The following is a 71,309-nucleotide window of genomic DNA, read 5'->3' as shown; positions in this document are numbered from 1 at the left end:
GTCCTTTCATCTTTCTCCTCACCACAAAACACGATTCAAAACACATTTTCTTTATTGCTCACAATCCTTTCGGTGCAGCCAAAACGGTCTAAAAGAAATATGGATCCAGCTCGAAGCGGTATCTATTAAAAACCACAGATATTTGACCAAATTGTTAAGTTCTCAGCGAGGACCTCTAGCAAGAAGTATATGGACTTTCCCCTCAAAGAGTGTCCCTCACACTGCAGGGATGGATTTACATTAGCCATCGCCGGTGTCTGGATGTTTAAAGCTTGCTAGTTGGCCGTATCTTCATGGTGGTGGCGTTCAGGCAGTATTTTTCTCTCCAGTCTCGCCACATCATGTCAGTGTAGTCTGTATCCCCGGGGTGGTAACGCCCGTTGAGGTTCGAAGCGTAGCAACAGGTATACCACCAGGTCGACTCGCGAGACTCTGCACAGTTAATCGAGCAGGTGTCATGGTCTCTGTCAAATGTGGAGAATTTCATTCCATTGTGGACGGCAAGACTGTCTCCGGCGTTCCCGGCGTACGAGGAATTTACAAAGTCCAGTCGGTAGCCGTCGGCCTCGGACGCGATGGTGAACTTCTGGTAGGTGGCGTAACGTGTTTGCTCCTCCCAATCCCAGAGGTCGACCCTTAACTCGTAAATGCGGTCCAGTTGGGAGGTCAGCTGCCAGAGGTGATGAAGTCCCCACCAGAACTCTCCTGCTAAACTTCCCAAACCCCACTTGTAGGCCTCCCAGTCCAGAAAGAAGTCTTGTCTGGGAAGGATGTCGGCTCTTTTTTGGAAGACGGTCCATCCCTCGCCATCGTCCATGTCACAGTAGACCGAGGTCGGAGTGAGACGATCAGGGTGGATTGTATACACTCCGCTGGGGGAACCGAAGGGCAGATCACTGCAGTCGCGTGCAAATGAAGCTTGGTGTGACGTACCGTTGGTTTCAGAGGTCAGCCCAGCGGCAGACCCAGAGCTGCACATTACCAGCCAGAGAACACAGACCGCTACTGGGGGACGCGCCGCCATATCCATGGTGCTGCAGGAGGGCGTCCTGTGCTGTCCTTAGAGTATCAGTCGTCTCCACTGAAGGTGTGGTCCGTCCGTCCGTTTTATACCACCTCACAGGTGGCTGGCTCACATCCACTACCGTCATACCGTGTACGACAGCAACTGTTGCAGCATTATCTGTCGACAATGAAGTGCGCAAAAGAGCAGAACTGGGAAGCGGAACCCATGTGAAGCTCTGCCAGTGCCGATAAACCCAAAATTCTTGGAAGAAAGGCGCTGATTGTCTTGTTACAGCGGGAGTGGCTTGAGAAGTTGGCATCTGCTTTGTCTCAAACATTGATGCCGTTTTTATTCGTAGTTTATTAATTCATCCACCAAGCCAAAAAGTACCCGCTTAAGCGAGGGTTCCTTCTCTTTTCGGGTTTTGGAAGTCAAAATTTGTTTATGATGAATTGAGTCAAATTTTGTTTATGATGATATTAATTCTATTGTTTCTATTAAACTATTGATGAAGTCGCTAGTTGATGTTGTTTCTGAGCAGAAGGGACGACAGCTGGTAAAGCTGGTGGCACTGGACAGAGGACATATGGCGTCAAAAAGTACCTACCTTTCCGTTGCTTCAAAGCAAGCTGGCAGGGACATGTCATCATTAACTTAGTATCGTTGTACCCAAACATAACAGTGTGGCGCAGTTTAGCGAAGTTAAGCTGTATGCTAGTAACATACCTGTGTCCATAACATATCTCGCAGAGATGTTATTCTGTTTTCAAAACCGTAAGATCGGGTAGCCGGTGTGTCCGTTTTTACTTAACCCGCGCCCCGCTGGGGGGGGGGGGGTCGATGCGACCCCCCCCCCCCCCCCGAGGTTTTTCGAAGATAGCGTAAAAACGGCGGCGCTAAATTTGGCACAGCCTATGGGGCAACCTTTTTACATACGACCTGAAAATTTCAGGTCCGGGTGACCTTGGGTCAGGTCACCAGGTCAGAAAAACCGTTACAAGGTCATGGTCAAATTTCAATTTTCTTTATGCACCTGTCCAACTCACAGTTTTGGACTTATTTCCTTCAAACTTTCAGGATGGGCTAAGTTCACCGAGTTGTATAACATATAGTTCGGTTTTTTCGATGTCACTGACCTCTAGGTCAGTTGTAGGTCATTACGTCGTAATGTTAACCCGCGCCGGCCGAGGGGGGGGGCGGGTGCCCCCCCTCCATAGGGTTTTTCGCGATAGCTCCGAACACGCTGGCGATAGAGAGCTGAAACTTGGCATACCTGACCTTTGATTCAAGCCGGATCTTTTGACACCAACCGCATTTTTGGGTCAGGTCAGGTCACTGACCTATGACGTCATAAGTGAACCTCTGTACGGTCTTCAGATGTCGCAACTTCGCAACGCCCTCACTGCCAGAGGAGATGTCACAGGGAAATGAAACTTGCAGGATCTAGTATCCATTATGAGTCTCACAACTTGTATATCTCGGATTTTTCCTAAAGGTCATATGAGGTCAGGTCATTTTCGTGACCTCACCATTATAAGTCAATGGGGAAAAATGAAAACTGCTATTCTGGCGCCGGGAACGATCTCCAACTATCTCAAGCACACAGAATCGTGATTTGATGCACTCCTTGCAAGGTTAGATGCGTCACATTTGCAACGTTGACCTTGCGTGACGTCATTTATGACGTCATCAAGGTCATATTAGTTTTTCGTCAATAACTCTTGATCAAATTGAGCCAGCGAGTCGGGAAAGCCACCAATGGACTCAGGAAGACCTGCCGAATCGAATGATATGCGACATGACCTCTTTCGACCAACTTTGTGACCTGGGGGTGCTGACCTGACCTTGACCTGAGGTCAACACCCCAATTTGACCTGACCCGGACAAAAGGTATATCATTCGACGCGCCTGAGCGAGGCGAACACGATGCTGCCAAAATCGTGGCTCTGCGACCGTTTTTTGCGAAGTTATTCACCAAAAACTGAACCGTACCCTGGGGCACTTGACCTGACCTCAGAGGTCACCGGTTGACCTAGGACCTTAAAATCGGGTACCAATCTCTGCGTCTCGTAACGGCGCACACGCTCGTTTTTTCCGCGACGCGCTAGCTCCACCAGGGGCGAAACGGCGAGGGGGGTCGTACCCCCCCCCCCCCTCGGCCGGCGCGTATGTAGAAAACCAATAGGTCCGGCGAGGGTTAACACGCGCAGTGGAAGGGTTGCGAGTACTACGCCCAGTGGAAGGGAAGGGGGGGGGGCGGATGTCGCCCCCCCCCTAAGATCTCAGCTCCCACTGGAGCTAGAAAGACGAAATTTGGAGGGTAGGTGGGGGCCATGGGAAACTCTGTTGTGTGTGAATTTCATGACCCTAGGTCAATATCTTCAAGGTCAAATGAGGTCAAATGTGGTCAAATCTGCCATATGAGCGACTTTTTTGCGTTTACACGCCGATAACTCAAAAAGTTACCGGTCGATTTTCTTTTTTCTTTCACTATACGAAAGAACAAACATTTGTGAGTATGTATGGTGAATTTCTAGATGATCCAACAATAAATATGGCAGTTAGAAGCCTGCTAAGGGTAAGATGTCGCCGCCTGAAGCGGGATCGGCCGACGCGGGAAACGCGGCAATCACAATTTTGTGTTTACACACTCATAACTCAAGTTGATACCGGCCGATTTTCGAAATTCTTGGACCATATGATTGCCTGTACATTTCTCAGTCTTCTCACCGAATTTGACGCGAATCTAATATAATCAGCGGTAAGGAGCTCGATGTAAAGACGGAACCGTCCCGCCCCGGCACAGTCTACAATTCAGGCGGCGCGTAACGGCTAGCGCCGGCCGCCGCGCCGCCCGCGCCGCCGCGGCGGCAGGATGTTTGACTTTACACCGCTATTACTAGAAAAGTTGCCAACCGATTTTCTTATTTCTTGCACGAGAAGATCCGCAATTCAATTTTGGACAGGTAGCCGAAATTTCACATTAATATTATGTTTGCGGCGCGAGTTATTGGCGAAAAACAGGAGGGGTGGGCGAAATCCGCCCCCCCCCCCCCTTCCACTGCGCGTGTTAAGCCTATGGGAAAATATTCAATTCGGAAAATACTGGAGATATCCGCTTCGTTCTATCACTTTGGTGCTTTGAAACCTCAGTTCATAACATTATGTCACTTGGTGCTTCTTTGTTTGGTGTACTTATCCATGGTTCAGGTCAAATGAGGTCAACTGAGGTCAAATGACGTTTGTGCCAATAACTTGTCACGTAATAAAGATACAGCTTTCAAAATGGTGTCATTCTGTTCCTCTTGAAAAGCCGAGTCGAATGATATGCAACATTAAGCATTTCGACCCTTCTTAAGACTTAAGTTGTACTTAAGATATGCTTAGCATTTTAAGTACACTTAAGCAACCCAAAAAGTATATCATTCGATGCGCCTTGACGTGCTGAGTTCACTGGTGCTTTTCATTTTGCTCTATATTTAATTAATTAGATCAAAAGTTATAAGCAAAAAAACTTTTGACCTGTTTTTAGCGAAATTTTTACATTTATACCCCCCAAAACCAGGGATGCGGAGCCGGAGCCGGAGTCGGAGCCGGAGCCGCCGGAGCCGGCATATTTTGCCCGGAGCCGGAGCCGGAGCCGGAGCCGTGAACCAATATAGCCCGGAGCCGGAGCCGGAGCCGGAGCCGCCAAAAAAGGAGGCGACTCCGGCTCCTTTTTATTTTTTGAAGAGGAAAAAATAATTGACCTAGTTCGGTTTGACAGTACAAGGCAGTAAAACATATGGTACTGTCATGGGCCATCAAGTGAATGAAAAAAGCCGAATATCCCCAGTATCCCACAGTACGCAATCAACTTCCTGTCTGCTCCTCCCCCCCCCCCCCCCACGTCTACTGCATCCCCAGAACATGAGGACCGGTCATCAGGTGACGGCCATTGTTTTGAAGTCAGTACAGTGGACTGCGACGCCCAGCACCGTCTCTTCCCACCCCACCTCACCCCCTCCCCCCCCCCCCCACCCCTCAATGCAGCCGAGACGGGTGTCAGCTTACGATGCAGGTTCAGTGAACTCCGATTCGCGGCGACTGCGTTTCCAATGCCATCGCTTCCTAGTCCTTTGTTCTGCCAGTTCTCTCCGAGGTGCGTTTGCGAGGGGACGCGGTGAGCCGGTCATTAGAGTTGCAAAGTTTTCCCAATGGGCTGCTACCGGCACCGCCCCGCCCACAAAAATTTTCTGGGATACCGGCATGCTACCACGCCCCAAGCAAAAACACCGCCAAATTACCGGCATACTAAAAACCTGCATTATTGATTCTGGCTTACCCCTACATGAGATGCCACATTTTGGCAATTTCAGTAACCGCCCCACCCAGCAGCCACCCATTGTCCAACCAAAACTCCAGCAGCCTGATTTTGGCTGAGTTGGCCCCACAAATACCACAATTTTGAAACTCAATTCCAGTTTACAGCTGTTAAAATATCACCTGTAATCAAAGAGGTATTGTCTACAAAAAGCATTAACACATTCATCAAAAAAGCAAGGTCAAAAAGAACTTGAATTACTGAAATGTGTTTCTGAAGACTGCACAGTGAGCAGCAATCACATTTACCACAAGCGTTCTTACTTTCCACATTACCCTAAAATGAACTATAGCTAGTCAAAAATCACAATATTAAAAAAACTACAGATTTGGCCATGTTCCTAACTGAGGAAGCCAGATCAACATCTGCTTTTTCCTATCCGCCATGGCTTGTTGGCTCGTGAGTAAGATACGAATCATGTAAAAATATGTGTTAATAATTCACTTGTCCTGAGAAGTCACCAAATAATATGTATAAAAACGATATAATATCCTCTCCTATCTCAAACGCGGGAACGAACACAAGGTTATAAAGGATTTCGAAACAGATGCGCCATAACACAGTTTTTAACCAGCTGATTAAAACACTGCAAAAAAAGTCTTAGGACTGCAAACTACTGCCTCGTGAATGATTTTATTGATAAAAATCATCCAACACGATATTAAATTCCAATAAATTCAACACTGAGTGTTATTCACTACAAGAAAATCCACTTCTCTTGAGTAATTCAACCAAAAGGGCATATGAATAAATATTACGTCATCAGCTTACGTCCTTCTTTTAGGGGACAGAGGATCTTAAAAGTCAATCCTTAGTTGCTTGATCAGCTGATCATATTGCGCCACTTTCTATTCATTTCGTCTGCATGTTTTTTTTTTCGTCTGCTGTGACTTTTAACCAGTTATGACCATTCTAAACTTGCTGTTTTTCATCCGCTCGTACCCGATCGGAGCTGGATGCGAGGGGTCACGCTGCCTGAATCCCCGCTCTACCGGTTTTCGAAGAGGTATGGCGCTGCAGCCGACCAACCAGCGCCGCGGACTACGCTCCACCGGATTCTACCGGATCTGCTCTCGGGTCAGGACGAGGTACCGCTGCAGCTGCGACCGGCCTGGGTCGGCGGCGCGGGGCTCCGGCCGTGGGGGGATGGGGCGGCCGGCCCGAGAGCCGGCCCGGCCCGGCCCTGTCGGGATCGGCGGACCACGCGGCGCGGCGCTCGGGCGGGATGGCGGGTGCAGCGACGGAGAGACCCCGGTGAAGGGATGTCGCATCACAGCGCTGTCCGCTCCGCGCCCCGTGGCCTGGTCACACCTCCGCGCCTGACTGAGCGGCAGACGGCACGCTGGTCGCTGGATCAGCCAGCGGCACCAGCGGCGTCGCAGCGGCTGAGGATCGGCCATGTCAACGTGCGGCACTTGGCGCCGGCGCACAAGATAGACGAGATCCGCCTAATGCTCAACAGCCACAATCTCGACATCCTGTGTCTGACGGAGACATTCTTGTCGTCGGACATCAGCGACGGCCTCCTACTGTTCCCGGGGTACCGTGTGTACCGACGCGACCGTGCCGTGCCGCGACGGGGCCGCACACAGGTGCGAGGCGGCGGCATTGTCGTGCTGGTGAGAAGCGACATCGGCGCGTGCGAGCTGGACGTATCGCCGCCCGGTGACAGCCGAGTCGAGTTCCTCTGGCTGGGTGTGGCGTCGCGGGGTCGGTCGGCGTCGGTCGGGACCGTATATCGGCCGCCGGACGGCGCGGTGTCCAGTGACGTTGATGAAATCAGAAGGCAGCTCGAACTAATGATGGTGAGAAAGGGACCATTATTCTTACTCGGAGATGTGAACTTTGATGTTTGCTGCAGCAGCAAGCCTGGTGTAGTAAGCTACTTGCGTATGCTCAGTGACCTGAATCTTCATCAACTCATCGACAAGCCAACTCGCCCGGGAGCGTCCGGCCCCGGAACCGCCATCGACCACATCATCACAGACACTGCCGGCCTCCAGCGGTGCGCGTCGGTGATACCGACGCACGTCAGCGACCACGACCTGGTGATGCTGGACGCGTCTCTACCGCGAGCTCGGCGACCACCGCGCACGGCCACCGTCAGGTCGCTCCGTAACGTGGACTATGACGGGTTGCGATTGGACCTTCTAATGGCGAACTGGGAGCCGGTGTACCGAGCGACATGTGCTGATACCAAATACGACGCTTTCCTGACTGTGTGGAATGCGTACATTGACCAGCACTGTCCGCTCAAGACCGTGCGATTCCGCCACCAAGGCTGCCCATGGCTGACCTCTAACGACAGTTTGCTGGAACTACAGGCACAGAGGGACGCCGCCAGGCGTCAGCGTGACCGGCATCACGACGAAGACTCCGAGCGGGAATACAAGCGCCTGCATGCTGAGTTCAAGCATCAGCTGGCCCTGGCTCGTCGAGACTTTTTCACGATGCCATCTCGATCCGGCAACCCTAAGGAGACGTGGAACAACTTGCGAAAGTTCGCACTCAGCGCGGGAGCTACCGATGATCAGGCAGCCAACGAGATTCGCCCAGACGACTTCAACACGTTCTTCGCTCGTGTCGGTTCCCGCGTGGCTGAGGAACTAAGAGCGACTGGAGTTGAGCCAGTGCGTCCACGGCCACCGATTGTGTGTAGCTCAGCTTTCCGTGTGCACGTCGTGACACTGCCGGAGTTGAGCTCTGCCTTGCAGCGACTGAGTAGCAGTAGAGCGGCCGGAAGCGACGGTGTAACTGTGCAGCTTTTACGCGAGTGTTTCGAAGTAGTGGGTCCTATTGTGCTACATGTCATTAACCACTCGCTTTCAACCGGTGTCGTGCCCTCTCTATGGAAACATGCCACGGTGGTTCCGATCTATAAGTCAGGAGACAAAACTTTGCCAGCCAACTTTCGGCCAGTCAGTGTTCTAAATGTAATCTCAAAACTAGCCGAGAAGATTGTAAATTTGCAAATTTTGAGCTATCTAAATAGTAACAACATTCTGACTCCTACCCAGTTCGCCTATCGCCCTGCCCACTCGACGGAGGATGCTGCGCTCTGTCTAGCCAGCCGTATAGCTCACAACACCGATCGTGGCATGGTCACATCGGTGACGTCACTGGACCTCAGTAAGGCGTTTGATTGTGTCCAGCGTGGTGCACTGATGTCCAAGCTAGGATGGTATGGGATATCGACCCATTGGCTGGGGAGCTATTTCGCGAATCGGACCCAGACCGTGAAGGGGGGAACCAGCATCGAGGAGGTGCCGTTTGGTGTGGTCCAAGGCGGAACTTTGGGTCCCACCATGTTCAACCTGTTCATGAATGACCTTGTGGGCCATATTCAGTTCGGCTGGCTATCTAGTTATGCGGACGACAGCCAGCTAGTGCATTGTGCTGGACCTGATAATGTGACGCAGCTCAAACGTCACATAGAGTCCGACTTAGTTCAAATGTCTCGGTGGTTTCGCTGTAACGGGCTCAAAGTAAACCCCACCAAGACCGAGTTCCTGCTGGCTGGAACCCCAGCAAACACCGCAAGCGTATCAGATTTAGTTGTGAACTTTGATGGTGTGTCACTTCAGCACTCAGAAAGCATCAAGATCTTAGGTGTCCATTTCGACTGTCACTTAAACTGGGAAAAACAGGTTAGCTCAGTGGCACAGAAGTGTAGTGGTGCTATTGTTTCTATTCGGAAATTGAATTTACCTCGGGAGACAACCAAAATGTTGATTCAGGCGCTGGTGTTCCCCACACTCATGTACTGTCTTCCTGTTTGGGCCCCCAAATCAAAGACTCTCAGGAAACGGATCGAGAAGGTGTTAAATTTCGCAGTCAGAACTGTCACAGGGCTCCGTAAATTTGACCGCGTCACGGAAGCCCGATTGGAGCTAGGCTGGCCTACGTTCGACGCGATGATCGATCTGCGCGATGTGCAGCGAATCTATCATGTAATGCGGCAGAGGGACGCATCTCGGCAGCTGAGGGCACTCGTTGAGACTCGGTCACAGGTATCGCTGAGACCGACGCGCTCCACCGCTGATGATACTATGCTACAAATCCCTAGGTGTCGTCTGCAGTGCACAAAAATGTCGTTCCCTCACCGAGCCATTGCGACTTGGAACCGCCTGCCACCGGATGTGAGGCAGTCGAGGGCGGCCAAGTTCAGGCGAAGCATACGCAGTTGTTTGGCGTCCAAATGATCCCGATAGGTATGTCAGTGTGGCTGTGTGACCTCTTATCAATGATCTGCTCGCTTCATATTTTAACTTACTTTGATTGTGCTTGACGCTGGAGTGTAAGTGCCTGTGTGGTTTCTCCAAAGATAAGCAATACATACATACATACATACATACATGTTGTGTTTTCTGGTAAAGATAAGACAAAATGCCAGTTTAATTCATTTTCATTTCATTTTGGGACCAAAGTTAGGCTCAGGGCTACCTAACACCTGCCTTTTCAGCTGGATTTTCAGTTACCGGGGTTACATGAGCAAGTAAATGCGTATCAGGAACGGATTTTCCTATTCGCTCACCATTGTAGTCCGTTTGTAATGCGTATTAACTCTGCTCATGTAACCCCGAGCAGTGTCAAATTCTTTGTAGAGTATCTCAGACCACATCTCAGGACTCAAGGCCAGTTTCCAAGCAATGTGTTTTGTGTTGTTTTGATTCTGCCTTTTGCCTAGGGAATGTTACCATTAACATTAATTTATTTTATTGTATTATACCTATTACCTACCATTAGACTTACTAATTGGTTGTGCTTTTGCAACATGAATGAGTATTCTTCCTTTGATAGACCACAGTAGATTCTTGACAATTCTTATTAGAGCCAAACCTGTGAAATGCTGATGTTCATGTGTACAATTACCCTTAGCAATGGAACTTCTACCACAAAATGTATTTTGCAGTGGCTAAGATTGCTGTTATTACAATTCAGTAGCTTCTTGGTGTCCAAAGTTTGAATGATTTGCTGATTTTTTTTTTTTTTTTGGTGCAAAATAAAAAATGCCGGCATGCTACCGACAGGACATGCCAAATACCACGAAAAAACCTGCGGTAGTGAAAAATTACCGGCATGCCGGTAGTGCGGTAGGGAAATTTTGCAACTCTACCGGTCATGGCCAAGAGTAACGCGTATAACCAATCCAATTTTTCTTCCACCCGTATTTAATTGATTGCATAGGGGATGTACTGAGTCGGAGCCGGAGACGCCGGAGCCGGACCATTTTACTCTGAGCCGGAGCCGGAGCCGGAGCCGCCATAACATTTCACCCGGAGCCGGAGCCGGAGCCGGAGCCGATTTTTTTTTCTCCGGAGCCGGAGCCGGAGCCGTCTGAAATATCCACGGCTCCGCATCCCTGCCCAAAACCCAGCTAGATATTGACCTAGAGCAACCAAGTTTGCACAGGGGCGAGAACTCCAGGGGGCCCACCTACCTACCAAATTTGGTGTTTCTAGGTGCCATAGGAGCCAATCGCGAGGGGGTTCGCATCGACCCCCACCCCCTGCCAGGCCGTGTTATGAAAAATGCCCTGCCAGGGCGAGGGTTAATTAGATCAGAAGTTATAAGCGAAAATTTTTTGACCTGTTTTTAGCGAAATTTTTACATTGATACCCCCCAAAAACCCCCTAAATATTGACCTAGAGCAACCAAGTTTGCACAGGGGCGAGAACTCCAGGGGGCCCACCTACCTACCAAATTTGGTGTTTCTAGGTGCCATAGGAGCCAATCGCGAGGGGGGTCGCATCGACCCCCCCCCCCTGCCAGGCCGTGTTATGAAAAATGCCCTGCCAGGGCGAGGGTTAATTAGATCAGAAGTTATAAGCAAAAATTTTTTGACCTGTTTTTAGCGAAATTTTTACATTGATACCCCCCAAAAACCCCCTAAATATTGACCTAGAGCAACCAAGTTTGCACAGGGGCGAGAACTCCAGGGGGCCCACCTACCTACCAAATTTGGTGTTTCTAGGTGCCATAGGAGCCAATCGCGAGGGGGGTCGCATCGACCCCCCCCCCTGCCAGGCCGTGTTATGAAAAATGCCCTGCCAGGGCGAGGGTTAATTAGATCAGAAGTTATAAGCGAAAATTTTTTGACCTGTTTTTAGCGAAATTTTTACATTGATACCCCCCAAAAACCCCCTAAATATTGACCTAGAGCAACCAAGTTTGCACAGGGGCGAGAACTCCAGGGGGCCCACCTACCTACCAAATTTGGTGTTTCTAGGTGCCATAGGAGCCAATCGCGAGGGGGGTCGCATCGACCCCCCCCCCCCCCCCTGCCAGGCCGTGTTATGAAAAATGCCCTGCCAGGGCGAGGGTTAATTAGATCAGAAGTTATAAGCGAAAATTTTTTGACCTGTTTTTAGCGAAATTTTTACATTGATACCCCCCAAAAACCCCCTAAATATTGACCTAGAGCAACCAAATTTGCACAGGGGCGAGAACTCCAGGGGGCCCACCTACCTACCAAATTTGGTGTTTCTAGGTGCCATAGGAGCCAATCGCGAGGGGGGTCGCATCGACCCCCCCCCTGCCAGGCCGTGTTATGAAAAATGCCCCGCCAGGGCGAGGGTTAAGTCGTCACACATATACTATGCGGGCCAGAGAACTGCTCGGCCTCACTCCTTTACAGTTAACACCCCTATGGTGTTTCATGTGAATGATAGGCCGATGCGTCTTGACCGCTCGGAGTCGGCTGGACGAGTAAATCGTTTGCGATTCTGCTCGGTTTGAGGACCTGCACTTACTTGGTCACGGGCTTTGACGTTCGAGTGGAGGAAATGTCGAGAGCTGAATGAAAGCAATATGGCCTGTGGCGGCAGCGGTTGTGTCCTGACCCCTACAAAAATATCATTCTTTTTCAGACCTTGTGTATGTCCGCGGTGTTGCTGTGCGCCTCTCTTTCTCTTTCTCTTTCTCTCTCTCTCTTTTTCTGTCTCTATCTCCCTCTTTCTTTTTCTTTCTTTCTTTCTTTCTTTCTTTCTTTCTTTCTTTCTTTCTTTCTTTCTTTCTTTCTTTCTTTCTTTCTTTCTTTCTTTCTTTCTTTCTTTCTTTCTTTCTTTCTTTCTTTCTCTCTTTCTCTCTCACTCACTCACTCACTCACTCACTCACTCACTCACTCACTCACTCACTCACTCACTCACTCACTCACTCTCTCCACCTCCCCTCCCCATTTCTACCTTCTCTATCGATCATGCAAAAACAAAACACGCTCGCATATAGGTAAGGTATATTGTGTTTTGCATAAATTCCTATTCGGTGCAGTAAGGGCTATTACAATTCCTTATACAATGCGGGACAGTTTAAAGCAACTTTCCTAATATTATTTTTTATTATATTATCATTTATTTTTTTATTTCTTAGTGTTATTTCTATTGCAGAAAAACGATAAATTTTCAGCGATTTCGGGCGCAACGCGGGGCTTTCCCCCCAAATGCCCCCTTGTATCTGGCTGGCAGCAGACTTGTAAACGACTCAAATTTTTTTTGAGTCGATTCTTTGTTTGAGTCTGGAAATTTGAATCGATTCATCAAACGACTCATGATGTTAAATTTAATTGATTCGAATCAACTCATGACTCATCAAGTTCCTCGATAAAATGATTCGAATCAACTCATGACTCGAGCAACTAGCCAACGGAATGATTCGAATCAACTCATGACTCACACATTTTGATGAATCGATTCAAATCAACTCATGACTCACACGACATTTTTATTGAACTTATTTCATTCAACCCATGACTCACTATAGGCATTTGTTGATTATTTGACTCAAAGCTATGATAAAATGAATATGCCGCATACCACAATTGTATTAAGCAGCATAGTAGCCTTGACCAAAGATTCAAGCAGCTACCTAGTAGGACTAGGTACATATAGGTACCTACTTTGGCAAACATGGTTGATGCAGTTTCCAGTTCCTAAGTCCCAATTCCACTTTTGAATTCTAATATTCCTGCAGATTGGGCTACCTATTCTGTAGCATACTGGTCACTCGTCAGTCTTGCTTCAATTTCTTATCTTGTCACCTACAACAAAGCAAACAAGCTAACTGCAAGCAGTCCAGAAAATACTTCAAATGTTTGTACACACTACACATCACTTCCATTCAGTTTGCTGTACACACCCAACAATATTTTGGGCCGTAGAAATCAAATACCAATAACATATGAGGTAAGTATGACTGAAATCCATTTATAATGGACACAAATCCAATTGAAGCAAGGCTGACCAGTTGCAAATCTTACCTGCCTTTTCAAAGACATTGACATACTAATTACCAAAGTCACTGTGCCCACCGGAAATCGCAGTTCATGTCTGATACCCATGGCCTTGGTTTGATATTTAAATGCATTTCATAACTCAATCAGGTTTGAAATTATTTCTATCTGTATGAAATGAATCTAAGGCATTCTCCAGAAGCCGTGATATTGAACAGATTTTTAGCCAACTCTGGCGCCGCATGGTGGCGCTAGCAGAGCGTATAACACTAGCGCTCTACTAGCGCCATCAAACGGCAACAGCTGGCAAATAACTGAGTCAATACCAATGCCATTCTCCAAGGCCAATGATTCCGTGTTGATATGAAAACGGCGCATTTGAGCGTCATATAAGCTAAGCCTTACGCACGCTAATCTACTGCATAAAGGTAACAATTTTGGAACACGATCGGGAAGAGGACAAAGTCTCCACTCTAGCACATACTAAACGCCTAATGACATTGATACAAAGACCCCGAATGCATTGACGAGTAAATGTGCATCAGGAACGGATTTTCCTACTTGTTCATCATAGTGATACGTTTGAAATACGCAATTACTCTGCTCATGGATCCCAGCTCAAAGACGCTAAGATCAAAATCAGGTCAGTCCCAGAAACTTTGGTTTTTATTCTATATCTAAGTAGTAGACGGGTAGGATAGACGAGGAAGCACGCCTCATTCACTATCTACGGCAGGGGCGAAATGTTAATGCATTCTGGCGTCGTGTCAATGCTGTGAGAAGAGGTGGGCAGCCTGGACAAAGTCATCTCACTGCTGATGATTTTGCTGACCACTTTGGATCGATCAGCCAGGATGATGGTTCGCAGTTGAGCCCTGCCCAACAGCTCATATGTGATGCTGTTGCTGCTCGTCTCTCGAGTGGCTGTGATTCCTCCGAGACCCGTGTCATTACTCCTGATGATGTATGTGGGCTGATTCAGCAGTTAAAGCGTGGTACAGCCCCTGGGGTAGACCACGTCACAGTGGAGCATCTATTATATGGTAGATCCCAAACCCTGCTCATTGCAATCGCTCATCTCCTCACAGCGTGTTACTCCACTTTATCTGTCCCTGATGCCTTTTCTGTCAGCTAAAGAAATCGGGTATGAGCCGTGACTGCTTGGACAACTATAGACCGATATCTCTCACCACTACAATGTCGAAATTGTTAGAATGCCTGCTACTGGCTGAGTTAACCGAATCATTCTCGCCCAGTGATCTGCAATTTGGCTTTATAGAGAACCGTGGCACTACTGAAGCGTCAATGATTGTTACTGAAACCGTGCAGTGGCATCGTCAGAGAGACTCTCCAGTGTTTGCAGCAAATTTAGACGCTAGGAAATGTTTTGATAAGATATGGCACGATGGTCTACTCTTTCGCCTAAAGGATTTTCTGAGCCCCCGGTCCTGGCATCTGATTGCGATGTGGTATAGACGTCTAAAAAGTTTTGTAACTTATGCTGGGCGTAGATCGATGTGCTTCCTTATCAAACGAGGGACAAGACAGGGAGCCATTTTATCACCGGTGTTTGCAAATGTGTATTTTAAGCCACTTATTAGCACACTTGATGTCAGCTTATGTGGAGCATTTATGTTTGGCTACCATGTTCCCGCCGTTTGCTACGCAGATGACCTCATGTTGCTCTCCACCAATGCGGGAGACCTAGATAAACTCTTGAAACTAGTCAGCGAATTTGCAGGTTTTTGGAGGTTGGAATTTGTTCATGTGGATCCTGCGAAGACGAAAAGTCACTGTATCGTATTTGGTGCCGAACTTTTGTCTGTGCTACCTGTATGGCACTTATCTGGACAACAGCTTGCTGTACGTACAGTGACAGAACATCTCGGTGTTGTGTTGTCGGCGGACCTTGACGGCTCACATCATGTACGGCACCGCGCCAGTCGAGCTCGTGGAGCTTTCTATGGACTGACTCCTACCGGTATGCTCAGTGAATGCCTCTCACCTGCTGACAAAGTTTTCCTGTGGAAAACTGTGGTTGTCCCTGCCCTTATGTTTGGATGTCATACGGTTCCTCTCCGCTCAACTGATGTTGATACCCTGGACAGCGTCCAGTCTCGCTGCATCAAAGCTGCCCTTGGTCTGTCAAAATACGCACATCATTCTGCTCTGCTTATTGCTCTAAAAATTCCCAGGATACAAGAAATCCTCAGACGCGCGGTGGTTTTTGCGTTGTTGGGAATATTCCGAGATGATCATAGACTTAAGCACATAGCACTAAGTGAACTAGCTGTGCTAGCAACTGAGCCTGAACGTTTACACGGAACATTCTTGCACCTCGCGTACACCCTGGTGAACTGTTCTTTCCAGAGCGTGCTAGATACTGTAAGGGGCCATGTTGACCCTAGCTTTATAAGTAGCCCGACTGAAGGTGACGGTTTGGTCGACTCGATTCGCTTCGTGCTAAATTCTAGTCAGACAGTTATGTCCCGTCGCCTGCTGAGGCTTTTGTGCGCCTAACCTGCTTTGTGCATTCTGCTACGATGTTGTATCTTTGCGTCGTGATGAGTGTTTATCTTTTGTTATATTGTGTCGTATGTTTTACTGTATGCTTTATCTTGTTTCGAAAAGACGCATAATAAATTGATTGATTGATTGATTGATTGATAAGTACTAACAACAAATTGTAGTTTGTTTTCTACGTTAATGAATTGGCACTAAGTCATGATCGCAATCTTGCGGTACTCTAATGCCATTTCGATTTTGCAGTACTTTAACGCCAACAAAATTTTGCAGTGTTTTAACGCCTGCTTTGTCTTGCTATTGGTGTCGACATTTCTGGCGGACCTTACAGTTTTATGTTTCTCTATTTTGATTTTGATTTTCTGGTTTGGGACGTTATATAGTTGATATTTGAAGGACTTATGTATTCCATTCTAAAAACGAATATCTTTTACCAAGAATATTGGCAAAGGTATCAGTATATTTATCTTGTTCCATGTTTGATGTTAGGTTCTGACTGATGAAGTCACTGCTCCATGGATCCCCAGTTCACATCATTTTTAGCAGCTGTAGTAAAAGGGGCTTAGGTGAGCATGAAATTCATTGTTCTTCTTACGCCTTATATTATTAAATATGACCTGAATCTGGTTCCTAAAATACAAACTGTGAAGCGAAGTGAAATGACCATGGCATGAGTGTTTTACTTTGCAACACAAGGTTGCTCAATTGGAAAGAAAATATTTTCTTCTTGCACAGTACACAATTTTCCAAATGAATTTCGGGAACGGGTCCATCTGGTTCCAATGCTGACCTAGACCGGGTCTGACCGGTTCTGGAAATGTGCCAGTCAGACTGGGTCCGGGTCCGGGTCCCAAAATTTTCCAGTTTTGCCACCTCTAGTATACCTAGGTACCAACTGCCAAATGCTTTTGGCTCATTAGGCGCCTGTGCCTGAACCTCTGAGGCTCTTGTAAGTCTGAAATATGGAGTTAAGTGATGGCTCAAGCTGAGGGAGTGATCTAGCATTGATTATTAGGGTGTTGATGGTGTCTTGTAAACGACTCAATTTTTTTTTTGAGTCGGTTCTTTGTTTGAGTCTGAAAATTTGAATCGATTCATCAAATGACTCATGATGTTAAATTTAATTGATTCGAATCAACTCATGACTCATCAAGTTCCTCGATGAAGTGATTCGAATCAACTCATGACTCATCGAAAAACGGTTTGATTCTGAGTCGATTCACGAATCAACTCAGAGTCGTTTACAAGTCTGGCTGGCAGTGTAACAAATACCTCTACCCATTTCTCTTGCTTCGCTATCCATCTATAGTATTTCTTTTCACCTGTCTGCTGATACAAACGCGATTTAAAACACCTTTTTCTTTATTGCACACAATCGTTTTCGGTGAAGCCAAAACGGTGTAAAAGCAATTCCGTATCCAGATCGAAGCGGCCCCTATAAAAACGACAGATATTTGATCGAATTGTTAAGTTCTCAGTGAAGAATTCACAGAAGTATGAGAACTTCTCGCTCTACGAGTCTGAGATAATTGGGGGCGCTCAAGGTGCTCACTGCAGGGATGTATTTACATTAGACATCGTCGGTGTCTGGTTGTTCAGAGCTTGCTGGTCGGCCGTATCTTCATCGTGGTGGCGTTCAGGCAGTAATGATCCCTCCAGTCACACCACATCATGACAGTGAAGTCTGTGTCTCCGGGATGGTACCTCCCGTTGAGGTTGGAGTCGTAACAGTCTTTATACCACCAGGCCGACTCCCAAGCAGCCGCGCAGCTATACACATTGTCTCTGTCATATGTTGCGAACTTCATTCCGTTATGGGCGGCAAGACTGTCTCCGGCGTCCCCAGCGTACGAGGAATTAACGAAGTCCAGTCGGTAGCCGTCGGCCTCGGACGCGATGGTGAACTTCTGGTAGGTGGCGTAACGTGTTTGCTCGTCCCAATCCCAGAGGTCGACCCGTAACTCGTAAACGCGGTCCAGTTGGGAGGTCAGCTGCCAGAGATAGTGAAGTCCCCACCAGAACTCTCCAACAAAAATGCCCAGACCCCACTTATAGGCCTCCCAGTCCTGGAAGAAGTCTTGCCTGGGAAGTATGTCGGCTCTTTTTTGGATGACAGTCCATCCCTTGCCATCGTCCATGTCGCAGTAGGCCGGGGTCGGAGTCACACCATCAGGTTTGATAAAGTATGCCCCGCTGGGCGACCCTACGGGCACATCACTGCAGTCGCGCACAATCGAATCTTCCTGCAGTGTACTGTCTGTAGCAGACATCAGCTCAGAGGTCAGGTCAGTGGTAGATCCAGCGGCGCACGCCAGCAGCCAGAGGAGGCAGACCGCCGCTTGGAGACGCGGTGGCAGCACCTCCATGGTGCTGCAGAAGGACGTCCTGGGTGGTCTGAGAGGAACAGTCGTCTCCACTGAAGGTGTGGTCGGCCCGGCCCATGTCAGGTGTCTGGCTCACATACACTTCCCTGATATCGTGCATGACAACAAGTGTTGCGCAGTACCTCTCCCCAATGAGATGCGCAGAAAAGCAGAGCTGGGAAGCGGAACAGATGTGAGACCCTGTCAGTGCCGACGGCGCCAATTTTCGTGGAAGGAAGGCGCTAGTTATCTACTTGCTACGGGAGTGACTTGCGAAGTTGGCATCTGCTTTATGCCAAACATTTATGCCGTTGGTTTTTATTCATCCACAAAACCAAAGAGCACCCGCTTAGGCAAGGCTTTTGGAAGTCTCAATTTGTTTATGATGAACTGTTGATTCTATTGTTTCTATTACAACTCTTGACGCTTACTGGCCCCCGCAGGGGGCTGACCGTGGTCAGAGCTGCTGCTTAACCGGGGTCATCTGGCCCCGGCTTTGCGGCGGCTGTGACTTCGGCCAGTAAGGGGAGTAGCGCCCCCTCGGCCCCAGCTTGACGCGCGTTTGACCTGGACTTGCCTTGCTTACTGGATGGATTGTCTGCAGGATTGGCCCCGCAGGGGGTTGGCAGCGGCCTGGGTTGCTGTTGGACTGGGTTCCTTGGGCCCTTGCCCCGCGGCGGCCCTGGCCTCGGCCAGCAAGGGGAGTAGCGCCCCCTCGGCCCCAGCTTGACCCATGCTTGCTTGCGACTTGCTTTGATTGCTGGATGGACAGATGGTACGGTCCGACTTTTCTTGGTTTCCGTGGTTTTGTTTCTCTTGAGCACCTTTTGTTTGCTTTTGCTTTGCTTCTCACCGGATGTCCGCGTTTCGTTCGATCACAGCTTTCTGATTTCTTCCCCCTTTTTCGTTGTTTTTTTTGCACCCGCAGGAACACAGCCGAGTTGGGCTAGTGTAAGGGGAGTGGCGTCCCCTCGGGTACCAGCCGGTTTTACTAGGCTAGGCGAGCCGACCCGTACCCCAGGACAACGGGATCCTGGAGGTTGAGCCCCCCACCGTGCGGAGCCAGTCGCGGTGGCTGGGCAACACGCCTCTTTGGCCCTGAGTTCTGTAAGGGCGGGACACTCAGTGGGGCGCCGCACTTGAGGAGCCATTCCCAGTCGTGACGCCGCCGGGGGTGGTGTCGGAGAGGTGTCGCCGGCGGGGTTCGGGCACTTGTGCTCGTCCTCCGTCGGTGGGACTGATCTGTCGCTGCCCCTGGCGGTGACTCGGCTAGGCGTCAAGGGAGGAGGCGGTATCCGACCGTGGGGGGTGGTGAGTCTCTCTCTCCCCCGCGGAAGGTGCCGCCAAGTCCCGTACAGTCAGCTCGGCCGTCCTAGGCCTTGTAGCGGCGCCGTTGCGGAGCGTCGGCGGCCGAGCTGGCGGAGACCAACTCTTTCACATGGATAACTTGACCGATCCCCCTTCCCCCCAGTCCAATCCCTCGGCCTCGGCCGATCCTCGCCCGTTGGCCTCGGCCGACAGGCGAACGGTGCTCGACAAAGGTCCACGATCTCCTAAGATCCTTATCTTCCGGAGCGCAGACAGGGAGCTGAGCTCTCTGTCGCCCTTCCAGCGGAAAGATGGCTGCGACCGGTTTGGTTCAATCGCTCGTTGTGACCGGATGCGTGATGGCGCGCTGGAGGTCGAGTTCAGGAAAAGCGAGGAGGCGGCGAAAGCGTTGGACGCTACTCGCTTCGTGTTCTCCGAGGGACGGGCATCCGGCCGGAGGCTCGTCTCCATCCCGCTTACAGTGGAACCTCACCGATCTAAGAACTCCTCACGAGGGGTCATTAACTGTTTCGATCTGAGGGGAGTGAGCGACGAGGACATTGCGGACGGGCTCGCCGATTTCGGCGTGACAGCGGCTCGCCGCATCATGACGAAGAGAGGCACGGTCTCGACCAACAACATCATTCTGACGTTTGACTCGACTGACTTGCCGAGTGAGATTCGTGTGGGCTACGTGAAGGTTCGCGTGCGGCCTTTCGTCCCAGCGCCCATGCGCTGCTTCCGCTGCCAACGTTTCGGCCACACAAAGGACAACTGCCGAGGAAGACCCGCGTGCTCCAAGTGTGCTTCGCAGGACCACACTGACGAAACCTGTGACTCGGAGACTCCCCTGCAGGCGGTGGCCGCCAGAGTTGATTTCAACCACCGGGAACTGACAGTGTGCTCTTTATACCTACCACCAGGTATAGCGCTCCCGGTGGTTGAGCTGCATCGACTTGTCGATGAGCTTCCACCTCCGGTCCTGGTAGTCGGCGATTTTAATGCCCATAGCCTGGCGTGGGGATGCGACACGACTGGCACTCGTGGTCGACTTTTAGAATCTTTTATCCGCGATGAGGCGCTGTGTATTTTAAATACAGGACAGCGCACCCATTTTACAACACCCTCCGGTCAAACATCGGCTCTGGACCTGAGCTTAGTCAGTCCGCGGCTAGCTCAGCTTTTTACCTGGTCCGTCCATGACGACCCACTCGGGAGCGACCACTTCCCAGTGTGGCTGGAGCACCAGGAGTCCCCAGTGTCAGGCAACCGTCCACCTAGGTGGAATGTTCGGAAGGCCGACTGGGGCGAATTCCAGGCCGCCGTAGAGGCCACGGTTTTATCCAGAGCCGACGCCTCTGTGATGTCTACAGATGATTTTACATGTTTACTCATTGACTCCGCAAACGGGTGCATACCCAAGACGTCGAGTCAGCCTCGTCGTCCTCCGGTCCCGTGGTGGACCAAGGAATGCGGAGATGCGATTCGTGCCAGGAAGCGCGCTTTTAGAAAGTTTGACCGGAGTAGTACGACTGAGAACCTCATCGCTTTTAAGAAAGCGCGGGCTTTTGCCCGTCGCGTTTTAAAAGAGGCAAAGGTTGTTTCATGGCGCACGTACGTGAGTTCCTTAAACCGTTTTACTCCTACGACCCAGATATGGGCACGCATGAAGCGCATTGAAGGCCGGTTCAGCTCTGTTCCGCTTCCGGTTTTAAGAGTGAACAACACGGACATATCCCACCCTTTAGACGTCGCAGAGACGATAGGCCGTGCACTCTATCAGCGCTGCCGAGGAGAGCCGTCCTCACGACCTGCACCAGCCGCCGTGGACTTCAGCACAGCTGAAAATTTGATGTACAATGAGCCTTTCTCTATGGCTGAGCTCACGTCTGCCATCAGCTCGTTGCGCAGCGTCTCAGAAGGTCCGGATGCTGTCCACAACGACATGCTCCGTCATCTCCCAGCAGTTGCCCTCGAGGCGCTGCTAGCAACTTTCAATTCGCTTTGGGAGACTGGCACTTTCCCTGAGACCTGGCGGGAAGCCACTATCATTCCTATCTTGAAGGCTGGCAAGTCGGGACATGACCCTCTCCACTATCGGCCCATCTCTCTCACATCATCGCTTTCAAAGCTGATGGAGAAGATGGTCAATGTGCGTCTTAGCTGGTTTTTGGAACATCACGGTGTTTTTACAAACGCCCAGTGCGGTTTTAGAAAGCACCGCAGCCCTGTTGACCACATTTTAGCCCTTGACACCGAGATACGCACCTGTTTTACTGAAAAGAAGCACCTTGGAGCACTGTTCTTTGATATTGAGGCGGCCTATGATACAGTCTTACGACACAGCATACTTTCCAAAGTATATAAGTACGGCATACGCGGCCGGATGGGCCTCTTTATCAATAATTTTTTATCGGGTCGTCGGTTTAAAGTCCGAGTTGGCAGTGATTTCTCGAGCAGTTTTACCCAGGAGAACGGAGTTCCCCAGGGTGGGGTGCTTAGTGTGGCGTTGTTCGCGGTGGCAATCAATGACATCGTCGACGACCTCCCGGTTTCCATCGGGAGATCGCTTTTTGTCGACGATTTTGCCATCTGGTTTGCTGCTTCAAGCGCTCGACACGCGGCTAGACAGCTGCAGCTCGCCGTAACACGTTTGGAGAGGTGGAGCGGTAAGAATGGTCTTCGTTTTTCCACAGCGAAGACCGTGGCAATGCACTTTTGCCGCCGACGTTGTGACGACCTAGCTTTGGGAATCAAGCTCTACGGACAGGTGATTCCCACTCGGCCGGTGGCGAAGTTTCTTGGGATTTATTTTGACAGTCGCTTGACGTATAAGGAACATTTTAGAACGCTTCGGGAACGGTGTTTTAAATCCCTGAACGTTTTAAAATGTGTTGCTCGCACATCTTATGGGGCGGACCGCAGGACCCTTCTTCTCCTGTACCGCTCGATAGTTCGGTCGAAGCTGGATTACGCTTCTTTTGTGTACGATTCAGCGAGCCAATCCAGCAAAAAGGTCCTCGACGCAGTCCATCATGCTGCAATCCGTGTCGCCACCGGAGCATTCCGCACCTCGCCCAGCAGCAGCCTTCTTGCTGAGGCGCACGAGCCGCCTCTATCCCTACGCCGCCAGATGCTTGGCATGCGCTATGCGCTGAAACTGCGTCAGTTCCCGACGCATCCGACGTATCCGTACGTCTTCTCCACCTACTATACTCGACTTGACAGAGCGCGACAATCGCTCTGCTTTGGAGCGCGCATGAGAGGTCTCTTCTCCGCAGCCAACATAGGTTTACGTGTCGTACGACGTAGCTGGGGTACGTCCTCTCCGCCTTGGAAACACGCAAAACCTCAAGTAGATCTCTCACTCTCCGAAGTTAAGAAGGATGACTTGCTGCCTTGTGAGGCGCGAGTCAGGGCCTTGCAACACATCGTCTCGTACGATGGTTTTAACACCGTTTTTACAGACGGATCAAAAACACCTGAGGGAGTGGGATGTGCTTTTATCGCAGGTCGCGATACCCGCTCATTCTCTCTACCTTCTTTTGCCTCGGTGTTTTCATCTGAGCTAGTCGCCATCGAGAAGGCTCTGTGTTTTATCGAGGTGTCGGACGGCCTTTCTTACTTGATTTTATCGGACTCCCTAAGTAGCCTTTTGGCGTTACGGAGTTTTAATCCAGTTGACCCGATCGTTCAAGACATTTTAGCTCGACTTCAGTCAGTGGAACAATCGGGAAAATTTGTTCAGTTCTGCTGGATTCCCAGCCACGTCGGCATACACGGCAACGAGCTGGCAGATGCGGCCGCGAGGCGCGCGGCCGCAGCCTCCTGCACTCGACGTCTGCCATTGCCGGCGCGTGACCTTTATTCGGCTGTGCGATCTTTCATTCTCTCTGAGTGGCAGGCAGAGTGGAGCCTACGTGGAGGCGGAAAGCTCCGTGAGGTGAAGCCGACTTTGGAGCCATGGAGGTCTTGCTTGCAAGACAACCGGTCCAACGAGGTGATCTTGTGCAGGCTCCGAATCGGCCATACATATGCCACGCATGGCCACCTCCTCCGCGGAGACGAGCAGGCCATTTGCAACGGTTGTTCCGCGCCTCTTACCGTCGCTCACGTGCTCTTATCTTGTCCACTTTTAGAACCAGACCGGACGCGCTACCTCGGCCGCATCGCTCCGGGTACCACTGTCCGCCACCTGCTGGGTGACGAGTCACCCTGGGTTTTATCTGGCAACATCTTTTCCTTTATCCGTGCAGTCAAATTCCAAGCGATTTACTCGACCTGACCCAAATCCTCTCTAGTCTCCTTGTCTAGTCAGTTGTCTATTACGACGCTTTTGCGTTGTTTTATTTTACCCTGTCTTTTTTTTATAAAGTCTTCTACTTTCTAGTCTTGATATCTAGAAAGTTTCTTCTTTTGAAACACTTGTTTTACTAGCGCGACGTTATGGGCGCAAAATGACCTTTGCAGTCGACGCGCCCTAAAGCCCCAATAAACAACAACAACGCTTACTGGCATGATCTTTAACACACTATCGTCGTCTCTTACCATATCAGCGTGGCGCAGTTTAGCTAAGCAACGCCTCTAAAGTACGAGGACCCCTCGGCGCCCATCGGCCGCTCCTGTTCTCCCAGCGTCACCACTGTGTGTTGGCCGCGGAGCACACTTTGGACCAGGGTTGTGGGCCACCATCCCTAGCCTCAGCCCCGTGTACTCCTCCAACTGGTTCAAATGTCGTAGGCCTGCTGAGCGGAGGACCTGATCTGATGATCTCTTGACATAGTGAGGGTGAGCTAGACTTCTTCGAGCACATAGTTGACGTCTACGAGTCTTTGGTTTGCAGCTACGATCAGAAACCCCTGACTCAAACAATGAAGTGGTGCAATCCAAGTGGACGTGTGTAGTGTACACTGTACTGACATCAAAACACTGAGTTATCTTGTAGAGACTCCTTAGAGACTCCCTTTAACCGCTGTTCTGTGTGCAGGACATGTTAGAGGTCGTCCTGACGGGCTCTGTGACCGATGCTCTCTAACCCCTGTTCTCTGACCCCTGTTTTCTAACCCCTGTTCTGTGTGTACAGATATGATGGACGCCGGTGACTAGTCCCAGCTCCAGTCGGCCGGCCTGACGGACTCTCTAACCCCTGTTCTATGTGTACAGATATGATGGACTCTCTAACCCCTGTTCTGTGTGTACAGATATGATGGACGCCGGTGACGAGTCCCAGCTCCAGTCGGCCGGCCTGACGGACTCTCTAACCCCTGTTCTGTGCGTACAGATATGATGGACTCTCTAACCCCTGTTCTGTGTGTGCAGATATGATGGACGCCGGTGACGAGTCTCTCGGCCGGCCTGACGGACTCTCTAACCCCTGTTCTATGTGTACAGATATGATGGACTCTCTAACCCCTGTTCTGTGTGTACAGATATGATGGACGCCGGTGACGAGTCCCAGCTCCAGTCGGCCGGCCTGACGGACTCTCTAACCCCTGATCTGTGTGTACAGATATGATGGACGCCGGTGACGGGTCCCAGCTCCAGTCGTCCGGCCTGACGGACTCTCTAACCCCTGTTCTGTGTGTGCAGATATGATGGACTCTCTAACCCCTGATCTGTGTGTACAGATATGATGGACGCCGGTGACGAGTCCCAGCTCCAGTCGGCCGGTCTGACGGACTCTCTAACCCCTGTTCTGTGTGTACAGATATGACGGACTCTCTAACCCCTGTTCTGTGTGTACAGATATGATGGACGCCGGTGACGGGTCCCAGCTCCAGTCGGCCGGCCTGACGGACTCTCTAACCCCTGTTCTGTGTGTACAGATATGATGGACTCTCTAACCCCTGATCTGTGTGTACAGATATGATGGACGCCGGTGACGAGTCCCAGCTCCAGTCGTCCGGCCTGACGGACTCTCTAACCCCTGTTCTGTGTGTACAGATATGATGGACTCTCTAACCCCTGATCTGTGTGTACAGATATGATGGACGCCGGTGACGAGTCCCAGCTCCAGTCGGCCGGTCTGACGGACTCTCTAACCCCTGTTCTGTGTGTACAGATATGACGGACTCTCTAACCCCTGTTCTGTGTGTACAGATATGATGGACGCCGGTGACGAGTCCCAGCTGCAGTCGGCCGGTCTGACGGACTCTCTAACCCCTGATCTGTGTGTACAGATATGATGGACGCCGGTGACGAGTCCCAGCTCCAGTCGGCCGGCCTGACGGGCACCGTGGACGAAGAGGGCCGTGTGCGGATCGTGCTGGCCGACGGCACCACAGTAATGGCCGACCTGAGCGACATCAGCGGACTGGACGCGGCCGGTACGGAGAGAGGGGAGAGAGAGAGAGAGAGAGAGAGAGAGAGAGGAGAGAGAGAGAGGGGGAGAGAGAGAGAGAGAGAGAGGGGAGAGAGGGACATCAGCGGACTCGACACGGCTGGTACGGAGGGCAGAGGGGGCTGGGAAGGGACGGGAGAGGAGGGATAGAGGGACGGGAGAGGGATTAGAGGGAGATAGAGGAACGGGGGAGGGGATAGAGGGACGGGGGAGGGATTAGAGGGGGATAGAGGGACGGGAGAGCGATTAGAGGGGGATAGAGGGAAGGTTCAAAGGAGCAGAGTGAGAGCAGGGACAGACGTGGGAGCGTGAACGGGGTGACGAGGGCTGAGAAGGTGGTGAGGGACAAAATTCAGAGAGGAGGCGGCGCAGATAAACAGGATAGGTACATGTAGAAGTGTGTGATGCAGTAGTGGCGGAACACCTTCAATTAAGGGGGGGGGGGGCACTGCCGACTTTTGGTCCCATTCTTTCCATGCAACGCCCATAGGGCTAATGTCAAAATGCCAAAATCGAAGGGGGGCACGGTGCCCCGTTGCCCTCCCCGTTCCGCCGCCTATGTGTGATGCACTGTGTCTGTACTGGTGGTGTGCTGCCCAGGAAGTGCCGGAGTACCGTGAGGCGTGATGTGATGTGATAGACCCTCCCGTCAGAGCGGCTGGGTCCGCCCCTGCTACCAGGGTCGCGGGGCGCTGCCGGTGTCAGGGTCAGTTGGCTCGGCTGCGTGCCGGGGTGCGCACGCTCGTGTGTGTAGTGCCGTGTAGTGTCCCGATTCCGAATACACTCGACCGTAACTCAACATGGCGCGGTCGGGCGAGGAACTATCGGACGTGGAGCGATTATCCGCCCTGCTGGTCAAGCAGGCCGAGGACTCAGCCGAGCGGGAGGGGCGGCTGGCTGCCATGGTGGAGCAACTGGTGATGGCCTCACCGACCAGGACTGCCGCCCCGCCTGAATCTGCAGTAACCGCCGCCGGGGCCGGCGGCCCGGCACGCCCCCGACTGCCGCTGTCTTCGACACCGTCTCCACACCTCCACGCCTCCGCCAATCTCCGTGAGTTTTCGGCGTGGCGTGAGAAGCTCTCCGCCTACTTCATGCTGACTGGCGTGTCCACGCTGCCGCTGAAGGAGCAGCGAGCGGCGCTCCTGGGCCTGCTGGACGATGAGTGGCAACGGACGCTGCGATACGGACTTAATGTGAGCGATGACACTCCTCTCGACGACGTTCTGCAGTCTATGGAGGCTCATCTGCGAGCACAGCGGAATGTCGTGGTGGATCGACGTGATTTTTACGCTCGGTGCCAGCAGACCGGTGAGCGATTCGATGATTTTCTGTGTGGTGTGCGAGAGATTGCGGCATTCTGTGACTTTTGCTCTCACTGTGTGGACGATCAGATTCGGGACCGAATCGTGTGCGGCGCCGGTGATGATGAGGCTGTGCGTCGTTTGTTGGAAGCAAAAGACCTTACTCTGCAGCGCGCTATCGACATCTGTCGTGCATGCGAAAACGCCCGCACCGCGTGTACCGACATCCGCGGTGGGCCCGGCTCCGATGTCCGCCGCGTTCGGGCGGCGAGGGCCGTTGGCGGAGCGCCAAGTGCCGGCGACCCGGGGCCGGAGCAGGGGCGGTGTCAGCGGTGCGGCCGGGCGGAGCACGGCGACCCTGCCTGGTGCCGCGCGGCTGACGCCATTTGTCGGAACTGTGGACTACGCGGCCACTTCGCTGCAATGTGCCGCAGGGCTGCAGACGTACCGAGATCAGCGGAATCGGTCGGCGGGCGTTTCCGTGGCCGCTCGCGGGGCCGGTGGAGGTCCAGCCGCCGCCGCCGCTCGCCGTCACCTTCACCCTCGCCGTCACAGTCACGTTCGCCGTCACCCAACCGGGTTCGGCGTGTCATCGCCGATGTGTACGTCGGCCGCCCAACACGCCCGGCTCCAAAAGTCATGGTGGAAGTGCACCACCCTGCAGGCCGAGACGGTGTTCTGTGCACGCCCGACTCGGGTGCCGAGGCGACCGTGATGGGAACGGCAGCATCACGTTCTCTGGGCCTCAGCGACGCAGACCTTCACGCCGAGGCTACAGAAGGGTTCTCGGCCGTCGGTCACCACCGTCTAGCATGCAGAGGCTCATTTCGCGCCGATGTCACTCTCGGCTCTCGGCGAGTGAATGTCACCATATTCGTTATCGACAAACTGGACGGCATGCTTCTCAGCTGGTTTGACTCAGTAGCTCTGGGCCTGCTGCCGCCGGATTTTCCTGCACAAGTACAGTCCGTGACGTCTCCGACGCCGCCACCACCTCCCACACCCCCGCCTCGGCGCCGCCGCCGCCGTGGACGGGACGAGCGTCGGCCGGTCCGTCCCATCGCGGCGGCACCGCCTCTCGGCTCACCCGCCGTGCAGACGGGCGGCCGATCGACTGACCCGCCATCTGGTGCGTGCCCGCCATCTGGTGGCTGCACTGGTGTTGGTGCCGCCGCGACGGTGACTCCGCCGCCTGGCGGGCAGTCGGAACATTGTCGGTCGGTCACGCCTGCACCCGTCGCCGGTAGCGGCCTGCCGACATGGGAGGACGACGGGGACCCATCGGCGGCGACCATAGAGGAGCACCGCTCTGCCATCATCGCGAGTTTTCCGCGCGTGTTCGACGGCGATGACAAACTGCGAGCGATGGTCGGCGAGCCTATGCAGTTCGACTTGAAAACCGGCTACAAGCCGGTCGCCATCACAGCAGCCAGGCCGGTCCCCTATGCCTGGCGTGAGGAGGTCAAAGCTCAGCTGGATGATCTTCAAGCACGCGGTATCATCGAGCCGGTCGATTACGCCACTGAGTGGTGCCACGCAATGGTGTTGGTGCCGAAGCCGTCTGGCGGGGTCAGAGTGTGCGTGGATTTCACACCTCTCAACAGATACGTCGAAAGACCGGCGTACCCAACCAGGACCGCACAGAGCGTTGTCGCCGACATGCCTGCCGGGCAGCGCTGGTTCTCTACGCTCGACGCCAAGATGGGCTATTTTCAGGTGGAAATAGCTGAGCGTTGCCAGGATCTCACCTGCTTCATGACGCCGTGGGGAAGAATGAAGTTCCTCCGAGCTCCCATGGGCCTCACAGTTTCTGGAGACGAGTACCTGCGCCGTGGCGACCAGGCGCTGTGTGGTATCCCGGGCACAGCAAAAATCGTGGACGACATACTGACGTATGACAGCACGTATCGCCAGCATCTAACTCACGTCATCGACATCATCCGACGCTGCGATGAAAACCGGATTACACTGAACCCTGCGAAGTTCCGGTTCGCTCGGCAGGAGGTCGACTTCTGCGGGTACCGAGTGACTCCCGCGGGATACACGTCAGACGGCGAGAAACTCCGTGCCATCGCCGAGTTCCCACGGCCACAGAATATCACAGATCTGCGGTCCTTCCTGGGCCTAGCTACTCAGCTGGGACCTTTCTCATCCGACCTGGCCGATGCTGCTAGTCCACTTCGAGACCTGCTGAAGAAGGGCCGACTTTGGTGCTGGACGCCTGATCACGAGGCCGCCTTCCGTGACGTGAAGAGTGTGCTGTCAGCACCACCGGTTATGGCATACTTTGACCCGAGTCTGCCTACCGTGCTGCAAACTGATGCCTCCAGCACCCGTGGCATGGGCTTTGCGCTGCTGCAGCGTCACGGCGACGTGTGGCGCCTGGTTCACTGTGGCTCCCGATTCTTGACGGACGTGGAGACGCGTTACGCCGTCATCGAGATCGAGATGGCTGCATGTCTGTGGGCATGCAAGAAGTGCCACATGTATATAGCCGGCCTGCCTCAGTTCGACATTGTTGTCGATCACAGACCGCTCGTGTCCATCCTCAACTGCAAAAGGCTTGCAGACATCGAAAATCCGCGACTGCAGCGGATGCGCCTCAGGCTGACTTCATATTGCTTCATCGCGAGCTGGCAGCGGGGCGCCGATCATAAGATCCCAGATGCCCTGTCACGGGCGCCTGTCAGTGACCCGACAGCAGGGGACGAGGTGGCGGAGCCGGATCCGGATCCGCTGCATTCTGCGGTGATCGCCGCTCTCCAGGCCGAGAGCACCGCAGAAGATGGGACGCTGCTGGCGCCACTGATGGATCCGGCGCTGGAGAAGGTCAGGGCCGCCGCCTCACGTGACCCGGAGTATATGAAGCTGCGCGGCGTGGTAATGCACGGATTCCCGGACCACTGCCATGAGCTACCACCAGAGGTGCGTCCGTACTGGGGCGTGCGCAGCATGCTGGCCGTGGACGATGGACTGCTTGTGTACGGGTCGAGGCTCGTAATTCCGTCGGACATGCGGCGTGAGGTGCTGCGCCAGCTGCATGCGTCCCATCAGGGAATCGAAAGAACCCGTAGACGCGCGCGTCTCTGTGTTTACTGGCCTGGCATAGATAACGACGTCGCGAACATGGTGTCGTCCTGCAACGTGTGTCGCGCAATGCGACCCAGTCAGCCCCGAGAGCCGATGTGGCAGGAGGATCCGGCACCGGCACGAGTCTTCGAGTCAGTGTCTGCAGACTTCTTCCATGTCGCTGGCCGCACCTTCCTTGTGTGTGCTGATAGGCTGTCTGGATGGCCGTACGTCTCTGTGTGCCGCCGAACTGCGTCAGCTGACCAGCTGACTCGTGAACTCCGCCATCTCTTCTCTCTGATGGGAGTGCCTGCCGTACTGAGGAGCGATGGAGGACCACAGTTTGCCTCGTCAATATTACGCCGCTTCTTAGAGAAGTGGGAAGTGAACCACCAGATGTCGTCCCCTGGTCACCCTCAGTCCAATGGACACGCTGAGGCAGCCGTCAAGGCCGTCAAAAAGCTGGTGATCGCAGCGTCACTAAGAGGGACGCTCGACGAGGAGCAGTTAGATCGAGGTCTGTTGGAGATAAGAAATACACCTCGAGCCGACGGAAGATCTCCAAACCAGGTGCTGTTCGGCCATCCCGTCCGGACGCCGCTGCCGGTTCACCATCGTGCATTCGCACCGCAGTGGCAGCGAATGGCAGATGAGTGTGACGCACGAGCTGACAAGCTGCATCAGGAGGCCCGTCAGCGCCACGACAGGGATACCCGTCCCCTGTCACGACTGGGCATCGGCAGCAGGGTGGACGTGCAGGACCTGACAACCGGGCGGTGGGACCGCACCGGCATCGTGGTGGCCATCGGGGCCCGCCGATCGTACTCGGTAAAGATGCCGAGCGGGCGCCTGTATTGGCGGAACCGGCGTTTCCTGCGGCCGCACCGCCCGCTGGTCTCCGAGACGGCGGCGGACTGTGCCACACAGCGGCCATCGACTCGATCAGCTCGGTCGGAGCGCGACCAGCTGGCCGGTGGTGCCGTGGTGCCGCAGCCAGTCGGGCCCCGCCGCGCGGACACGGCCGTTCCTGCGCCGGCGCCGGCCCTGCGCCGCAGTACGCGACCCCGTGGTCCGCCTCGCCGGTTACAAGTACGTTGGGGAACCACAACATACGAGTAGGCTTTACAAGTACTGCGGGCGGAAAATGTGTTTGTTATTTGGTATCTCCAGTCAAGTTGTTTGCTTTGAGACGCTTCACTGCTGTTCTTTTTGTTTGTTTGTCACGTCAGCGTCTGGAGGGAGGTGATGTGATGTGATAGACCCTCCCGTCAGAGCGGCTGGGTCCGCCCCTGCTACCAGGGTCGCGGGGCGCTGCCGGTGTCAGGGTCAGTTGGCTCGGCTGCGTGCCGGGGTGCGCACGCTCGTGTGTGTAGTGCCGTGTAGTGTCCCGATTCCGAATACACTCGACCGTAACTCAACAAGGCGCACTGGCTAACAGACTTATCTCGGCCGCGGCCCGTCCTTGGCTGTTGTAGCGTCACATCTGGTCTCATCTCATCACTCCCCCTCCCTACCCGGCCCTGCCGGATCTGCAGTGGCGCCACGCCCCCCCCCCCCCCAGCCGGACCTGCATTGGCGCCACGCCCCCCCCCCCACACACCTCCCAGCCGGATCTGCAGTGGCGCCACGCCTCCCCCTCCTCCGCCCCACCCCCACTGTACCCACACCCACCACACCTCTCCCTGACTCTGGCCCCGTCATCTGGCGGGTACCCACAGTACCGTACAGTTCGCCACTGATTGTTCTTACCACCCCCTCCCCCATCTTTCTGCCGCTCCCCAGAACTCACCGATGAGTAAATTCACCTGCTGAGGACGACCTCCGCTCTCCAGTGTATCGTCTGACGACTTTGCGCATCAATTTCATCGTCAGACTACGGCGCCGGCTCGTCAGCTCGTCCTGCGAGCCATCACTTCACACTCGCTCGCACCAGTAGTGGAGAGAACATAGAGCGATAGACGGAGAGAGGCCATCCCCATCATCATCCATAGGGCGGCGGCGGGCGGCGGCCGGCCGGGCGGGAGACAAGAGACGAGAGACGAGGCGGGACTGTGGAGACACAGAGACAACGTGGAGACACCGGGAGTCCGGCGCCGGAGACCAAAGATGGCTTGAACCGCTGTGTTGGGCCTAGAGATGCACCGGCCTGAGTGGCGACTCGGCGTAAAGTAAAGTAAGGGTAAAGTAAGGCGGGAGTTCTTCGGTTAGTGGATATCCGGATAGTGGCGTAGAACTGGAGTAATTCGGTGAACTAGGGGGAGGGTTTGGGGAGTAAAACTCTCCGCCCGGACCCCCGGCAGGTTAGGGATATCGTTAGTGTGTCGATTCCGCAGTCCGATGTCGTCTCCGCTGCTGCAAGAAGTTTCGGAGAGCTGGTGGCGAGAGAACAGCGCCACCACTGCTCAGACGGCAGTTCGTTGAAGCTTGCTCTCCCGTTCCGGCCGCCAGAGGGCAGTCAGAGGCATTATTGGGCGGGGCTCGCCGCTGGCGGCCCGCTATTGGCTGACGGAAACCTGCCTGATCGCTGATTGGTCAGCGAGATCAGCCGCTCGTCTCCCATTGTTCGTCGCCCCGGCCGGCCGCCGCCCGTCGGTTGCAGATGTACAATTAGCTCTAGACTAGCTTGTATTATTCGGAGAGCGGTGTTTTTTTTTTCGACTGCCGCTCGCCGACCGTCGCGCGGCTTTTGATTTGATTTGTTGACAGCGCGTTTGCGGGAGCGGTCGCGGGATCGCCTTATTTGTAAATACCGGAGGGTGGCGAGGTTTGAACGGGGGCACGCGCGCCCCGCGGGCTCCGCCGCGTTCGACGCGGTCTGTGTGCTGTACTGAGCGAGTGTGAGGGCTTGGGGTTCAGTGACGGGCGCTAACCCTACTCCGACCATTCGAGTCCCATTTCATCGGGCGGACGACGCACACAGACAGACAATACACCACTGGCCGCCAGCGGGAGAACGGCCTGTTTGAGGGACGGATGGACGATGTACGGACTGGTGCCGACGGAAAGACGGTGTACGGGCACCGTACGGACGGACCGTACGGACTGTACGGAGGGTATAACACGAACTCCTAAGACCTTGATTAACTATGTACTGGACGGGCGTGCGGGAAACACCGGTCAAACGACCTGGAACTACACAGCCACGAACTCGCTACCACCGCGTTGCGAAACTGATGTCTTTTCCACTAGACCGCACGGAGGTCTGGTGGCCAGAGCGATGGAATAATGACGCTCTGCACACACCCAAGCCCGGTCCTTTCGTAACGACCGACGAGGTCAACACTCAACACACCATCAGTTTCTGAAGCATAACGTATCGTGGTCACTGTATTGAACATCAATAACAGGACATTCAGACCATAGAAGGCAGCAGTCACAAGCGTGGCACGATCTTCACAGCTGAACACTGCAACATCACGCGCACATTCGGATAGTAACGCCAGATAAAGAGGTAAACCACAGGCTAAATAGCGCATTAAGAGGACAGAAGCCGAAACACACCATGTAGTTGTAGTATGACATGCTGTGTCTTGATGGAGATATTGTAGATAATGTAGAATTGGAGATTGAGGTTTGAAGCACTGATGACACCGGTGTACTTTTGAGTCGTATCGCCCCGGCTAAGGTACAGCTCCCAGGGCCACTGTTACTAGAACTCACAAGGTAACAAGTTGTACCATTTTACCATGATCCTAAAGGATTGGGCATTAGCACGTGACACACCCCACGCAGAAATCATCCATATAATAGCACATAGTTACATATTTCGTAAAACCAATTCCATTGGCAAGCATCTTCAATGAGTAGATAGAGTTGGGAGAACATTGGAAGTACATAAATAGTCATAGAAAACCTCAATTGGGCATCCATTGTGGAGTCACCTTAACCCCACTGTAACACGTAAATAGTTAAGTAGTTAAAAAAAATCAAGCCATATGCTTTAATCGGCTTGCTAGATGTCTACCAAGTTTCATTGGTCTTCACATTGTTCAAAGACCTAAACCTACCACCAAATAACTTTGAAAAATATGACGCGCCATATCGTTGTAAAAACGAGAAAGCAATACAAAAACCTGCTCATCCATCCCATTGATAGAAAGCTGTACCCCTGTTCAGCGAATTAGCCAGTCCCTTGGCCGCTAGCGCTAGACAGATACGCACTGTTCATAACACGACCTTGCTTCAACGAACAGGTGAAGCGATACCGCCCACCATCTCTGGTGGTCTACCAACCTCTCTGGATCGGGTAGGCGCCCCCATACAGTTCCATCGAGGCGTTCAGAATATGCCGCCCAGGGTTCGCGGTGACATCAATCAGTTGCCTTCGATGATGGCTATTAGGGCCTTCTTGTAGTCGCCCGACGTTTCACTCTGTAACAGGGAGTAGGAGAACGTCAGTCTATGAGCCGCTGCTGAGGCCAAGTCAGCAGAGCAGTCTGAAGATGGAAGTGTCGTGTTTGTGCCTGCTAATGAACATCACAACACGGAAATAACTAGTTACCTGTTGGCTGTTTATGCTTACTAGAGGTACAGGTTTACGCGATAACTGTATGTTTTGATTTATGTTATGTTACGGGTGCATTGGTTTGAGGGATTGATTTGTATTTTTAGATGTATTATTTGGATAGATTTGGGTAGCCGTTTTTAATTAAACTGTAAGGGTTGGTGATAGGTGCGGGGTGTTCAAGTGTTTTGTTGGTTAGGTCCTTTTTTAACTTAACCTTACCCTACCCTACCCTACCCTACCCTACCCTACCCTACCCCTACCCTACCCTACCCCTACACTACCCTACCCTAACCTACCCTACACTACCCTACCCTACCCCTACACTACCCTACCCCTACACTACCCTACCCCTACACTACCCTACCCTAACCTACCCTACCCTACCCTACCCCTACACTACCCTACCCTACCCTAACCTACACTACCCTACCCTACCCTACCCTACAATCCCCTACCCTACCCTACCCTACCCTACCCTACCCTACCCTACAATCCCTACCCTACCCTACCCTACCTACCCTACCCTACCCTACCCTACCCCTACACTACCCTACACTACCCCAACCCATACACTACCCTACCCTACCCTACCCCTACCCTACCCTACCCTACCCTACGCTACCCTACAATCCCCTACCCTATACCCTATCCTACCCTACAATCCCCTACCCTACCCTACCCTACCCTACCCTACCTTAACCTTACACTACCCTACCCTACCCTACTCTACCCCTACACTACCCTACCCTACCCTACCTTAGCCCTACCCTACCCTACCCTACCCTACCCTACCCTACCCTACAATCCCCTACCCTACCCTACCCTACAATCCCCTACCCTACCATACCCTACCCTACCCTACACTACCCTACCCCTACCCTACCCTACCCTACCCTACCATACCCTACACTACCAAGTTTCAGCTAAATCGGCCCAGAAACGGCTGAGATATTGCAAGAACAAATTAATTGTATTTACTGGCGAATCCCCTTGGCGAGCGGTGCCTTGTGTCGGCCTTCGTTGTCAAAGGTCAACGACCTCCCGGCTCTGATTTCGCTCAGTTCTGCAAGCGAACAACTGAGCCTAAAGCACGTGCCCTCTGCTCGGCGCCGGTCGCGGCCCCACCACGTGCACACCGCTGAACCCACACCGTCGAAAATTTAATACGACAAATGAGTGCACGCGCTCGACTTGGCATGAAAATTTCACCCCCGTAGCCCTTACCATTTCCGAGCAATAGCCTGTTTTTGCCGATTCTAATGCTAACCCTATGGCGCACATGAGCACGCGCCACGGGCGCACCCCCAGCCATATCGTGCCCAAAATTTAATACGACCTGTTTTTTTACGTGACCCACGACTGGTAAAAATTTCACCATCCTGCGTCAATCGATGGCGCCGTAATAAGCCTTTTAGGGAGTAACCCCGACGGCGTGGGCGGCGGACTTTTTAGGATTTATAATATAGACTAGAGGTACAGGTTTACGCGATAACTGTATGTTTTGATATGTATGATTAACGGATGCATTAGTTTGGGTGTAGAAGCTTGCATTTTTATTGGTATTATTTGTGAAGAACTGGGTAACTGCTTTTAATTGAACTGTAAAGTATGATGGTGATGCATGCGAGTTGTTCGAGTCCTTTGTAAGTTAGGATTTTACTCAATTCAACCCTACCCTACCCTACCCTACCCTACCCTACCCTACCCCTACCCCTACACTACCCTACCATACCCTACCATACCCTACCATACCCTACCCTACCCTACCCTACCCTACCCTACCCTACCCTTACACTACCCTACCCTACCCTACCCTACCCTACCCTACCCTAACCCTACACCTAAATTACCCTTACCTACCCTACCCCTACCCTACCCTACCCTACCCCTACACTGCCCTACCCTACCCTACCCTACCCTTACCCTACCCTACCCTACCCTTACACTACCCTACCATACCCTACCCTACTTTACCCTACCCTACCCTACCCCTACCCTACCCCTACCTCTACCCCTACCCTACCCTACCCTACCCTACCCTACCCTACCCTACCCTACCCTACCCTACCCTTACCCTACACTTACCCTACCCTTACCCTACCCTACCCTACCCTACCCTACCCTACCCTACCCTTACACTACCCTACCCTACCCTACCCTACCCCTACACTACCCTACCCTACCCTACCCTACCCTACCCTACCCTACCCTACCCTACCCTACCCTACCCTACCCTAAACTACACTACCACCAACAGTCCAAGTTTCAGCTAAATCGGCCCAGAAACGGCTGAGATATTGCAAAAACAAATTTATTGTATTTACTGGTGATCCCCTTGGCGAGCGGTGCCCGGCGCCGGTATTCATTGTCAAAGTTCAACGACCTCCCGGCTCTGATGCTTTTCACTCAGTTTTAAGCGAACAACTGAGCCTAAAGCACGTGCCCTCTGCTCGGCGCCGGTCGCGATTCTAATGCTAACCCCATGCCGCACATGAGCACGCGCCACGGGCGCACCCCCGGCCGCATCGTGCCCAAAATTTAATACGACCTGTTGATTGACGTGACCCACGAGTCGTGAAAATTTCACCCTCGTGGTTCAATCGACGGCTTTGCAATAGGCGTTTTTGGGAGTAACGCCGACTGCGTAACCCCGACGGCGGCGGCGGACTTTTTAAGATTTATAATAGTAGATTGATTAACCCAGGGCTCTGATGAAGATTCTACAGCGCTCAAACCAAACAAAGTGAAAAATATATGCACCTCTCTGTCAAAAGAAATGCTGCATCATCGCGGTTTCTGTGCTAATCAAGGCTAAAACTCTGACGTGCAACCTGACCTGTAACCTACCACGCCGACCTGCTAAATGGTCTCAGAGTCAATTATACAAGTGCTAAAGTCTACAGCCCACGCCACAAAGCCAATCCAGTGTGTCTAGTATGTCCCAGGTTTGTCTCAACTCCTTCTCCCCCCCCCCCACACACACACCTTACTTTACCCCCCCCCCCCCTCCGGGTACCAGAGGCTTGCTTTGTCTGCCGCCGTGCGACTCACCGACACAGCCTTCTCCAGAGTTTTGCCGTAGAGTTTCAGGAACTCCTGTTTGATGTTTGCTAGGTCGTACTCGGCCCGACAGATGATGAGCCTCAGGAGGTCGTTGTCGCGCGTCCCCAGGCCCTTCATTGTGTCGTACAGCCGCTCGGCGAAGTAGGCAGTGCGGTTCAGGGAGCTCTTCACTGTAGGCAGGAGGGAGTGTGGTCTTAAAGCACTCAGCAAATGCGGTCCGGGGAGCTGATACATAGAGGAGACATTATGAATAAACTGTCGGTGGATAAACTACTCGAACCAATATATCATAGACGCTAATGCTATCATACAAATCATTCGATTATTCAACAAAAGCCGTACGAAACATTTAGCACCACACCCGGCCCTTTGACGCAGGGAACTGGTCCATATCTATCACAACCCACAGACACAGCTAATATAAGACGTGGCCATACCCACATTGCCTCGCCAAATGGCCAGCCAGCAGTGCCTGTTTATAAATCCCAGTATCACCAATGACCTACAGCACCTGTGTTATAATCCCGGGGCCATCAGCGCCTGTTTATAAACCCCAGTCTCACCAATAGCCAGCAGTGCCTGTCTATAAACCCCAGTCTCACCAATAGCCAGCAGCGCCTGTCGGTAATCCCCGCTGGTTTCCGACTCGATCGCCTTGATGAGACCCTTCTTGCTGAGTTTCTCGTACTCTGCCATTATGGCCTGCAGCTGGGCAGGGTTCTGGGTGACCAGGATCACATTGAACGTCTCCTCGTCTGTGCCCATCTTCTTCTCGCCTGTCGGGGGGAGAAAATGTGCGTGAATGCGTTAATGTGCGTCGGAAGACGCGTCATCAGTAGTCGGCCATCAGAGGTAATCACTGTAGCTGGGTGGTGAAAAACAGTGTGGCGATGTTAAACGCGACTGAATAATCTGCAGTCACGTGTCGGGTTTTATTTGTACCAGCGATACGCCGTCTAAGTAATTGTCACTTTCAGTTTCTTTCAAGAACCTATCGACAGCTAACAACCGTGAGCGTGATTTTGTGAACCTCAAAAATACAGTTTGTTATAGACTGGGCGGTACCGATTGATGCTCAATGCTCATGGACAGCTTTTCTTAAAAGTGATTTAGACTCAGCCGATTTAGCCGATTTAGACTATAGAACTGACAGTGATAATGTTCACCGCCAAAAGTCACCCGTCTGAGCAACGTTTTCAACAACATCTGGGGTAGAGAGGGCACGGTAAACGCATAAGGACCAAAACCGATTTAGATTGAGCCTGCCGCCTTATCACACCGACGATAGCACATCCAGCACAACACATATGACTAAAAATGGCAGATCAATATCGGCAGGCGGTGACGATACCGTGTCAAAGGGTGTAAAGGGCGCTCACTCACCAGCCTTGTAGAGGGCCTGGGCCTGGTTGGCAGCCTTCGCCTGGTCGACCTGACCCGACTCATCGCGGTTGGCCTGGGGTCACAGAAGGTCAACGGAAATCAGTGAACAAGTGCTGCTTTCATCGGAAAACAATGTTGTACACAATAAATACTATGTATAACAACTCGTTTCCTATTTGTGAAAAAATTACTTTTCGACTAAAATAGTAAAAATATGAATAAAATAGGAGCCATGTGCGGAGGACGAGACACTGAATCTATTTGTGGCATACGACAACTACAATATGTTTCACTGCCTTAATTCATAAACAAAGCCAAGAGAGTCGATTACCTACATGCACACATGCAACATTCCACGCATTACAAGCGAAATTCCACGCACAACGACGAAATGTGAGCAGGAAATCCGAAAGTACGGTTACGCCCCCGGCATGCTGCCCGATGAACTATTTCAAAGAGACCATAGTCCATAGCCCACACTATTGCCATTAGAATCATGTGTATAGGTTAGGCAGGTTCCTACTTCAGCTATGATTTATGAATGAAGCTTTTCTAGTTGGGTTAGTTGATGGTTATGCCTCACAGTTTGCTTTTGGGAGCGCATGCATTTTATCAAGTGGATCACGGATGATCACAGCTGTTCAAATACGTGAGACAGGTAGAAACTAGGGGCCTTTAGCGTTTTGTCGGAAGCGTCGTAGAGTCGTAGAGGTCTGGTCTACGTGATGCGAGCTCGGGACACTGGATTGAGTTGAGGCTCAGCGGACGCTGAAGAGAGAGTTAAATATATGCCGCAAGAAACTACCTAACGTTCCAGGTTGAGTCAACGAATATCTTCAAAGATTTTTGAAATAGGTAGGTAAGATACCTACTAACTACTATCAGTTAGGATCAACCGCTCGACAATACGCATGCTCAAGAAAAGTCAGTTTTCTTGTATCCTAAACGGCTAGATACTCTTGAGCTTGGAACAGGATTAGTTCCGTGAAAACAGAACACTTATGAGTCGATCGGGGTTCACATCCTACTCGACCAGCCAGATGGGTCAAGGCCGCCAAATTCCGACCCCGGCCCGTGCTAACCTACCTGAAGTACGGCGGTAAGAAGTCGTTTGAAGTGATCGCTGGATTCGGAGCGTACCGCCTGTTCCAGCGACCTGCCGTACACTGCAGGACACAGAGACGGGGTGGGAGAGAGGGCAGGATGAGAGAGAGCGAGCGAGAGAGAGAGAGAGAGAGAGAGAGAGAGAGAGCAGCCCTCCGCACCCCGCAGCCGGCCCCATGGAGGGAAGACGGGAGAGACGGAGAGGAAGGAGGAAGAGAATGGAGAACAGAGCTAGAGGGAATTCGAGTGAAACGGTAGCTATGATAACAAAAGAAGGAGTTGACCGTGATTCGGGCAGAATGGACAGGAAGAGTTAAGAAGACAAATAAAAAAGAGAAGGTTAGAGGAGAGAGAGAGAGAGAGAGAGAGAGAGGGGGGGAGTAGTCTAGAGAAAGGAGTTTGGGTAGCACGAGATAAGCTGTTACTCGGACGGAAGAAGAAGACAGAAAGAGAGGTGGCAATAACGGTATAGGCAGGCAGTGGAAGGAAGAGTGTAAATACCGTAGATTAGGGACCGTAGCCCTTGAGATGGAGGTTAAAAATGACATGACCGCATAACCGAGCACAGAGCCAAGCCACCCAACTAATGTTGCGGGTTCCACTAACCGAACTATCCGTGGCCCTTGTGTTAGCGGATTTAGCCGAAAATACCCGCAAGGCGCCTGTTTCATGCTCGATGTTGGTCAATGGGTGTAAGATTTTAATGCAACTGAAGAAACATTTGGGTGGGCGGTCTGCGCTGAATACCATCCCTTTTGCGCATTTTAGTACCTTAGAGGTTTCCGTTTTCGGTACTCCACGTAATAGCACGCACTGCAATGCATATACCTAGTAGTTATGTAGTTATGCAATTACGCATAAAAAACTAATGAAATAAGTAGTGCGCTATAGGGTTCGCAATAACAAGCATAGAATCTACCTAAGTGGGTCGTCTTTACTTCCGTGGGTTGTAGGTACTTCTGCAAAGGCTATGTGGTCTACTTAGAACAAAAATTGATCGGATGTAGGTACCGCATCAGAAGCATAAAGGACATCACGCTTCATTACGTGCATCCACAGGTAGCTTTGAGCAGTATTACGGAAACCCCAGCTGTGTTCCGACGCTGGTTAAGTACCTGTACAATGTCAGTGATGTAGCAAGTACTTGTTAGCACTGGGCTCACGGTATTAGGTACTTGCCCAGCTCTACCCTCTAAAAGGCCGGGCAGCGGGGTGCGGAATTGGCAGCAGGAAAAGATCACATCTTACCTGCAGCAGAGCTACGAGTATTTTCCTGAAATGGCCACTGGTCTCTTTGGTTACATCGCGCTCCAGGTCACGGTTATACACTGAAAATATATCACAGCTACATATAACCTTTATAAACTACAATCAAGAGCTGCGACATGGTTAAGCGATATAACGTTTAAAAATAATTTCCAACATTGAAACAATATGGCAATCTGATTAGGTAAAACGAAAATCATTAAAGAAAATACAGAACCCAGTTTGACTCATCCCAAACACTCATTAACGGTTCAAATGAAGACCATAGCACAATCGGTAGCTATCACACCACAAGTTAAGCATACGTTATTACGCAATAATAACAAATTCGATCATTTTACCGCGTACTTTTCTGGTAGGTGTCGCGGATGGCGCGGATCTCGGCGTTGCTGTGGGTGCAGAGCGTCTCAAAGAGGACATCCTCGTCCGTCCCGGCGCCCGCCATCGCCTTGTGCAGCTGGTAGGCCAGGAACTCGTACGGCGGCATCATCAGGCCCAGGATCACGTCCTCAAACTTTCCGCCCAGCTCAGACTTCAGGTCCTTGAGCAGGTCCTGGAGTTGGGGAAGGGTTAGGGGTGCGTCAGGTGGGCTGTAAGGTCCGACTTCAGGTCCTTCATAAGGTCCTGGAGTTGGGGAAGGGTTAGGGGTACGGCAGGGTGAGCCCAAAGGAAAGTCCTTGATCAGGTCTTGGAGTTGGGGGAGGGTTAGGGGTGCGTCAGGTTCAGGTCATGGAGTTGGGGAGGGTTAGGGGTACGGCAGGGTGAGCCCAAAGGAAAGTCCTTGATCAGGTCTTGGAGTTGGGGGAGGGTTAGGGGTGCGTCAGGTTCAGGTCCTGGAGTTGGGGAGGGTTAGGGGTGCGTCAGGTTTTAGTCCTGGAGTAGGGGAAGGGTTAGAGGTGCGTCAGGTTCAGGTCCTGGAGTTGGGGAAGGGCTAGGGGTACGGCAGGGTGAGCCCAAAGGAACGTCCTTGATCAGGTCCTGAAGATGCGGGAGGGTTAGGGGTACCGGGTGCGTCAGGTGGGCTGCAAAAGGAAATGTTCTTACTTCAGCGCTGGGTCAGATAAATTATTCAGAATAAGCTCATCGAAGTCCCATTAGCCGTTATCATAAACGTATCTGCACTGAGCCATCCACATTGAATCATTTCGCATACGTATTACGTTTGAAACAAGCATAATTCATAAACCATTTTTATAAGAGCATAAGGAATATCTTATTTATGTCGCGTCTTAAAGAACAGTGCGTGAGAAGTTTTTAACAATACATATTTGTCATCACATGACAAATGTACGTAAGCAAACGCAAACAAACTAACAAGCGGACACAAACACAAAAACATGTAAAAACAAACGCCCTAACCCGCTGTGGCTCACCCTTCCGTAGCCGCTCTTGTACTGGACGCTGATCTGTTGCCGCTGCGCGTTGCTGCGCCGGCACAGAACCTCAATAATGGCCTTCTCGTCCGTTCCGAGGCCTTTCATGGCCTTCCGGAGCGCGTGGGCGTCCGAGGCCGGGTCAAAGCCGGCCGCCGGCCTGATGGTGCCCTGCAGCTGAGGGCAGGGGTCAGGTCAGGTCACGTCAGGTCGGGTCAGATAAGGTCAAAGCCGGCAGCCGGCCTGATGGTGCCCTGCAGCTGAGGGCAGGGGTCAGGCCAAGTCACGTCAGGTCAGATCGGGTCAAGGCCGGTCGCTGGTCTGATGGAGCCTTGGAGCTGAGGGAAGTCAGGTCAGATCAAGTTTAAGTCATGTGTCAATTGTCAGCTTGACGGAGGCGCGCCACTGGACGAAGGTCACGTCGGGACGTCCCTTCAAGGTGAGTCATTTCTAAAGATCGCTGTCTACTGTTCGATAAGTTCAATAGTGTCATGTGAGAAAATGCTGCGTATGTAGCAATCTATGTAATATGCATGACGAATTGTTTTATCTGAGGTAGTTTGAGGTTGAAGTGTTTTTATCGGACAGTGCTGACGTCATGCATGTTAGGTTAGTGAGTCATTTTCATAAATATCGGAACCCCATGACAGTACATTTTCTTTCATTTTCCATCAATTCTCTCTGTATGACGTAGCCCAAAACAATGGCCGACTGATCGTGTCGGTACAAACATCGACTGCGGTAGGTTCGGGATGAACGGGACTGGTGACCCAGCAACTGGTGATCAGGTTTGGGGCTGTTAAACCAACGCACGTATCTACGTACTAAGCGCTTGCTAGGGCCTACTAAGTATTTAGCTTTGTAAAATTATTATGATATTTAACATTTGTCAATTAATTGGAACTTTTTTCCTAAAAACCAAATATTTCCGTCGATGGAGACGGCGGTAAAACACGATAAGTAGGTACCTACCTGTTTAACCCGCGCCCAGATGGGGTCTGCCGAGCAACGTGGTCTGATGGGGGGGGGGCCATTTTGCCCCCCCCCCCTCAGATCTCGAGAACCACGCAACATAGCGACAAGCGGTAAACGGTGTTGGATAGCCCCAACGGGGAACTACCTTGTGACCCAATTTCATTGACCTCGGTCAAACCGATGACGTCACAGGTCAGGTCAAAGGTCGAATTTTCACCGTTTTCAGGCATTTCAAGAAATGCGTTGTAAAATCGAGTAAAACGCATTTCATTGAAAATCATCGGTGGAGAAATGTTCTTCAAACACATGTTTTGCTATTTGAGGTCACTGATACCAGGTCAGGTCACAGAGGTCAGGTCACTGGGGGGTCACAATATGAAAGTGTCGTGTGATACATGTTTTATGGTCCATTTTACATGACAAATGCGATTATGTGGGTCAGACAGACTTTAGGGCCAGCTTAGGTCACGTTTTGGTCAAGGTCAGGTCAAGGTCAGGTCAAAGTCAGGTCAACTTAGGTCAAATTTCAAAGTTGATATTTTTGCTTAAAATGGGTATCGATTCGATGCAGCTCGTCACGGGGAGTTCAATGGTGGTCTCCGTTTTGCGCTACGAGGTCTAGAATTGCTAAAAATTGAGTTCAAAAATTTGACGTCATAAATTTTTAACAGTTTTTTTGCTATAACTTGGCCAAAAAAAGAGGTATCGATCTAAAATTTGGTATGTATATCGAAGAGCGTAGGGACTATCACATATTTTCCGTTTTTCGAAATTCGACAAAAATTGGAAATTTTTTGAGTTTTTCTAAAAAAATCAATTTTTTTGATTTTTGGGGGTCAAAATCCCAAAATTTCGAAAATCCGAGATAGCAGTTTTGTAGCGCCGTCTTTTCTCTACACAACCACATAAAGAACTTTAAAATTGCTTGTTAACTATAGAATTGGTGAGCGTTTCAAGATGTCATGTTTTTTGCTCATTTTTGCTCGAACATGACCTCAGTTTGACCTCAATAACTCCTGACCTGAGGTGACCTGTGACTTGAAATTTTGTGTGAAGGTGTCAAATTGATGCCCGGTAAGGTACCCAAAATTTGGCGGCGCTGCGCGCCGCCGTTTTCTCGCTATTTAAGAAAAACCACAAGGGGGGCCAAAATGGCCCCCCATCAGGGCGCGGGTTAAGTGTTTGTGGGTAACGAATTTGCCCTAAGATGCATTTGATTTCGTTGCTTTAATCAAACATTTTCATACAAGCCACTGCGAAACAGATTAGCCGCAATGTTCCGCAGATATCTGATTCTAAGTCAACACTTGGCAGGCACTTATTACCTAACGTCAGACGTGAATGTTGCCCTCTGAAGTCTTACCGCCGTGATCGGTCAAGGTCACCCTCTTTAGAAAGAAAGCGCACAAAAACACATCACACAGCATCGGACTAATGCAGAACACATTAAAACGTACCCCGAAACACGGGACGGCCCGTGTTTTGTTGTTTTTTGAGGGGAGGGGGCACGTTCTGGAGGTGCGTGGTGAGAGTTGGGAGTCATGATCTGTGTGGTGGGAGTCATGATCTTTACACAGTAACTACCAGTATAACGCCTTTTGGGGCGACTAACGGAGCGAGCGAGAGGGTGGGCCTTGCACGTGCGAAATTTCGACGGGGTACCTCCAGCTGACTTGTGCACGGCACCTTACTAACCGGTCTCTAGCGACGTGCCAAATTTGAGCACAATCGGCCCAGCCGTTATCGAGATCTGGAAGCGGCACCCTGCACGTGCGCACGTGCAAAATGGGTCCAAACTGACTTTTGCACGGCACCCTACTAACCGGTCCCTAACCATGTGCCAAATCTGAGCGCCATCGGTCCAGCCGTTCTCGAGATCTGGAAACGACCCCTGCACGTGCGCACGTGCAGCAGCACCCCAACTCTGGCACATGGATATGCAGTGCCTAGTAGGTGCCTACCTACATGCCAACTTTCAGCGCAATCGGCCAAGTAGTTACCGAGATATTGCAATAATTACAAAACGGACACCTCTTCGTTTTGCACGTGGCACGTGCATAAGGGGTCACCCACATGCATCGGGAATAGTCCAATACTTGGTAGAAGGAACGAAGCTACCCTACAAAAATTACCGCGTGTAAATCGGTCAAGTGGTTGCTGAGATATAAGCGTCGCAGAATCGTGACCACGGCCGGCCGGCCGGCCGGCCGCTCATACTCAGAAATTTCCGTTAATCTAAGGAAAGACTACGCTCGCTTCGCTCGCTCCGTAATAAGCAAGTTGAGTTCTTCATTCAAGTGCTCAACGCACCCGAACGCAAACGATTGCTTTTCTGTATAAACATAGGTCTATTTCTATTATTTGCTACTTCTCTTTCATCAGTAAAATACAGCCATGCTAGCATAGGCGGCGGAACGGGGAAGGCACCGGGGCACCGTGCCCCCCTTTGATTTTGGCATCTTAACATTAGCCCTATGGGCGTTGCATGGAAAGAATGGGACCAAAAGTCGGCAGTGCCCCCCTTTAATTGAAGGTGTTCCGCCGAGCGCCGCTACTGCATGCTACAGTTCCAATAAACAAACACGCGCCATTTTTCTACAGGTCGGGACGCACGCCGGACGCGCCGTGATAAGTGAGAGTAAAGTGCCGTCCCACACAGCGTGGGTAAAAATTGACAGTGACCCGACCATCAACAGGTCATCAACGGCCGCTTTCACCGGAACCTGACAGCGGCCAGCGCCCCCTCCCCTCCCCCCCCCACACACACACACGGGACCCGTCATCGATCAATAATGTTATCCATGTGACGTTTATGTGGTGGAATTGAGTTAACGTCCCCCCGATTTGTCCACTCGAGTATTTCCGTCTCGCCCCCGAGTGTTCACCACAAACTTGGTGCGATAAGTGATTGTGCAACAGGTGGGGGCTCGGGCTGTCACCCGGCATAGCATGAGCCATCGCCCTCACATATGTGTGTGATGAAGTAACCTCCCCAGCTGACACCGCCACTTACTCGCTAATCGTACAGCGAGCACCTTCCTTATACACCTTCCTTATCCAAATTCCGTAAACTTTGTCGTTTATCAGATGCCTTACCTACCTATCATGTATCTGACTTATAAGCTGCTCGCACCATCGCGGGAGTCCCAAGCCGCCGCCGCCGCTACCGGTCGCCCCGCCCCGCCGACGTGAGCGAGGCGGCACACGACAGCCACGAGACACTGTTTGGGGCGGGGCCAAAGCACACCGCCTCTCTCTGCTTCCTCCCTCTCTCCCTCTGCCTCACCTGAGCCATGGTGATCCCGCGAACTATGTCTCAAAAATCACTAACGGCGGCGTCTTATCACACTCCCAGCGAGCGCCGCACTATCTCTCAGACTCGTCTGATGAGAGGCTCTGTTTGCCCAACGTTAGCGCAGCGCGCAGCCGCCAGCCCGCACGTCAGCACCGATCCCACGGTATCAGGCTGTGGCTTTGGCAACGCCGGCCCCACACGGTGATCGGCCGGCCAAGCCAAGCCGGTGAGAGTGGCGGTCGGTGAAGTCCGGTGACCTTAATGTGACGTCATATGTTTGACGTCATCTTGACGCACGGTGTGACGTCATTAGGTGTCTGAGTCACTCGTGTAGGCCAATCTCCGGCTCGACGGCTCGAGGTGCGTATATTGGGATGATTCAAGGCGGTATAACAAGGACATTACGTACGACTAATGTAATATTGGACTCGACTATTGTCACAATGTTTAGTGTGACTCATAAAGCACGTGCGGCTTATTAGCCCGCGCCCTGCTGGGGGGGGGGGGTGTTTGAACACCCCCCCTGTGGTTTTTCGCGAATATCTCAAAAACGGCGGCGCGGAGCGCCGCCGTTTTTGGTACACCTTATCATACATCAATTCTACACATGTTGAGAAAATTTCAGACCAAGGTCATTCAAGGTCAGGTCACCAGGTCACTCGAAGTGACCTCACCTCATAAAAAGTTTCAATGTCTGTCATAGCTACACCGAGTGACCGATCGCTTTGTAACTTTCAGCGATTGCTAAGAGCATTAGCATGTACAAAATGTATATCTCAGAATTTTGATATCGATGACCTAAGGTCAGGTCAATTTTGCGACCTCACCATTATAAGTCAATGGGAGAAAATTGAAATGCGCCTGTTTTGGACGAAAGACATTATAAACACTCCCAAACACTGAATTACAAGTTGTTTAGACACACTGAACATGAAAATGGTGTCTGTGACCCCTGTTTATGCCCTGAGGTCATCTTAGGTCACGAATGGTATCTAACAGTTTTTCGCAAATAACTTTTGATAGAGGCATGCCAGAGCGATGAAAACGCCTTAGATGTGTTCAGCTCGACGATACGGATCGACTGATATGCAACATGACCCTTTCCGGTCAGGTCATGACCTTGACCTGAGGTCAAATTTTCAAGTTGACCTTTCAAGGTCAAATTATAGTTCGTTCGATGCGTCTTGACGAGAGGAACACGATGCCGGTAAAAGTAAGCTCGTACAATGCTTGGGTCAAAAGTTATTGCAGAAAAACTGTTTCCGAAAAAATCGGCTATTTTTGCAGTTTTTGCCCCCTGCAGGCAAAACCGTTGACGTTAGGTCAAATCTGAGAAAATTACTCAGAAAGGGCGTTAATAGGGCTATGGAATGCGCTTTTCCGCGGCGCTGTAGCTCTATTGGTTCCCGAGTTATGCGTTGGCTTCTTGGAAATTTTCGACATTCGACCTGGAAATCGGCGAAAATTTGCCTTCAATGACCTCTGGTGACCTGACCTTTGACCTGACCAAAAAATTGACCGAAGTGATTTCCTCATTATTTTTGACGCTCTTTCGAACGCCGCTTTCCGCGTATCGCTACGTGGCCCAGGAGCCGAGTTAGAAGGGGGGGTGTTCAAACACCCCCCCCCAGCAGGGCGTGGAAATCCAGGACCCCCAGCCGGGCGCGGGTTAGCCCGCGCCGGGCCGGTACAGGGCAAGTTCCGCGCCGAGCCGGGGGGGGGGGAGTATCTGAACACCCCCACCCCGTCTAACGCGGCTCCTGGGCCACGTAGCGAGTAGCGACACGCAGTAAGTGGCATTCGAAATAGCGTCAAAAATAAGGAAGAAAACACTTGGTCATTTTTTAAGGTCAGGTCAAAGGTCAGGTCACCAGAGGCCGTTAAAGGTCAAATTTTGCCTATTTCAACAGTTTTCGAAAACCCGGCGCATAACTCGGGAACCAATAGAGCTAGAGCGCCGCGCATTCGACAGCCCTTTCCAGGGTGATTCTGTAGTGTCCTCAGATTTGACATCAGGGTGGTGTTTCACCGATGACAGCAGCACGCTGCTATTAAACGTGTCAAATCGGGTTTCCATGGAGACGTCAACAAACCCATCGCTCCAACACTGCCACAAGTGTGACGTCAGCTCGCGAAATGGAATAGCAGCGTGCTGCTATCACCGGTGAAACACCGCCCAGGTCAAACGTTGTACGACATTTATTTTGCCAGCATCGTGCTCCTCTCATCGAGACGCGACGAATGCACAATAATTTGACCTTGACAAGCCATTTTAAAAATTTGACCTCAGGCTAAGTTAATGAGCTGAACGGAAAAGGTCATGTTGCATACCAGTCGATCCGTATAGTCGACCCGAGCTCATCTGAGGTATTTTCATTACTCTAGCATGCGCCTATCAAAAGTTATAAACAAAAACTATTTGACCTTCATTTGTGACCTGAGATGACCTCAGGGGTATAGAAAGGGGTCACGGATGCCATTTTCCAATTCAGTGTGTCATGTTGACTTGTTATTACCTAGGTGTTTGTAGTTTATAGTTATGTGTGGCTCTGTGTGACCGGCTGGGACGCCGCGTGGCCCAGACGCGCCTGGGGGACGCCGTCTAGCCGACACTGACAAATGTGTCCAAGGGGGTGTCCTGTTACATATGTGACGACGGGGGCGCCGAGTCGCGGTGGCAGCGGCGCCGGGTCGCGCGGGAGGGTTGGCAGTGTGGTTGGAACGGTCGCAGGAGGAGCACCCAATACACTCATCTACAAGCTATTTCGGCACCATGCCTAAAGTGAAGGCATCTGCGAGTGCTAGTGCTGGTGTGACGCCGACGGCAGCGGAGTCCGGCGGAAGGGCCACGTTTGACCCTCGGCTGATACCTGAGTTCAGTGGGGAAGGAACGGCGGACATAGTCGAGTGGGTTACCCGTGCCGAGGTGCTGAGCAAGCACCATGGGGTGAATCTGGCGCTCGTGCTCCCAGCACGGCTGACTGGCGGCGCCTTCGCGGTCTGGCTGCAGATGCCAGAGGAGAACCGCCGCTCCGTGGACAGCGTGAGGGACGCGCTGTATGACGCCTTCGCAATGGACCCGCTGGCGGCCTACGACGCGTATGCCAGCCGCCGTCTGCAGCCGGGCGAGTCGGCCGACGTTTATCTGGCGGACCTGCGCCGTTTGGCCACGCTGCACGGTGGAGTATCGGAAAAGGCCCTCGCTTGTGCCTTCATCGCTGGACTGCCGGACACCGGCCGCAGCGCGATTCGGGCCGGCACTCGAGCAGAGGCGCTGGACCTGGCCAGCATTCTGACGAGGGCGCGGGCAGTGCTCAGTGACGAGCGCACCTCCACGGTGGCGGCAGCGGCCCGTGAGCAGGCCGACGGAGCAAGCCGCCGTAAGCCGACGGAGCGTAGAGCCAGCCGCCCCCCGCTGCGTTGTTGGGTATGTGACCAGGTGGGTCACATCGCAAGAAGGTGCCCAAACGGTCGGGAGACCGCGTCAGCGCCAGCGCCGTCTCCCAATCAGTAGCGCGCACACTTCCGGTCGTGTGGATCAGCGTGGACGGGCGTAAGTGCCGTGCTCTAGTGGACACGGGCTGCACGGACACACTCGTTCGTGCTGGAGCCTGCTCGGACTGGTCACCGCGCCCGGTCAACATGATGACCGTGAACGGCGGGACGCTGCGCTGTCTGGGCATCGCTGAGATCACCGTGCAGCACCGGGAGAACCGGGCGAGCCTGACGGCCCTGGTCGTACCCGATCGGCCGCTGGGCATGGACGTGGTGCTCGGTATGTCTGGTATTGTGGCACTGGGCGGAGTGTGTGTGAAGATGCCCAATGGCGTGGAATTTGGTGCGGCAGTGGTGCCGGCAGCGGCAGTGGCGGTGGCGCCGACAGTGGTGACGGGGGCGGTGCCGGCTGTGGAAGCGGCGGCACCGGCGGTGACGGCGGTGGCGCCGGCGGTGCCGACGGTGGTGACAGGAGCGGCGCCAGCAACGACGGCGGCGGTGGCGGTGCCGCCGCTGGTGACAGGGGCGAGGCCAGCTGCTGGGACAGCGGTGCCAACGGAGACGGCGCCGCCAGCAGCGACGGCGGCGGTGGCGGTGGCGACGCCAGCTGTGCGTACGGTGGCCCCTAAAGTCGTGGGAACGGCGGCCGCGGTGCAGGGCGAGACGGCGGCGGCAGGGCCGGTGACAAATGGGGCAGTGGTGGCGGCCAATGCCAAGGCCGCGGCAGGGACGGCGCCCGTGACGGGGGCGGGTCCGGTGAGAGGGGCGGCGCCGGCCGCCAGTGTGGACCGTGGGGACCTGTCAGTGGACGCCGTGGATTTTACGGCCCGGTTTTCGGCAGACAGTGGCGAGTGGACGGTGGCGTGGAAGTGGACAGACGGAGAGGGCCCGGACCGCCTCAACAATACAGTCGCCCAGTACAAAGTGCCGGACGCGGCACGGCCAGCCTATGACGAGGAGCTGGAACTGTGGGCTCGAGAGGGGTGGCTGCAGGCATATGACGAGCGAGTGGACGGCCCAGCGCGCGGTCTGATACCTCTGATGGCGGTTGAACAGCCCAAAAGGACAAGGTGCGGCCGGTATTGGATTATCGCGAACTCAACAGGCACGTCACCGCTCATACAGCAGACGCAGAGGTGTGCGCAGAGCAACTCCGTCGCTGGCGGCGGCACGGCTCACGATTGGCAGTGCTCGATCTGAGAAAGGCCTACATGCAGCTCCGGCTGGACAGACGGCTTTGGCCATACCACACCGTACGAGTGCGCGGTCAGCTTCACTGCCTGCAGCGCATGTCATATGGGCTGAATGTAGCTCCGAACATCATGAGATCTGTGGTGCGGACTATACTTGACCAGAACGAGGCGGTCAGCCGGGGCGTTCTCCCGTACGTTGACGACCTTCTCGTGAATGAGAACGTCATCTCCGCGGAGCAGGTTGCAGAGCACTTCTCCCGGTACGGCCTTGTCTGCAAGCCACCGCAGCGCCCGGCGGACGGCGCTCGAATGCTGGGGCTGCAGGTGAGCTGTTCGCGCTCGGGAGAGCTGCAGTGGCGCCGGGACAACCCCGTCGGCGCACCGCCAGAGGTGATGACGCGCAGGGCGCTGTTTGCATGGTGCGGCCAGCTGGTTTCCCACCTTCCAGTGGCCGGCTGGCTGCGTCCAGCTGCGGCCTGGCTAAAGAGACGGGCTAATGCTCTCAGTCAGGGCTGGGATGATCCCATCGATGACCCGGACCTGCGCGCTCAAGTCAGCCAAGTGGCTGAAAGGGTGACCTCCAATGACCCGGCCCGTGGACCCTGGAGGCTGACGGGTGAAAAGCTGACCGTATGGACAGACGCCAGCAGCCTCGCCTCGGGCGTCGTCCTGGAGGATCCGGAAGGCGGCGTAGTGGAGGACGGGAGCTGGCTGCGGCCGGAGACTAAGGCAGCCATGCATATAAATATGGCTGAGCTGGACGCGGCGCTCAGCGGCGTCAACATGGCGATCGCGTGGGGGATCAAAGTCATCGATCTCCGCACGGACTCGGCGACCGTACATAAGTGGGTCGGTGACGCACTGAGCGGCCGGTCGCGTCTCCGGACAAAAGCTCATGCCGAGATGTTGATTCGCCGCCGGGTGGACATCATCCGTGAGCTGGTGACTGAGTTCCAGTTGACGATCACCATCAAGCTGGTCAAGTCAGATGAAAATCCGGCGGACGAAATGACACGCGTGCCCAAGGAATGGCTTCGAGCCTGCAGGGCAGAGGAGGAGACAGCAGCGGTGACAGGCGCGGTGCCGGTGGCGGCTGCAGTGGCGCCGGACGGAGAGTCCACACACCCCGACACGGCTGCAAAAATTCGAGCGGTGCACGAGAACATTGGACACCAGGGTGTCAGGCGCACGCTCTGGTATTTGCGGCGTGACGGTGAGCGGTGGGCCACTAAGCCAGCGGTGCGCGCAGTGATTCGGACGTGTGACGTGTGCCAGTCAATTGACCCGGCACCGACCCGCTGGCGACACGGGTCACTGGGCGTTCAACTGACCTGGGAGCGTCTCGCCATCGACGTCACACACTACCGTGGCGATCACTATCTGACCGTGGTCGACTGTGGTCCGTCCCGCTATGGAATATGGCGGCGACTGCGCCGGTCAGACGCGGCCGAGATCACTGCTCATCTCGAAGCCGTCTTCCTGGAGCACGGGGCGCCGGCAGAACTGCTTCTGGATAACGCCACTGAGTTCCGTGGTCGCCGCATGGGAGCGTTCGCGGCGAGGTGGGGCGTGACCCTGCGGTTCAGGGCGGTGCACGAGGCAGGCGGGAACGGCATCGTGGAGCGTCATCACCGGACGATCAAAGTGATGTCAGCCCGCAAAGGATGTACCATCGCGGAATCACTTCACCGCTACAATATGACGCCCCGAGATGGCTCGCAGGCTGAGAGCGCTCCCGCCGCCGGCGCATGTTCCGTCGTGTCGGACGTGACCTGCCGGTGACCGGCGCCGGCGGACACAATGACCGGCCGCCGCCGGCTCTCCCTGCAGACTCTGAGCGGGGAGCCGGCTTTAGGGAGGGCGACCTGGTGTGGGTGCGGCGCCGCGGGCCTGCGACTCGCTGTACTGACGTTTCCCGGCCTGGCACCGTCACACGTATCGTGACCGACCAGCTTATCGAAGTTGACGGTACTCCGTGGCACGTTAGGTGCGTGCGCCACCGGCACACGGGGCAGCCGACGGCGGCCGATCCCCTGATCGAGGACGACAGTGAGCCGGCTATGTCGCTCGGTGCGTCAGAGCATTCATCGGCGGTCGGTGGGACCGATCCCTCGGTAGAGGTGGAGCTGCCGCAGCCGACCTCTGAGGAGCCACCGGCTCAGAACAGTACTGAACCGCGACGTAGTGCAAGAGTGGGGGCTCCGCCAGAACGCTTCGGGGTAGTAGTACCGAATAATATCGGCTAACTGCTGTAATGTATTTCGTCTTTCGTGTTGATTGTGTCGTATTTCGTGCCGTAAGTGTCTGATGTAGTGCATTGTGTCATATTGCGTGTGTACGTGGAGATGTGTGATCTTAAAGATCAGGGGGACGTGTAGTTTATAGTTATGTGTGGCTCTGTGTGACCGGCTGAGACGCCGCGTGGCCCAGACGCGCCTGGGGGACGCCGTCTAGCCGACACTGACAAATGTGTCCAAGGGGGTGTCCTGTTACATATGTGACGGCGGGGGCGCCGAGTCGCGGTGGCAACGGCGCCGGGTCGCGCGGGAGGGTTGGCAGTGTGGTTGGAACGGTCGCAGGAGAACAGGGGCGCGGGAACTACTTTCCGACTGGGGGGGCACACCATAATAGAGATTAACCTAGGGTACCCCCAAATCTAGGTTTCTCACCGGTTTTAGGCCACTTATTTTTCACCCCTCGGATTTTTCAACAAAAAAAGAAAACATTTGCAAAAAAAGTGTGGTATTCCGTCTCAAAGCTGTGGGGGCACCGCCCCCACGGCCCCAGAGTTGGGGGGGCAAGCTGCCCCCACTGCCCCCCCGGCTCCCGCGCCTATGCAGGAGAAGCACCCAATACATTCGACTACAGTGTTTTAAAGTGTTTAGAATGGCGTTGGTCCAGAAGAGACACATTTCAATTTTCTCCCATTGACTCGAATGGGGAGGTCGCAAAATTGACCTGACCTTAGGTCACATATATTAAAATTCCGAGATACAAATTTTGTACATACTGTTAGTATGATCAATCGCTGAAAGTTTCAAAGCAATCGGCCATTCGGTATAGCTATGACAGACGTTGAAACTTTGTATGAGGTGAGGTCACTCAAAGTGACCTGGTGACCTGACCTTGAATGACATAGGTCTGAAATTTGCACACCATGTGCGGAAAAGACGCATGAACAGGTGTGCCAAAAACAGTGGCACTTTTTGAGATATCTGAAAAAAACCTCAGAGGGTGCTCACTGCTCAACACTTACGGCCCCCGTCGCGGGTTAATATTTGCAATATTTGCGGCGTTGACATCTCTTTTCTCGAGCCGATTCAAAACCAACCCTGACCACGACTCTGACTCCCACTTCCACTCCAAGTCCGGACTCTCAAAGTGCCGCGACTCGCAAAGTCCGCCCAATGAAACATCGGTAATGCTTGTTGATATTTGAGCACTCGATGTGTTCAGACCTATCGGACATATTCGTCACTCACCCTGTCCCGGTACCAGGCGACTCCAGCGGCGGAGGTCGCGCACAGCGGGCCGACTGGGGATACTGCGGGAGAAGGCACGCGCCGGGAGCTCTGACGACCCGAGAATCCGCCCGGTTGTGCAGGAAATCCGCCATACTGGCCGGAAAAACATCCAGGCTGACTAGAAGATACACTGGATTTGCTAGGAAAGCCAGCGGATTGACTAGGATATCCAGCGGATTGACTAGGGTAACCAGCGGATAAACTAGGATATCCAGCGGATTGACTAGGATATCCAGTGGATTGACTAGGATATCCAGCGGGCTGGCTAGTATATCCGCTGGACTGGACGGGATAGGACGAGGAAGCCGGGGTCGGGTATGACGTCTCAGGTTGCGATCCAGGATACCCTGAGGGCTGCGATCCGGGATAGGAAGGGGTTTGGCCAAGATATCCAGGCTGTGTTGTGGGTGGATATCCAGGCTGGGATCGCTGAGGATATCTAGGATTTCAGCTAGGATATCCGGGCTGTGAGCTAGGATATCCTGACTGTGGGTTGGGATATCCTGGCTTTGAGTTAGGATATCCTGGCTGTGAGTTAGGATATCCTGGCTGTGAGTTGGGATATCCAGGCTGAGCTCCAGGGTACGGCGGATATCCTGATGGCTGATCCTGAAACAAGTAAACAGTATTTAATAAGATTGTTAGGAACCAAAGCAATGAAACAGTGGTCATAATTGCAGCAAACGATTACACAAGGCTTGGGAAGCGACAGGATAGTTTCAAACGCACGTGGGCGGAATAGAAATCACTTTGTCTCAGCCAGTGGCTATGGGCTTTGCATACCTAATTGATAATGCACTACTAACAATAAAGCTTTTATTAGACTTTGATACCTGTAGAACATCGAAGCTATAGTTTAAAATTGTTAGGTAAACTGATTGCGATTTAACTTCGATTTAATCTGAGCCTCGGTAAAACGCTTCAACGCGGTGTCAAAATGTAGCGTAGCGAGATACCTAACCAAGAAAAATAAAACAGCCAGCCCTGGTAAACCAATGACGTCATTTACGCGTCACGTGACCATACCAGAGTGACGTTGAAGCCGACGGGTGCCGGCTGGCCGCGCGTGGCGTACTGAGGGGTGTCAGCGGGTGCAGAGGGCTGCACCCCGCCCGGGGGACCGCCCGGGTAGGGCGGGTAGCCGCCCCCGCCCCCGCCCCCGCCGCCGTACGAGAAGTAGCCGCTCATGGGATTTAGAAATCTGTGAAACAGTCAGGGTAGGTAATAGGTATAGAGGAAACAACTATGTCTCTTAGTTCATGAATATAATAATTCATTTCATTTCATAAGTAAAAGCACCAAGAAATAACCTGGATTAAAGGGACCCTCCCACCTTCAAAAAAGTTTATGAATTGGCATGAAAGTGATGTCGCTCGGTTCAGAAAGAGCGAAAACGAATATCTACCAAATTTCACCGAAAAATATTCACCGGTTTTCAAGATATTAGACTTTTACTTTTGTTTAGTTTTTGGGATCTTAGCTGTTCCTAGCGACTTTATTTGGAACCAATAGTTTGGCAGCTGAAAGTGCGGCACTTGTTGCGCGCAAAGCAGCATATACCACCGCGTGCTACAAAACGTTTTAGTCAAACATTTAAAAATCGTTAGATATCTGCGCTGACGTCACACATTCAGAGGGGTATTCCTATGCACTAGCCCTCTGAATCAAAATGCTGCAATTTTGAAATTCAATATTTCCTATTTAAGGCATTTCTCGATGTTGTGAGTGCCGAAACCGGTAATTGTGAGCCAGGGACCCCACTTTGGCTATCTCAACTCAAATCTAATGTTAAGGTGGGAGGGTCCCTTTAATATAGGCTATCGCGCACACGCTATACCATAGTAGTTAGGCATGCAATTTACCTAGCCTAACGGCTAACGCTCGCCTCACGGACTCAATACACAGTAACACAGCTAGCTACGTACCTACTTGTCTTTAACACCGTACCCTCTGCTGTACACTCCTCCGATCACAACCTTACCACACTCGCTAGTCGCTCACCTATCCCGCCAGACGGCGCGCTGCGACTTTGAAGCTACCTCGCTGCAAGGCACCACAGTTGTCACCATAGGCGTAGGAACAGGGGGGGCCAGGTGGGCAAGTGCCCACCCACTTTTCGAGGTGGGGGGGCCAACCATGTGTTTTGGCCCACCCACTTTTTACTCGAGGCCCCTCGTCTCCATTTGAGAGGACGTCGTCACCTTCCAGAATAAACAAACTCCGTAAAAATAAGTTCCACGAATCCCCACGCACGGACTCCAAGGGGCCGTGATGGATCCAAGGAGGCCCTCTGTTCATACTTGTCAGTCGAAGCCCCTGAGACTGATGGCCTGAGAGGCCCTAGTGGATCTGAGGAGGCCCCAACATCCATACTGGTCTGGGAGGCCTATCCATCTACACTGTAGTCAGAGGAGGCCCCTGAGACTGATGACCTGAGAGGCCCTTATAATCACACCAGGCAGAAGAGGCCCATGAGACTGATGGACTGAGAGGCCCTTCTATTCATACTGGCCAGAGGAGACCCCCAAAACTTTCGGTCTAGGAGGTCCCTCAATCCGGCACCAGCCAGAAGAGTCCCCTGAGACTGATGGCCTGGGAAGCCCTTATATTCACACTAGGCAGAGGAGGCCCCTGAGACTGATGGTATGAGAGGCCCTCATATTCACACCAGTCAGAAGAGGCCCCTGAGGCTGATGGCTGTGAGGCCCTTCTGTTCATATAACTGGCCACTGGAGGCCCCTGAAACCGGTGGTCTGGGAGGGCCCTCTATCCACACTAGTCAGAAGAGGCCCCTGAGACCGATGGTCTGAGAGGCTCTTATATTCATACTGGCCCCTGAGACTGATAGTCAGAGAGGTCCACTCCTAATGAATCTGAGGGGGCCCTCTATCCACATTTACACTTTTCTAGGGAGGCCCCCGAGACTGATGGTCTGAGAGGCCCTTTTATTTATACTGTCCACAGGAGCCCCCTGAGATTAATGGTCTGAGAGGCTCTTCTATTTATACTAACCAGAGGAGGCCCCTAGGATTGATGGTCTAACAGGCCCTTCTATTTATACTAGCCAGAGGAGGCCCATGAGACTGATGGTCTGAGAGGCCCTTCTATTCAAACTAGGCAGATGAGGCCCCTGAGAATGATAGTCCGAAGAGCCATGCGGCGGCAACTGGCCGTGGCCATATTACGGCTCGGTAGGGCCCCACAGAGCTCATGAGAGCACATCAAGGGCTCCTAAGTAGACACGCTTATCCCCATAAGGATGCCACGCCGGCTTCTGAAGGCTCCTTGTAGGCATCTAAGGGCCCTTTCCGGCCTCTAACGGCTCCACCCGCCTGTAATGGCTCCACGCCAGTGTTTATGAGCGCCACACAGCGGCGCCTTTGAGGGTCATACTAGTGTCTCTTAGGGCCCTATATCGGTGGCTCTGGGGCCCCACACCGGCGCCTCTGTGGGCCACCACACCTGTGCATCTCAAGGCTCTATAGGTATACATCTGAAGGACCCACACCGACACCTTTCAGGGCCCCACACCAGTATCTCGGAGGCCGGAGCTCTGAAGGCCCCACACTGATGACTCTGACGACTCACCGGCTCCTGAGAGCACCATGTTGATGTCTAACGGCTCCACAAGGCCACTGAAGGCACCACACAAGCTCTCACTGAGCTCTAATGTCCATGTACCGGCCTCTGAGCGATTTAAGCCAGCGCATTCATAGCTCCACACCAGCAATTGTAAGAGCTTCACACTGAAGTATCTGAGGGTTCCACAACGGTGTCTCTAAGGGCCACATACCGGCATCTCTGAGGGCCCCATACCGGCGTCTCCGAGGGTCCACATCTGGCGGGCACCCATCAGCGACTGAAGGTCCCACACTGTCGACTCCGAGAGCCCCATCTGCGTCTGGGAGCACCTCTAAGTCTAATCTCTAAGAACCACAGCGGCTCCTCCGTACGAAAGATGGGCGTCTGCATGCCAAAGGGGAGCGGTTCTGAGACAGTAGGGCACCTACGTGCAATAGAGGGGCGCCTATGAAGCCCATAGGGGCGCCTCAATGCGAAAGAGGGGCGCCTCTGAAGCCTACATATAGGGGCGTCCACATGCAATAGAGATCTGCAGACTGCAATTGATCAATGCCATGGGGCCTGGGGGTGCATTCATAAGAAACAGGAGCGCCGGCATGGCAAAGAGAGGCGCCTTCAAGTGTCCATAAAAGAGAGACGTCTATGATAAGCGCACATTGTATGCGACAACGGGGCGACTGTGGGACACATAGGGATGTCTCTGATGACTATACATAGGGCGCTTATATGCCAAAGAGGGCGCCTATGAAGCTAATGGGGGCACCTGGGAAACGAGGAAGACATTTGTGTAAGGGTTTTCAGGGGTCATGCGCCGTTTGCGGCAAATAGATTCTAAAAAAAAATCGGAGGGGGAATAAGTTTTAAAAATGGTGCGCGGACTTTCCGCACTGTTCGCTTAAGCGGTTACGCCCCTGGGTACATCTGCCCGAGCCAAGGGCTCCGCCACGGACTTTTGGTTGGGGGGGGGGGGGGGGGACGGTCTGCTCTTCGCCCATCGCCCTAGTGTCTCCTCTAAACCTAGGGTACCCCCAAATCCAGTTTTCTCATCGGATTTAGGCCACTTGTTTTTCGTCATAGCCCTGATACGATGATTTTTTAACTAGAAAAATAAAAAATAGAGAAATGGTAGGCCACCTGACCCATGCAATATTACCCAATATTAGATTGTAGTCATTGTACCTTCATCATATTGACACACCAGACAGAAAAAAAAAACTTGAAAGACCAGCTTCATTTTTTAATGGTATCTGGCTCATAGTTTTGCGCTGAATCTGAATCCATTTTTAGCATTTGGCGAAGGTCGGATCAGGTTAGGTGAGATCAACAAGTGCGTGTCCCTCCGGCTAGCCAAAGTAGGTGTCAACCACAGACAGCTTCGTAACATGTTGCATTGGTACCAAAACTACTTCTCAATGTTATATGCTTAATTCGACATCATCTCCAAAAAGTTTCCTAGTAACATGCCTAGCTCGAAAAAGTGAACCAAATTCATCTAACGGTAATGACCTTGACCTGATATTCACGTGACCTTGACACCTACTAGAATGCATGTGTCTAATTCACGTGACCTTGACACCTACCAGAATGCATGTGTCTACCGTCATTTCACATGTTGGCTCGGTTTTATGACATAACAAGTCTGGAAACGTACAGATAATGTGCGCTAACATACACCGAATCGGTGGTTCGGCCTGACATGGTCTCCAGAAATAGGCCACAGGCTCAAAAGTCATGGCCCATGGGGTTAGGACTTAGGATCATGAAATTTTCAGAGGATGTGCAAAATTCCCGGGAAATACTAATAGTTTCGTCACGATAAACCACTTTTTACGCGAGTTACTTGTGAAAAACTGAGGGGTGGGTCAATCCGACCCACCATAGTCCATATAAGAACGAGGGTTAACCTCTCAAACACTTTAAACAAACAGTTTCTCTCATCCTACAGTTCTGCGATATTCTTACTTGACCGATGGAAGCTTCCTCTTAAAGAACGACAGCGTTTACCCGAAAAAATAATCTCCGTATTGATTGTTTAATTGATTGAATTTGAGAGATCCTTATTTGATATACCTACTGGATTACCTACTGGATATACCTACTGGATTCATCATCGGACTGGGACGTATGATTGCGAACATTCGTCAGTAGACTCACGTTGATATACCTAACGCGAAAATGCCTGTCGATATTGTCTACTAAAAAATTGAAATCCGTGGCCCCCATAACAGAAAAAGACTTAAAGCACAGGGCGACAATTAGGTTGTCGACGACAGGTTAATTAGACTCTCATCACGTTTTTTTTCTTCGGAGATTCTTTGCACTTATGTTCCAAGTTATGTTCTGTATTCGGTGTCAGGAACAAGAGTCGATTTATCTATCAGCGGAGGAGCCGATTATTGGGGGGGGGGGGGGACAAAAGATAGTATGTCCCACCCAACATTTTGGTTGGGGGGGACATGTCCCACCCGTCCCCCCCGGTGGCGGAGCCCTTGGCCCGAGCTCAGAAGCTAGATTTGGAGGTCATACTTGAAAGCAGCCAGCAGGACGAGGTAAAAGTTGGAGGCCCCTGAAAATAGGAGGCCCCCTGGAAAAGGAGGCCCCTTGACAGGGTGGCCCACCCACTTTTCATGACGTTCCTACGCCCGTGGTTGTCACAACCAAGGCCGCGTCAGATCACAACACTCCCCCCTCCCCATCCCATCCCATACCTGGCCTGTAGTTCAGTCAGCTGACTGAGACGGGAGACAGCGTCCGCAGCGACCTCTATAAACGCTGCGTCTGTGACGTCACCGAGCCACCGACCGTCCAGCGCGTCGACCAACGACTACGGCTTTGGGTACCTACTGCTAGCGGCGTCAAGGAAATAAATAATACCTACCGCAAGCCTCATCCCATGTTGTCCCAAGTCCCGACTCCGATGTGGCCAATAACTTTTGACAGGCCAACTTTTCAAAGTCAGGGTACGTAGGTATAATAGGGGAGAGCAGGGTCAAATGTAACACGGGCAATTGTAACAGTGTTTATAATTCATAAGCTTACCAGTAGAATGAGCTGGTGGTAAGACCGAAAATGCGCAGTTCTCTACTGCCTTTCCCAACGGAGTTTGAAGCGAAAATGCCAGATATCTCGATGGCTGTGCACAGTAATGTGATTTTCAGAATATCTTGTAAATTTTCATACCTATAGATTTTTATTACATCACTCCCGCAATTTAACCCGAGCCCCACTGGGGGGGGCTATTTATAGCCCCCCCTCCCGTTTTTCTGCAATAACTTCCAAACCGCATGACGGATCGACGCCAAACTTTCAGTACCTTCGGCTGCATCAATTTGACACCTTGTGTCAAAATTCGAACTTCGTAGCTACCATAGGTCGGCCGGAAATGACGTCAGAGTGACGTCATGTTCGTTCGATTTCGACGCAAAACATTGAACCACGGCAATCGCTCCCAAGAGCTCAGTTTTTAAGCTAGATCCAATTTCTTTGCATGAAAGGACTCAGAATTGACCGCGCTATCAAACTGCTATCTCGGATTTTCAAAATTTTGAAAATTTCGAAAATTTTATATTATAATATTCAAAATTTATATTTTCATATTTTTTCAATTTTTTTTTTACTTTTCGAAAAAACCGGAATATATGTGACAGAACGCATGATTATGACTAACTCTAGCAAGTTTTAGCTAAATATCATCAAAAATGGCCAAGTTATGCGCATTATTGCAAAAAAATCACAATTATTAATTTTTCAAATCAATTTTCAGTACGTATTTGACATCGTACACCAATATAAATGGCACCATCGTGTTCCTGAGCTCAAACTGCATCCAATAGACACCTTTTTGTGGAAAAATTCTAACTTAAAAATTTGACCTTTTTTGACCTGAAAGTGACCTGACCTGAGCTAAATTCGACTCAAAATGACCTCGAATGACACAGACGACATCAAGTTCGAAATCTATGGCCTAAATGGACCATAAAACATGTCACGTGACCGACGCATGGTATAATATTTTCGTGACCTGTGATGACCTGACCCTGACCTGAAAATCAAAGTACAAGTTTGGTACCCTCAAGGTATCTAGAGAATCTGTTCACGAGTGTGGAAACCAAAAATGAGCCTGATCTGACTTGTAAGACGGCGGCCAGAGCCCAAAATGTGAACAAGCCAAAATGCTAATAATTTTTACTTTGACCTGACCTGTGACGTCATCGGTGACCTCGAGGTCAATGAAATTAGGTTTCGCTCGACAGTTTTCAGACGCCGTTTGAATTTTGACGATCGGCCCAGTAGTTTCGGAGTTAGGAGGGGGGCTATGAATAGCCCCCCCCCCCAGTAGGGCGTGTTATACACAGACCCCAGTGGGGCGCGGGTTAACCCGCGCACCGCTGGGCTATTCAGCCATACGTGCCCTGCTGGGGGGGGGGGCAGATTCTGCCCCCCTGTCTAACTTCCGAACCGATGGTCGTAGAAAGACGGGGAAAACGGCAATCGAAAGCTCTCAACAAGGCGGATCTTAAGAGCCCAAATTTTTTTGCTTAAGTAGGTCAGAGGTCAGGTCAAGGTCAGGTCAAGGGTACAAAATGCAAGTTTCTACAGTATCGGCCTTGCACCGTAGTTGCCGAAGAATGGACTGAGACTGATTGCCCAAAACGTATTCTTAGACTACCAAGACAATATTCGTTGCATACAATGTCATTCAAAGGTCAAGGTCAAGGTCAGGTCAGGTCAGGTCACCAAAAACAAAATATAGAAATAGGCATGTGCGACACATGTTTTATGGGTCATTTCACTCATAGAATTCAATAGGCACACTCAATAAGTGATATGGACCACCTCTGGATGAATTTCAGGTCGAGGTCAGGTCAAGGTCAGGTCATGTGAGGTCAAATTTTGAAGTTGGTTGTTTAGGCCTAAAAAGGTGTCTAACTGATGCAGTTTTTCACGGCGAATCGAATGGTGCTATTTTTGTTTCCGTACGAGGTCTAGAACTTAAAAAAAATCATTTTTCAAAATTTTTGTTTGTCGTGACGTCATAAAATTTTGAATAACTCCCACATTTTTGAACCGATTCTTCTAAAAATTGGTATGTAGGTGCACAAAGACCACTTCTCTAACATATATTCCGGTTTTTTCGATACACTCAAAATTTTGGATTTTATAATTATTTTCCCAAAAAAATCAGTTTTTTGAAAAAATTTGGGCCAAAATCCAAAATTTTCAAATAACCGAGATAGCCATTTGATAAACAAAGTGGAATCACGTATAACCTTTTTTGTTACGTCTTGATTCCTTTAAAAATGAAGATGTTAGCGGCGTTTGAAATTTTGCCGTTTTTGAGGCGAAAATGGCGAACATGACGTCACTAAAACGTCAATTTCTCAAAAATTTCCGACGGATTTCGCTCAAATTTTCAGGGAACGTGTCAAATTGATGTATGATAAGGTACTGTAAATTTGACGTCGCTGGCGTAACGCGTTTAGAAGTTATTGGCGAAAAACGGGAGGGGGGCAGATTCTGCCCCCCCCCCCCAGCGGGGCGCGGGTTAAAAGATATCGAGTTAAGACTTTGTATAAGCGTTGGCAGGCTGCTGCCCATAAATTGAAAGCATAGATGGCAGCTGTCGATGCAACATCTTTTTGCGCCAGTTTCGTCTAGAAAATGTCACGGCGCGACGGGGACAAATTGTAACGTTCTTGCAGGGGTCAATTGTAACCGTTTATACATGTAGCTTAAGGGCCACTAGGTCAAAGAAACCAAATTTTCCTGGTAGGTGTAAAATCGCTAGAATTAAGAAAACTGTAAGTTTGGTTGGAATCGGCAGCTTGTTACGCGATTTATTTGCAAAAAAAAAACGAGGAGAAGAGGTCCATCCAACCCCGCATATATGGGAGATTTAAAGTCTGTTTGTTTTTCCTGAGAAGAACCGTAACTACCATGTCTGAGGAGATGAACAAGTGTTACACGTTTGTCAACTCAAAGTTTTTGAAAAGATTGCATTTCTGTAACCTGTACCTAAGTAACATGTTACAATTGTCCCCGAATGGTGTTACTTTAACCCCACATCCGTTGTGAATTGCAACAGTTGACTTAAATTAAATTTTTTAAAAATTAAAAAAATTAATTTTAATTTTTTTAAATTAAAAATTTTAGTCCCCCCTGTGGACTAAAATTTTGACCAAAAAATGTTATTTTGGTAATGTTTTAACTGCATTTAACCGCGCCGGGCCGGGGGTGTTTGAACACCCCCCTGCGGTTTTTCGCAGAGCGCCGCCGTTTTTGGCACACCTGTTTGTGCATCTTTTCCGCACATGTTGTTAAAATTTCAGACCGAGGTCGCCTTAGGTCAGGTGACCAGGTCACGCCAAGTGACCTCACCTCAGAAAAAATAAGAATGCTCGTCATAGCTACACCGACTGATTGATTGCCTTGAAACTTTCAGCGATTGATTGGAACAGCATTATCTATAAAATGTGTATCTCGGAATTTTGATATCGGTGACCTAAGGTCAGGTCAATTTTGCTGACTCTCCTTTAGGTATAAGTGAATGGGTGAGAATTGAAAAGTGTCTGTTTTGCACGAACGCTATTCTAGACACTCTCAAACATCGAGATATAGGTAAAATTGACACACTGAACCGGAAAATGGCAACTGTGACCCGTCGTTATGTCCCCGAGGTCATCTCAGGTCACGAACAGAATCTAACAGTTTTTCGCTAACAACTTCTGATAGAGGCGCGAAACGCCTTAGATGTTTTCGGCTCGACGTTGCGGATCGACCGATATGCAACATGACCTTTTCCGGTCAGATCATGACCTTGACCTGAGGTCAAATTTTCAAGTTGACCTTTCAAGGTCAAATTATAGTTCATTCGACGCGTCTTGACGAGAGGAACACGATGCTTGCCAAAGTAATGTCATGACTCTTTTGAGTCAAAAGTTATTGCCGAAAAAACGCTTTTCGTAAAAACGGCTATTTTTGGAGTTTTTGCCCTCTGGAGGCTAAACCGTTGACCTGAGGTTAGATCTGAGTGCATTATTCAGAAAGGTCTGTAAAAGGGCTATCGAATGCGCTTTTCCGCGGTGCTGTAGCTCTATTGGTTCCCGAGATAGCCGTCGGCTGTTTCCAAAATGTTGAAATAGTAAACGTTTTACCTTTGGTGACCTCTGGTCATGGTGACCTGACCTTTGACCTGACCCAAAAAAGTGACCGAAATGTTTTCGTCCTTATTTTGGACGTTCTTTCGATTGCCGCTTACCGTGTGTCGCTACGTGGCCTAGGAGCCGAGTTAGACGGTGGGGGGGGGGGGGGTGGGTGTTCAGACACCAGCCCCCCCCCCCGGCCCGGCGCGGAATCTCGGAGTACCGGCCCGGCGCGGGTTAAAGAACAAAACATTTTAGTTTTTGAAAATAAAGGAAAGGTCATGATAGCTGCAAACGTAGGCATTTGTACCAGATGATAACATACGAAAACTGTTACAATCAACCCCAATCTCCCCTACTACGTAATCTAATAATACCGTGGAAAAACTGTGAAATGAGACGTTAAACTTTTCAAGACTTGATGTGTCGCTTATGTAGCGTGCGCTGCAACATGATTTGACGTAACTAATTGTAACTAACATTTTGGCTATCTCAACGCAAAACTAATGTTAAGGTGGGATGGTCACTTAAACCCTCGCCGGCACGCATGTTTATTAATCCCACCCAGAAATGACAAACAATGCCTCTGATTGGCCAGTTTTGGCTGACGGACGCAGAATATTTGTCAGCAATAGAATACTATGCTTTAGCACGTTTTCAATAATGACGCATCCATTACATTTACAGGCTAGGGCAGCTAAAATATTGTAATGGATCTAACATGTTAAATATAACATTTTTGGAAGCCCGTACAGATTGTCCTTAGTGAATTAGGTATTACAAAGTATTAAAAGAAATGATTGTTATCTGTTAAATAAAGAACAAAAGCTTTTAGCTACTAAGATCCGCCTGACAGTCTCCAGAATCCTGCGTACGGGGACACCGCAGTCTCCGTTTCTTATGTTATCGCAATGGGGAAAAATTGAAATTTTAAATGAGTCAGTATCGTGTTAAGAAGTACTGATGCTTTCAAAACTAAATGCCTTTCAATTCAAATTCCAGAATATCCTTTCGCGGAAATAGCCCTTCTCAGCCTGTCTCTAAAGCTACAAGTCTGAACAGTGAGCGTCTCATGCGTTGCTCACGTATCGCGATAAAAAGGACGGTGTCATATAATCAAATGAACTTTTCTTACGCATAGAGCATTTGAAACTTCACACCAAACGCCTCCCTTCCTTGTTTTCCACTGCTGCCTTTCACATACCTTACCTAGTACCTACCCAATGACCTTTCCAGCTCGACGTTCCTTATCGACCGCCTCACATTCAACGGCCATATCCCACCTACGCTGAAAAACAATCGGAGGCACTTTCAATCGTCCCTTGAATAAAATTGCTACCTACACGCATTTAGAGGAGCACGAGGCCCAGAAAAGACGTGCATAAAACGATCGGTTTCGGCCCCCATGGAATAAGCCAGGAGGTAAAATCATATTGATTGAAGAACATTTTCGAGGACATGATATCTATCAGATATTATTTTGCAAAGGTATTGTGAACATAACGTCCGCGTATCGCAGCTCTGAATCTGCTGGTGTCAGTCCCATGCAGCAGCCACCGGACCACTGCCCCGCCGCCTGCCGTTCGCTGATCATACAGGCCGGCTGTCCCAGTGTCTCATCAAACGACCACAGCTGACTCATTATTTATAAAATGCCAAACAAAAACAGACACCCAATATTATAGATCACGCCAGCTCTTTCAGTCATGCGCGTGGAGATATATCGGTAGTTTTCCTATCACAGATCACACTGAACAGAGGAAAAGCGTACACACGCAGCAATAAATAATGCATCATCAAGTACACCGATCGATGCATCGTGGAATACACCGAAAAAATACATCACTGCTTTAACGTTCCCCAGGTGGGTGGGCCGTGGGGGCGTTTTTTGGCCACACCTGACAATTTTGTGCTTGCATAGATAAAACGACACGAAACTTAGTATAGCTTATGTATAATGCATCGATTCGCATCAATTGTGAAAAAAGTAACCCCATGTCACCTAAGGTCAGGTCAGGTCACCATGAAGTAGAAGTTTGAAACTCGAGCTATTGCATGAGAGAATCAGTACCAACATCTTGAATATCTTTAATTTTGATATCGGTGGTGACCTAGGGTCAGGTCAACTTTGCGACGTCTCCAGTTTCAGTCAGTATGAGGAACTCGAAATGTTCTGCTTTTGAAACAAAAGCACTCAAACATCGGGATCTATCGTATGCTCCTGAGGTCATCTCAGGTCATGTAACGTCTCCCAACAGTTTATTTTTGTACATCGATTTTAGATGGAACGTGGCCAGAGCGCTAAAAGCATCATAATCATAGGCGGCGGAACAGGCCGAGGGCACCGGGGCACCGTGCCCCCTTTGATTTTGGCATTCTAACATTAGCCCTATGGGCGTTGCATGGAAAGAATGAGACCAAAAGTCGGCAATGCCCCCTTAATTGAAGGTGTTCCGCCGCTACTGATGTTAATCTCAATTTCAATGTAACGAATCAATGACATGCAAAATGGCATTCTCTGCGACATTGACCTGAGGTCAAATTTATTAAGCTGACCTTGTTAGGCCAAGAAGACGAGAGAAACGCAGTGCCGGTAAAATCAACGTAATAAAAGGTTGGTATCAGTAAAAAAAAAAAGAAAAAGAAAAGACGACTTGCGAAGCAAGCCGATTGTTCAGTTTTTGCCCTTTGGAGGCTTAACCCTAGTTGACTTTAGCTCAAATCTGAGAACCTGAAAGATTTTCGAAAGAGCTATCGAATTCGCTTTTCCGCGGCGCTGTAGCTTCTTTGGTTCCCGAATTATGAACCAATTTGTGAAGTTGTCAAAATCGGGGGCCAAAATTCGTCATCATTTTACTTTTGGTGACCTCCAGTGACCTCAGCGATGACCTGATCAAAAATGACCTGTATGATTCTGAAGAAAAATAGCGATCTATAGATTTATTTTACTGCGTCTTTCCAGCTTTGCTACATTCCAAGATAACCTGGTGAGGCCGAATACACCTCCCCCCCCCCCCCCCCCCACCAAGTTGGCTGAGGGCCACCCGGGCGCGGGTTAGTAACATGGCGCAACAGGTTTTGTTATCAACTTGTCCTTTTCACACATAGGCGACACTAGATATCACAGCCAACGCCTATCACCAAACTGGTGGTGGGCTTTGGCCAGCGATCGCCGATCGGGGCCAACGCGGGCTCTTACTCGTCCACAATCAGCAAGAATGATGAACTACAGCTGCTCCAGACCGGCCACTTCAATCCAGCGTGTAATCTTCAGTCCACATCAGAACCACTAGTGAAACTCTACTGAGTGGGCCAACTGCACTGCATCTTTGACCTCCTTTGCAGCTCTGGCTTTTCAGAATTTGAAAAGCCTTCTCTTTCCCACCCTTCTGTGCTGATGAATGATGATCCTTTAGAAACCTGGAAAAAGACAGTACAGACTCAGGGAGATGAAACTGTTTTGCTGTGGGTCTGTTCCAGTCGCACTTCCTAACACATCTAAACTCCTCAAAGAGCAAGATAGAGGAGGTTGGAGCAGGGCCCTTCTTGGCTTTGTAGGGGCGAAAGCTGCCACTGGAACAGGGAAGCAATCTTGGAGGAGTTAAGAGGTGTTAGGAAGTGCGACTGGAACAGACCCTATGACAATGTCTGTGCATAGAGCAAGCAGATGGTAGAAGTGGTCAATTGGTGAGTGGAACAAATGCAAATGTCAGGAAAGCAGTCATATTTTGTGATAGACATGATGCAGATGTTGGCCAAGCTGACAAGGCAGATATAATTACCAGCTTGTTATACTAGTCTATAACTCATCATATTTTCATGTTTAACAGAGGGAATATAATGTAAAAAAAGCCTTAGCCAGATGAAAGTAGATAATATAAGTTCTAGAGAAAAATGTTTATGTAAGTAATGTAGGATTTGTGGTTTTTAGAGGCTAGGTAAATGTGTTCCCTGTTCAACAATTCTTCAGCATTCAGACATTGATGTCAATGCACAATGTACATGCATCAACATACCTGTTGTGAAGTGATTCTGGGCTGCTTTCCTGAGCAGTTGATGGCCACCACTGGAATCTTAAAAACACAGCTAATTTTTTTTTCATTTTGTTAACTATGACTGAGGATCTTCTGTGCTGAAAGAGAGATAGACAATAGACATCAGCTGATAGACATTGTACAATGTACAACTCATTTGTGAAACAAGATCAATTCCATTTAGGGGTAGGTCGTAGGATAATGGTGACATGAATGAATTTCAGTTTTCACTTTTCACCAGTCCAGGTAACTGGTGACAAAATGAAATATTGTAGGAGGTATCAATGATAATGTTTCTGGTAGAAAATGCAGGCATTTTAGAATTCAGTTGAAGCTTTAGATGGAGGATTTTTGGAAAATATTTGCCACAAATAACATTGGAATCTCAGAAACAAAAATCAAATCTTACTTGATGTCAAAAACAAATCAAACTATTACCATTGAGCAACAAGCAGCAGGCTGAGTAGTCATTCACTAAGACATATGCATGTTACACATGGCTACAGTAAGCTTTGAAATAGCTTTTATAAAATGTATGCACTCATGTAATCTTAACATGTAAAATGTCAGCTAAAACTTGTTTTTCACTAAACCTGCTAAGCCAAGAAAAAAGATAAATATGAGAAGCCCAAAACAAGTTATTGAAAATATAAACAGGTAACGTTACAACAAAACTGAGTCAAAACACTCAAAACTAAGTGTTTCAATGAACGCAAGATTAATGCGTGTCACAGAAGCAGCTGTCCACTGTAAAGCAGAGTGGGCACAGCATGGTGAAAGCAGGAAGTGGTGCACAAAACTGAATTAAGAAGAGTGCCCGACTAACTGTATCTACATCCCTTTACGTGTAGGTACTTACAAAATTTGAGC

At 51.2% G+C, this 71,309-nt stretch overlaps 2 protein-coding genes and 1 long non-coding RNA gene across 7 annotated transcripts in view; all 3 read right to left on the bottom strand.

Annotated features, from left to right (window-relative positions):
- Positions 1-33,817: 33,817 nt before the first annotated feature.
- Positions 33,818-56,080, bottom strand: LOC122390235 (annexin-B12-like). 5 transcript variants are annotated; one of them, XM_043382971.1, is made up of 8 exons: positions 55,640-56,080; positions 43,200-43,376; positions 42,175-42,379; positions 41,809-41,888; positions 39,457-39,529; positions 38,676-38,849; positions 38,062-38,243; positions 33,818-34,874 (listed from the first exon to the last, which is right to left on the bottom strand). In XM_043382971.1, exons 2-8 carry the CDS (start codon positions 43,305-43,307, stop codon positions 34,818-34,820), a joined length of 879 nt encoding a protein of 292 aa, XP_043238906.1. In that variant the 5' UTR covers positions 43,308-43,376; positions 55,640-56,080; the 3' UTR covers positions 33,818-34,817. The 5 variants fall into 5 exon arrangements, with proteins under 5 accessions (XP_043238906.1, XP_043238902.1, XP_043238901.1 ...); XM_043382967.1 differs by lacking the exons at positions 41,809-41,888; positions 55,640-56,080 and adding exons at positions 40,543-40,622; positions 47,461-47,637; XM_043382966.1 differs by lacking the exon at positions 55,640-56,080 and adding an exon at positions 47,461-47,624.
- A 48-nt stretch (positions 56,081-56,128) lies between these two features.
- LOC122390236 (calcium-binding protein P-like) lies at positions 56,129-56,878 on the bottom strand. Its single transcript, XM_043382972.1, has 2 exons — positions 56,708-56,878; positions 56,129-56,290 (listed from the first exon to the last, which is right to left on the bottom strand). The coding sequence occupies exons 1-2, from the start codon at positions 56,867-56,869 to the stop codon at positions 56,129-56,131; spliced, it is 324 nt and encodes a 107-aa protein (XP_043238907.1). The 5' UTR covers positions 56,870-56,878.
- An 11,159-nt stretch (positions 56,879-68,037) lies between these two features.
- LOC122390234 overlaps positions 68,038-71,309 on the bottom strand; it is a 3,954-nt gene continuing 682 nt past the window's right edge. Inside the window, exons 1-2 of the long non-coding RNA XR_006258110.1 lie at positions 70,422-71,309; positions 68,038-69,825 (exon numbers count right to left, since the gene is read on the bottom strand). The exon at positions 70,422-71,309 is cut by the window's right edge and continues 682 nt beyond it. This is a non-coding gene — a long non-coding RNA (uncharacterized LOC122390234). The remainder of the gene's footprint in view (positions 69,826-70,421) is intronic.

Source organism: Amphibalanus amphitrite, unplaced genomic scaffold (assembly GCF_019059575.1).
Source record: "Amphibalanus amphitrite isolate SeventyFive unplaced genomic scaffold, NRLGWU_Aamphi_draft 000387F_arrow, whole genome shotgun sequence".
Taxonomy (NCBI): domain Eukaryota; kingdom Metazoa; phylum Arthropoda; class Thecostraca; order Balanomorpha; family Balanidae; genus Amphibalanus; species Amphibalanus amphitrite.
The sequence above is the reverse complement of the archived record's forward strand: the minus strand, read 5'-3'. Positions and strand labels throughout refer to the sequence as shown.

What these genes read in the sequence shown, in the direction of transcription:
- LOC122390235 (XM_043382967.1), bottom strand. An exon ending in CCGCGACACCTACCAGAAAA is followed by an intron (nt 40,623 to 42,174) that starts GTACGCGGTAAA and finishes TGTGTCCTGCAG; the next exon opens with TGTACGGCAGGTCGCTGGAA. An exon ending in CTCTGGAGAAGGCTGTGTCG is followed by an intron (nt 34,875 to 38,061) that starts GTGAGTCGCACG and finishes TCCCTGTTACAG; the next exon opens with AGTGAAACGTCGGGCGACTA.
- LOC122390236 (XM_043382972.1), bottom strand. Translation starts at nt 56,869, where the DNA reads ATGAGCGGCTACTTCTCGTACGGCGGCGGGGGCGGGGGCGGGGGCGGC. An exon ending in TCGGCTTCAACGTCACTCTG is followed by an intron (nt 56,291 to 56,707) that starts GTATGGTCACGT and finishes TACTTGTTTCAG; the next exon opens with GATCAGCCATCAGGATATCC.